The following is a 72089-nucleotide window of genomic DNA, read 5'->3' as shown; positions in this document are numbered from 1 at the left end:
CCCTTGATATCTACTAACCATGCTCAAAGCGAAGGCTACATCAGGGCGAGTACAAGTCATAGCGTACATGATTGAGCCAACTGCGGAAGCGTACGGTACTCGACTCATTTCTGCTATCTCAGCTTCGGTACTCGGACTTTGAGTCTTACTCAACTTGGCATTACTTTGTATCGGTAATTCTCCCTTCTTTGAGTTTTCCATACTAAAACGTTTCAGTACCTTCTCTAAGTAAGTATTCTGACTAAGTCCAATTAGTCTCTTACTTCTTTCTCTTACTATCCTTATTCCCAAAATGTAAGAAGCCTCTCCGAGGTCCTTCATAGCGAAGCACTTCCCGAGCCAGGACTTAACCTCCTGCAGAGTCGGGATGTCGTTTCCTATGAGTAATATGTCATCGACATATAGAACGAGGAAGCTTACTATACTCCCACTGGCTTTGACGTATACACATGATTCGTCTTCGCTTCGTACAAATCCAAACTCTTTGACTTTCTCATCGAAGCAAAGATTCCATCTGCGAGACGCTTGCTTAAGTCCATAAATGGACTTCTCAAGCTTACACACTCTATTTGGATGCTTCGGATCCACAAACCCCTCTGGTTGAGCCATGTAAACATCCTCAGCCAACTTCCCGTTAAGGAAAGCGGTCTTGACATCCATTTGCCAAATCTCATAATCATGAAATGCGGCAATTGCTAGCATCACTCTAATAGATTTTATCTTCACAGCTGGTGAGAAGGTCTCATCATAGTAAACTCCGGGAGTTTGAGTAAAGCCCTTCGCAACCAATCGCGCTTTATATGTGTGTACTTTTCCATCCACATCGGTCTTCTTCTTGAAGATTCATTTGCACCCAACGGTCTTACGTCCGGGCACATAATCAACCAAATTCCAAACTTGGTAGTCATACATGGATTGGATCATCGGTGAAAGTCACGTAGAAGCGGTTCCCATCCTTCGTGGTTGATCTAAACGGTCCACATACATTGGTATGTATTAGGTCCAATAGACCCTCACCCCTTTCACATGTACTCGTGAAGGGTGACTTATTCATCTTTCCAAGTAAACAAGACTCGCATGTGTCATCTTCCCTAAGGTCGAATGACTCCAACACTCCATCCTTTTGGAGTTGGGCTATGCGTTTCTTGTTGACATGTCCAAGACGACAATGCCACAAGGATGCTTTATCCATACTAGTGGAAGAATCTATGTTCAAAACATCATTTCCTAAGTTATCAACAATCATAACAATTTCATAAATTCCATTACATGGTATAGCTTCAAAGTAAAAGACACCATTCAGATAAGCTAAAATAGAACCATTCTCATTATTAAAAGAAAATCTAAAACCTTGTCTATATAAACCATGAAATGAAATGATGTTTCTAGCCATTTCTGGCGAATAGAAACAATTGTTCAAATCTAAACACAAATTATTCCTAAGCACTAAAGAATACACTCCAGTCTTGGTCACAGGCGACGATCTTCTGTTCCCCATGATTAGATTGATCCTTCCTTGCTCCACATCCCTACTTCTTCTTAGTCCCTGGACATTAGAACAAATGTGGTAACCACAACCGGTATCAAGAACCCAAGAAATAACATGATTAGAATCGTTAGATTTAATTGTGTATATACCTGCGAAAGATGGCTTGATCTTTCCTTCCTTGATGGCTTGCAGGTACTCTGGGCAGCTTCTCTTCCAATGTCCTATCTTATGGCAGTGGTGGCACTCTGCCTCCTTTGGGTTAGGGTAGGGCTTAGCGGGATCAACTTTGGTCCCACTAGAAGGGGCACCATCTCGGCCTTTAACCTTGCGATAGTTCTTCGATGAAGCTTTCATCTTCTTTCCCTTTCCTTGACCAATAGCCAAGACAGGAGCAGCAAGCGGATTGGGAGTTGGTGCAACAAACTTGTCTTTGAAGTTGCTCTCAGCAACCCTCAAGAGACCTTGGAGTTTGCTTAGGGTGACCTCTTCTTTGTTCATGTGGTAGGTCATCCTAAATTGGTTGTACATCGGAGGCAAAGAGTGAAGCACCATATCGATCGCCAAGTCTTCCCCAAACTCAACATTTAACTTGCGAAGGCGGTCGACATACCTTTTCATCTTTTGCAGGTGCACGGTAAGAGATTCTCCATGACCCATCTTAGCGGAAATCATGTTGGTGAAAATCTCATAACGCTCTTGTCTCGCGTTTTGGTGGTATCTCTCCAATAAGTCTTGATGCATTTCGTACGGGTACATGTCCTCGTAGGACTTTTGGAATTCGGAGTTCATGGTGGCAATCATGATGCAATGTACCTTCGTTGCATCTCGCTCATGAGTTTCAAAAGCGGTGATTTCAGCCGGAGTAGCGATTTCGGGGTTGATGGCTCAAAATAGGTCATGCACGTGAAGTTTGCAACTTTATGTGAAAATCATGCCCTAGAAGCTTGGATCTGTAATTTGGAGCCGCTACATGGCTCAAAATAGGTCTGTAGGGAAAAAGGACTGAATGGAATCAGTGAGTCGCAAGGGTGACTCGGCGAGTCACATGAAGATGGCTGTGAACTCGACGAGTTGGAGGAACAGCTCGGCGAGTTCGATGATGATTGCCATAGACTCGACGAGTTGAAGAACAACTCGGCGAGTCGGATGGGTTTTCTCCAGGATATGTATGCGGGTGTATCCATCGAGTTGCAAGGAGGAAACTCGACGGGTGGCCTTAAAGTTTGATCGAGAATCAAAGGAACTCGACAAGTCACCCCGATGACTCGGCGAGTTGGAATGTGCTTCAAGGAACTCGGCGAGTAGTCGAGGGTACTCGGCGAGTCGAGGTCAACATGGACTGTTGACCTTGACTGAGGACTTTGAATTTGATCAGGGGTTGACTATTGGGTTATGGAGTACCTCATAAGGTTAAGGACTTATGAGTATATTGTACTATGATAATAGGTGGTGGAGCCTATGTCAAGTGATCCGAGAGTTGGAGTTTACCTTCCGAGTCGACATCTGCGAGGTGAGTTATCCTCACTATATCGATAGGGTCTACAGTACCAAGGCCGGCCCTTTAGTTGTTATTGTTATGGTATGCTACATGTGGTTATGATCTGTTAGATCGGAATCAGGGTAGACAGTATGTTATGCTCTTATGATCCGTAGGGATTTGTATGTTAGTGACCTGCTAGTTGGTGCTCTAGTTACTAGAGAATTCTATGACTGATGATCAGTGAGATAGACATGTTTGGCATTTGTATATGCCAGTATATGATAGTTATGCGCACATGGTTATTTGCTTGATTGGTTGGGTTGAGGCGGTCCTGCTTTGTGCTGAAGGCCAACATACCCTATGAGCGGTCCGGGGAGACTGTAGGCCCACGTGGCGAACCAGTCATGTCGAAGGCTCGGGATAGATCCAGATAGACTGTAGGCCCTTTAGGGCGGTCCAGTCAGGCCGATGGCCCAGTATGCATTTTGATTAACTGATTATTACTAATATGGTATTGTTAGTGTGGTATTGGTATTGTGGGGGTAGCTCACTAAGCCCTCGGGCTTATAGTTTTCAATTTATTGTTTCAGGTACTTCAGGAGATCATGGCAAGGCGAAGGCGTGATCGTACCGCTCCTCATCCTTATGTTATAATTTTGGGACACTCTAATGGATAATGATTTGAAAACATTTTTGTAAACAATGCTATTTGATTTTTATTTATGATTGAAAAAGTTTAAATTTGGCGTAGAATTTATGGATGTTACACCTGGCTTGGGAAGTGCTTCGCTATGAAGGACCTCGGAGAGGCTGCCTATATTCTGGGAATACGGATAGTGAGAAACAGGAGTAAAAGACTAATAAGACTTATTCAGAATACTTACTTGGAAAAGGTACTATAACGTTTTAGTATGGAGAATTCCAAGAAAGGGGAGTTACCGATACAAAGCAACGCCAGGTTGAGTAAGACTCAAAGCCCGAGTACCAAAGTTGAGATAGCAGAGACGAGCTGAGTACATTACGCTTCCGTAGTTGGCCTTCTCTTTGATCATGGCCAGCAGATATCAAGGGAACCCTAGCAGAGCACATTGGACCGCAGTCAAGAATATTCTTAAGTACCTTCAGAGGACAAAGGAATGGTTTCTTGTCCTCGGTGGGAGTGATGACTTAAGGGTGCGAGGGTATAGTGACGTCAGTTTTCATACCGAACGGGACAACTACCACTCTCAGTCGGTCTAGGTCTTTACCCTGAATGGGGGAGTAGTGACTTGGAAAAGTTCCAAGCAAGAGACCGTAGATGATTCAACGTGCGAATCAGAGTACATAGCGGCAAGGGAAGCGTCGAAGGAGGCGATATGGTTGAAGAACTTCAGTGGAGACATTGGAGTTGTGCCAGCCATAAAGGAGCCTATGGAGATTTTCTGTGATAATGAAGGAGCGGTTGCTTGGACCAAGGAACCAAGAGATCTTGGCAGATCTCGACATATCGACATGAAATATCACTTTATTAGACATCGGGTAGAAGAGGGACTCCTCCTAGTGAAGAGGGTATCGTCAGAGGATAACCCAGCAGATCCCCTTACGAAGGGATTGAGTAGGGTTAAGCACTTGCAACATGCTAGGAGCATTGGGCTGAAGGAAGATATAAGTTTTAGTGATTAGATAGTTTTGAAACATGTAATAGATAAATTGTAATTAATATTTGATGATTAAATAAAGGAGTATTAGTTATAAGTAAAGTTACTGTCTTATGTTAATTATTTACCTATTGTTTCACTTTGCAAGTTTTGGCTTCTTGAATGATAAGATTATTCGAACTTTCCTCAATCGCTCATACTTTGGAAGTAGGTATGAAAGAAGACTATCATGAATTTGCTTGTCGATTGTCTAAAGTGTATCAGACATAGAAAAAGTTTTTTGCAACGTTCATGAGTGCTTATGAAATAAGATTTGAGTATTGGAATAAACTCGTGCTCACTTGAATCACTTCATGGAATTAATCACGAGTGATTGTGAGACGATAATATCATATAGTCTTTAAACCTAGATATATGATTTATTGTTTGCAAGTTGGTTATGCATTGATAATGCGTTAACGCATCAGTAACTTGATGTTGTAAAACGCATTGGTGTCTATGATTTGATAAGTGAATAGTAAATGCATATAAGTCGAAGTTTATCTGTTCCTTTTATCCTAAGAGGGTAAAAGTGATATCTGGGCCCCTCGATAATTCGGTTTGACTTATGTGCCGGGCCCGGTCAGGACTAACTTGATGTGTTCAATTAAGTTCTATGTCAGACAAATCAGAGATCAAGAAACAAACTGTTGGACAATAAGTATCACTACATTCCATGTATTTGTCTACACGATATCTTGAGAACTGGGGACTATATAATCCCTTATCTAAAGGATGAGTCAGAGTTTGACAACGGCTTTTGAGAGCTACGATTGCTAATTAGATCCTAAAGTCATACTTGCATTTATAGTTATTACACTTATCCAAGTGGGAGACTGTTGGATTAGTGTCTAAGTCCATAACTATATTTGGTATGTACTTGACTCGGTTGTAGCATGGTCCTTTTGGGTTGCCTTCACCAAAGAAACTTGACTGGATGATTTATGGAGAAATAGGTTATTATGGTTTTTTAATATATTATAAGAATAATATATTAAATGAGAAATCATATTACTTAATTAATATTAGTCAAGAATTAATTAAGAAATTAATTTTGTGATCAAAAGATATTAATTGAACTTAGGGGACTGGAATTGCAATTATAAGATATTTGAATTTGGGTTGTGGATCTTATGGATTATAGGGGTGGACGAAATTAGGGTGGAATCCCACCTTGAAAGCGTCCAAGGGCCTTATTCTAGAAGGTTCTTGGGGCTGCTTAGGGCCTAAGCTATCCAATTAGGGTTTTGATTGAAACCCTACCAGGTCAGCTATTGAAGGACCCCTAGGGCATCCAAAATCGGCTACCAGAAGAACCCTAGAGTCCTTAGAGCCGATTTTGAGCCACCATCCTCTCTCTTCAAGATCATTATTTTTGCCTTGGTTTTTATGATCGATTAGAGTTATTACATTTGTGATACTAGGCTCTGAAAGCTTGAAGATTCTTGCAATAATCTAAAGGTAATCATCTAAATTTATTTAGTTATTGATTTCGATTTTGATATGCTAGAATTAAGGTTTATAAGCTTTGGATAATTTTGCATGTACAATAGAGAAACCTAGATCCAAAGCTTTAGGGTTTTGCATGTGCACCATAGGATTGTTGTGTTGCTCAAAACCCATCACTTGTAGGTTGACTTATCAGATCCTATTCCTTTTTCTTCTCTGTTTGTTAATTACAATGATCCCATCTTCTGGTGGGGAAGCTTCCATTCCTACCTTGGTCAGTCTTGCTACTTCACTTCCTTAGTTTCAACGTCCTTTCACTACCACTGTCGTTCCTATAAGTCCTAAGTTGGCGAGTGCTTCTGATGAAGATACCCTTGATAAAGTCCGTTCTCATCTAATGAAGGATATGTATCTCCTTTATGAGGTATCTGCTCGTACCAAGGTCCGAACAGAGCTTCTTGCCCAACGTCATGTTAAGTTTGATTAGTTTCTTCGAAAGTTAAAAGATCTTGGCTAGATTCATGAACGAATCGAACATGAAGCAAAAGAACTCTGAGAAAGGGTGAGGGGGCTTTCTTAAAGGAATGTTCTTCTTGTAAGCGACCTGAATGAAAGTATTCGCTGCTAAAATGAGTTGAAGAACTTGAATGGGGATCTTCAGATCAAAGCAGATGATGTCATTGGTCGTCGTTCGGTGCTCGCCAAGGAGTTGGAGGAGAAGACTCACCAGTTCGAGTCCCTAAAGCTTTGATTTACTAAGAAACTATCTTAGTTGGAGATCTCCTGCTCTGACAAATATGTGCATATTTAGACGCTATAGGAAGAACTTGTTATCCAAAAGGGGCTTCTTGCCTATAGGGATGCTCAGATTCTTCAATTGAATCAGAACCAAACCTCCTTTCTTCAAAATGAATCTCGTTTGACCTCAACAACCAAAATCAGAGCCTCCGAGCTTCGATGGTTGGTGCAGGAGGGAATTCCCTCCTTCGTTTGTGAGTTATATAACTCTGCGGATTTTAGGGATGTCAACGATGCAATGCAGACAACTGCTATTCATCTCGATCTTTATCTGGCATGTGTGGAGATAAGGAAAAATATATTGATTCTTTGGAAGGGAAGAATGTCATTTATTCATATCATGATGCGCAACAACAGGTGGCAGACCGGTTTGCAAGCATGGTAACCCATAAGTGTTCCTTGATCGAGCTTTTAAAAGGAGATGCGGTGGACATTCGTCTTTTGAAGGAGAATTTGGGCACTTTGGATCTCACTTCGAATCCTGATGGTGCTTCTAGTAGTGTCTAACATGTTTATGTTCATGCATTTTTTCTTCTTATTTTCACTCTTATTTTTGTAATGTTATGTGGATATTTGTATGCTTGTGTTGGCTAAGCTATGTGACTACTCAAAGATTATACTTAAAGCACATGTCTTCTCTTTCCTTGATTTTCCTTAATCTGCTTCAATTTCCGCATATCATTTAGTCATTAGATTTGAAGTAATTTTTTTATTATGAGGACTTAGACTCTATCCTTGTGGTATCACCTCCTAAGTGATAAGTTATGAACTTATAATTTAGGTTGAACATATGTTGATTAGACATATGTTCATGGTAAGTCTGATACCAGTTAGGGAGTTATGTTTTACCTTCATAATTGACACGCAATCATGATATTGACTCCCTTATTCCAAAGTTTGTAGCGAACTCTAAGTTACAAACTTATAGTTCAAAGTAAATATGTACATCATCGAGGTATGATGTGGCAGATCATACTGATGTTAAAGTTTGTATTGGACTATAAGTTACAAACTTATAGCTCAAAGTAAATATGTACATCATCGAGGTATGATGTGGCTGATCATACCTGTGTTAAAGTTTGTACTAAACTATAAGTTACAAACTTATAGTTCAAAGTAAATATGTAATGTCCCCAAAATAAGATCCTAAAATTTTCATTTTTAAGTTTATAAAATAGTAAACCATATCGTTGTCATAAAATCAAGGTAATCGAGTTTTATCAATACATCATAATAATCAAAGTGAATCACAAATGCGGAGTCGAGTGTGTGCTATACAATCATCCGATGCTCTTCCCTTTAGAAACAGAAGTACCTGAAACATAAACTGAAAACCGTAAGCGTAAAGCTTAGTGAGTTCCCAAAATACCACATACCACAGATACATAAATAAACACATAATGGGCCCCACCCGACATCAAGACCCGCTCAATATAAAGATATGTCAGTCATTTGGCCCCGTCCTGTATCGAGCCCCGCTTGGTATACATATTTGTTAGTCATCGGGCCCCTCCCAATAAACATATAAGACATATAAACATATACGTACATACCACACGCAATAATGACAAAGATACATAACATACAGACTGGTCATCGGGCCCCGCCCGGTACGCATAATAGTACATAACACATGCAAGAGTCACGTACACATCTAGCATCATAACAAAATCATGGGCTAGCATTAGTGCCTTTGACCCGCTAAACCCAGTGAGGAAACTCACCTCCCACTCTCGAATATCACAGAAAAAATCTCTGGCTGCTGGCCCAATAAAATCCCCATGCTATCAATCATAAAATAATCATCCAATCAATAATTTGATCCCAACTCACACAAAGAGTCTAAACTAGGGTAAAAGACCTTTTTACCCTTCCCTATGCTTGGCCTAAGGCCCACTCCTAAACCAAATTTTCCAAAAGCCCAAAATTCCAAAATAATCATTCCAAGCCCAATTATGGCCCAATTGTCCAAATTGGGCCCAAATCTCTTTCATGGGCCTTTTCCAAGCAAACCCAAAAAAAGCATTAGCCCAAAAACATAATGACCCAACAAGACCCTAACCATCTAAGTCCAAAAATGGCCCAAACCGAAGACCAAGCATCCGAATCCCAACCTACTGAGTACGCGGAGCATACTCAGCATATACGCGTAGCGTACTCGCTTTAGGGTTAGCACGTTAAGCGTACCTACTTGTATGCCCATCGTACTCCCCTATATGGGCCAACTTCCATTTTTCAGCTCTTAATCAATTAAGACCTCCATCTAAACTCATATATGACTTCCTTAAGATGGTTTATCACATAAACTTGCCAACTTTACATGCATGCATGGCTTAATGAGGCTCTTAAAGATCAAAAGAGCTTAATAAATGACTTAATGCATGCATGAGACCATAAACACCATAAAGTTTGCACCTTTAAGCATAAGGAACCCTCCAAATGCCCAGATTTACAAATTTTAGCTTCTAAAACATCCTTAACCTATCAAGACCAACCAAAAAGGGACAAAGAATCATAAAACCATAACATGAAGAGATCTAAGCAAAGAGTAGACAAGGTATGAACTTTATACCTCAAAAGACTTGAAAAAGGAGTGATGATTATGGATCTCTAAGCTTCACACTAAGCAATGCACCTTCAACCTTCTTATATCCCTTAAAAATGAGCAAATAAGCACCAACTTCTTCTCAAGAGCTCAAAGACACAAAAATGATGGCTAAGGGTCGAAACTTAGGGTTTAGAAGATATGGAGACTGGTAAAGAGGTTAGCCCTAGCGACTTAAGGAACTTATATAGGGTAGGACACCCTAAAACTAGGGTTTCACTAAACCCCTCATACGCCTTGCGTACAAATGCGTAGATCCCGCATACGAGGTCCAAATGTACGATCCACTCCTGCACTAGTACGCTAAGCGTAGACACATGTGTACGCCCCGCGTACTCGACTAAAACCCTAAAATCACCAAACTTTAGAAGGCCATAACTTCTTCGTTATAAGTCCGATTTCGACGATCCTTATATCCACGAACAGATAACGAGAAGCTCTACACTTTTATAAACTCATAATTACCATAAAACTTCCCGAAAAAAATAAAATTTCCATAAAAGCCCGAACTGACACGTTACCGAAATACCCCTTTGGCTTTAAAACATCAACCGAACTCCCAGATCATCTAGATCACATTACCCACACAAGTGGGTCTAAATCTATCTTCCTCTAAGGCCCTAGGCCTGATGATACCTGTTTATTCGGTCATCACCCTGCATTAGGAAATGATTCGGAATAGGACATTACAACTCTCCCCAACTTAAGTTAGATTTTGTCCTCGAAATCCTTCCTTACCATTCCAGGCATGCCAAATTTCCTGAGCAACACTTCCACAACCCCGAGCATACAATAGCCTTCCCAAACGCAACCGAAGCCAACTTTAGCAGGGCTCTCCAAACCCGATGAAGAACGAATCCATTCTCCGCCTAAAACAATCCCTTACAGAATGACCACTTTTACTTAACTCGAAATCTGAAATATCAAAATGGTCTCACTCCCCGACAGACAGTCCATACCGAACCACTGCTAATTCCATTCCACTTGTCTCCTAAACTGACTACTCAACTTCTGATTACCTGAGGATCCCACTAGAAAACAAATTCAAGACCAAATGTTGATGCTTGAAACTTTTCACTTGACCAAAGAGATTAGATATTTCTTCAAGAAAAGGCTCATCCCGATGTTAACAATTCCATGAATATAATGAACAACGAGAGACAATCTGGGAGATAAACCTTCTAGCACTGAACAAGACATTGCTTCCTTAACTATTGAACCGATGCGCTTTTGCTATAACTCTGAAGTCTCAAAACTTTCTTGACCCCCACCCAGTTGGAACCAAACCATATCACAATCACAAGAGCTTGATCTACCATCAAAATTGAAAACATCCTTTAACCCTTAACCCTTCAACTAATGTCCTTGGCATACAGATTCCTTAATTCATAACTTGTTGAAATTAAACTTCACACATATACACTAACGATTCCCAATGCAAGTCTCAACCAAAAGTTGACTCTGTACATAACTCATAACCCGAGATCCAAGGATCTATACTTGCATTTCACCTGAAATCTTCTGATTCACGACAACCCTTCACTAAACCGCGATATAAAGATTCCCCAACCATCGTAGAGACTACCAGTCTCGCACCTAGTCCAGCCACCAGGTTCCTAAGAGTCCAAATGACAAGGCTACCCTAGCCTAAGCATCACTTTGCGCCACTCACTGACCACATAATAAATTCTACGAACCAAGAGCTAATATCTCGATATAATGGTCTCTACCAGGTCCCACCTGCGTTTCCATAATCACACAGGCCTCGCCTATATGGGTCCCACCCATCTAGAGCTACACAAGCCCGACCCCGCCTCGAACCCTAATGGTTCTCCTTCTAAAACAAAGAAATGCTCTCTGACAATCTTGTCCGTCTTGCCCAAAGAACGAAATGGTCCTCCTTTATACTCATGACCACATCAATGATAATATACCTCAAACTGGTGAATGTTATGATCCCATCGTAGGCTTACAACACTTCTAGCCAACCATGGTTACCATCCATGGTCTTACCTCACCTAAACCATCTCAACCCCAATCATCCTGCATCGAACCCACACATGACTGAATTCCAATCAGGTGTTCGGGTCATGCTTCGAACCCCAAAGCCTTCATCTTACAAGAACAGGAAGCGAGGTTCTAACATAACCCTCATCCTGGATCCATCCACATGTGTGCTATCCAACACAAAGAAGACGCCAACCAACTATTAGAAGTTTCTTGAATTCCCTACTTACGCAACTTTAATCATACGACCACTTGGGTCGTCTTCTCTCCCAACTAGGATGCGCAACTCACCTTAGTTACACACCTGATGTAGTTCCCAGAAATCTGAACGATTCTCCCCCACTTAAATTCGTCAAAGCTCTCCCGTCCCACAAAATTTGATGGATTCCCAACCCATCTTACCTTCATATAAAATGAACCGATGATAACCTGCGCTTACAATTACTAGCGTTCCATTAGTAGCCAACATCGATGATCGCCTAACTCTTGAAATCCAGAAGAATACTCCCAAAAATCTGAGCAAGTCCGATAACCCCAATCACTTCCCATGATACCGCACCAAATCCTTTAGTCCTTTCTTCCAGTGACAAAGACCATAACCCTTTCTCTGAATTGGCGAATCTTTACCCCAACTCTCCATCGTCCGTAAAATCTCTTAATTCTAACCATCTTCAACCCTTATGATTATAAAATTTCCCCTGGCACTTACAGTGACCAAATGGACTCATGTGGCTTCCATATACATCTACTTGCTACCGTTGCTTCCCTAGAAACGATAGTCATTGGTTCCAAAGGTCCTACCGAAGACGACTGCCAATCCTGCCTAAACAATGCTATCGTGCCCGCACTCCAACTTACCTGAGAACTTATCCTGCTTACTCGACTAAAGATCTCTCAATCAAAACCTTTGAATTGAAACCAACAAAGAACCGGAACAATCTCCCAAATAACTGAATCCCGCTCAGCAAAATACGACCCACTAATGACTTTTGGCATGAAAAAATGGTATATAACAATTCTTGACGACATAACCCAGGCAAAAACAAAGAACTAAACCATAGATGATGCTTACCCATACCCAACAAGATTCCAAAGCAAAATAATTACTGATAATAAGCATGAAGGAAGCAAAAGATAACATATCCGCAACAAAATTTGGTGAAACTCTAAATTGATGAAATGCAAAATGTACGCAATGGTGCTAACTGATGGGTTTTGAACATTCTAACACTTCCTAAGTGTACATGCAACCCTAATAAACCTTGGATCTATGTTTGACTAAGATACATGCAAATAATTATTTTTCCAAGGTTCTTATCCTATCTAGCATGGCATGGGGAACTTAAATCAAATAAAGCTAGAAGAATTACTTACCTTGTAGTTGTAGTTGATTGCTTGGAGATTTAGAGCCTAACACCAATAGTGTGAATGCCTCAAATGGAATCACAAATCACCACAAACTTTGGAACTTTGAGAGAATAGTCACAACTATCTTGAAATCGGCCCTCTTGCTTTACTCACATCAACTAGTGTGATTTCAAGAACCAAAGCCTCCTTTATATAGTGTGGTGGATTAGGGTTACATCCATGTAAACCCTAATACCCATGTCTCTTCATTTCCATGAGATCCATGGGTTAAAGCTCCATGGAGTATCCATGGACTTTCCATGCAAGCCTAGCCCATTCCAAATAAGCATTAGCCCACACTATATAAATATAGGAGTCCATATTTAATTAGTAATACTTTTGATCTCTAAATTAATCATAGATTAATTATAGACCAATACTAATTAAATAATATGATCTTATATTAATATATTAGAACTTATAATATATTAATAAATCATAACTTATACTATTCTCCAAAGATTATCCATAAATTGTTCGGGTGAAGTGCAACCCAAATGGACCATGCCGGGTCGGGTCAAGTACATACCAAATATAGGTATGGACTTAGACACTATATCCAACACTAACAACCTATCATTTAAAAGGTTTATGATCTGACGATACAAAACAGGCCAAGAACATTTCATAATAATATCATTACAGAACTGGGGCTCAAAATACATACTAGAGATTTCTTGCGGCTCGATCTTGACCTCCTGAGGAACGATGAGTGTTGGTACCTGAGCTCCCTCTGCCATCAAAACAGGACAGCTGGACTTGAAATGACCTGATCGATGACAATGAAAGAATATCTAGTCCTTCTTACAATATCAATGCACATGCCCTCTTTCCCCACACTTGAAACACCTAAAATTATGACAAGCAAACCCGTGAGTCCCCCCATACTTGCTACACACCTCCTGGATCTCCTGACTGCCAACAACCAAATCAGTTGTGTCAAACTCTCCACCTTCTTCCAATCGTCCCGAGATATATATATACCTTCTTTTTCCTAACCGTCCCTCCATACCCAGATTTCCTTCACTAGCAGCCTCACCAGCTTCTCTTGCAGCACACAAGATTGCAGCCCGCTCCTCGAGTTTGACAATCAATCTGTCAGTGATCCGACCAATGATACCGAGCAACTCCTCCCGTAAGATTTGTGAAACCTTAGCGGAAATCCAGTCACGAAGTCCTTCGTTGTTTGCACCTAACTTGGAGGACTTCGCTTCCCTTCCAGACATCAACATCCTGAACATCAAGACAAAATTGTCATCACAAAATCACAAGCTTCTCGGGTTCATCGCAGCTTTCCTTGACTTGAGTACGGATCCTCTACTTCCAGTAGTATGGGCCCATACTACCTTCCACATCTATCCGTACTTTCCTCAAGTATCGCTCTGATTCTTCCAAGTCACTCTTTACCTACACAATATTTCCTCAAGACAAGGCTCCCAACACTAAATCTCTCCCTAGGTTTTCCTAAGGCAAAATCTACACTAATCTCCGTCATCAACTGTAGAAGGAACTCCCACTAACTTCCTCTAACTAGCTCACGAATACAATTACATATCACAAAAACCAGATAATTCTTCGAATGAAAGGTATCACACTACAATGATTGGACTCAGACAAGAGTTGTGCAATAGAGTTAAAACCTAATCTTCTAAAATTATTTAGTTCCCATAATATGTAACTTAGCATATTCGCTTACTAGTTAGATGAAGCTAAAGAAAACTCCTAGAAAGAAAAAAGCAAGCCGCATTCGAGCATCAAATACTCAGAACCAAGCATCACCTAATCAGGCCATCCTAGCACTGATTGATCAGTACTAGCATGTAAGTCTACAATCTCATACAATAGGCATACAATACATCTCTCCTAGCATTCTATCATACCAACATTGAGCAAATCCTTAGCCCTAACTGGCATGTGATTCACAGATTCATACATCAAATCATATTAGATAACATGTATGGGTATTTCGCGAAAAAATTACTTGAGCTCGGTCGATTGCATGCACCACATCCCTTTTTGTATTAGAAAATTGTTTTATGTTAAAGAAAACATTTCTATTGAAAAAACTTTACCAAACCCTCAGTTTAAGTTCAGACACACCCGAGAGTATGCCTGAATCCCTCAAACCAAGGCTCTGATACCAACTTGTAACGTCCCAAAAATAAGACCTTAAAATTTTCCTTTTTAAGTTTATAAAACAGTAAATCGTATCGTTGTCATAAAACCAAGGTAATCTAGTTTTATCAATACATCATAATAATCAAACTGAATAAAAAATGTGGAGTCGAGTGGTGTGTGTGCTCTGCAATCATCCCGGGTTCTTCCCTTTGGAAACAAAAGTACCTTCGACCCACAAGTAGAATGAGGAAAACTCACCTAAATCGAAGAGCTTTGAAACACTGCGATACGATCCCTTTTTCCGCACTGATTACACCCGCGAATCCACTAACACCAGAACTGGATAAAATCTTAATCAATAGTCCAAAATCCTCAAGTTTGACCCAAAGTCTAACTTGTTCAAAAAGTCAACGGTCAACGAAAGTCAACGAAAGTCAAAGCCCAAGACTGGCTGCGTATACCCAATGTATGTGATTCGAGTCCAGTACGCCAAGCATACTCCCAGGTACGCCCAATGTACTCCATGTACGCCCAATGTTCTAGGGATGCCCAGTACCCCCAACATACTAGACTAAGCCCAAAACCTTCCTAACTTCAAAGGTCATAACTTCTTCGTTCCAACACCGTTTTTGACGATCTTTATGTCCACGGAAAGGTATTGAGGAGCCCCATAATATTTCTAGACATCTTAGACTAAAAACCTCCTAAACAAAAATCCATATTTCATGCAAGAAGTCTGAAACATCACTTTTCTTGTTTTACCCTTTGACTCTAACACAAACCAAGGGCTTAGATTGCGTAACCAATATTATTAACATCCAATAGGGTCTAAACTTTATTCCCTTGAAGCCCAATGACTTTACTTGATCCTTTATTGTCCATAATTCTGAAATAAAAAATTTCTCGAAATATGATGTTACATTTTATGTATTTTGACAATTTTCATTAACACAAGAATCTAAACCAATGTTGTCTTCCCAAAGGACATCATATAATCAGAATCAATAACTTCTATTGAGTGGGCTTATAAATGGTGTTTGGAAGTGATTATGATATTGGATAATTTTATCCATAACAAGTTACTATATGATATTGAATGATAATAACACTATGGTGATAGTACTCACTTTAACTCATACTTTCTGATTGTTGAAGGCTTTATTACTTTCTTAATATTTTAAGTTGATATCTTACACAAACCTAATAAATTGCTATTTCAAAATATGAAATTCTTGACTTCTGCCTCACCTTTCTAGTTTTCTAATCTAAAATCATAAGAATGTTGGTTTTTAAAAAATGTTTGATTCTATGACATTGAAATGAATTGCATTTAGAGGTTTATTCTAACTTTCTAAAAGTTCATTAGTTGATTTATTAATTCATGTATACTTTATAATTGCTTTTAATTCACTCTCTTTAATCGAGGGACTTGTTTTCAAAATGTTAATAAATCAATCTATGGTGTTTTGATTTTTTATAATTATTCCACAAACATTTCATTAAAATAGTTCAAAATGTTAAACTTGTCATTTTTATCATTTTTCACAATTATTCAACATTCAAAGATGAAGTATTCAGACATCTGAATAATTCATATATGAATTATTCAGAGTTTGCCAAACAAACTCTTAACCTACGAATTAAATCAATCAAAAATTACACAATAATATTAAAATGCATAATAAAATATAAATTTAATATAAAAACATAAATATATAAAACAAGTATCATAATTCATAAGGCTCCCTTCAACCACAAGATACCTTTATATCCCAAATCTTCAAGATCATAAGGCTCCCTTCAACCACAAGATACTTTTATATCCCAAATCTTCAAGATCATAAGGCTCCCTTCAACCACAAGATACCTTCAAAGTACGTTGAAGTTCGGCGTGTTTGTGAATGACGAAGAATACAATGCCAAGTCGCCATTTCTTTGTCATCCATAAAACATCATGATGTATATGTTATATTTTAGTAATTAGTAATCATATGTATGTATATATTATACATATAAAATCCTTTATAATAAATGAAAATGATTTTATCAATTATCATTTTCTAATGCATTATAACACATGTTTTTTTTCATTTTTTCCACATGTTATTTTATGGTTTTTCCTTTTTTTTTAAAATTTTTTTTTACATAATATTTAAATGTAATAATAAATGCATAGTAATTTCATTAATGGATTTTTTTCTAATTTTAAAATTACTAGATTAAAGCCTCGTTAATTTCTTTTATTTGTTTATCTAAATTGTTTGTTTAAATTTAAAAGAGAAAAAAAAAACACTTTAATTTTAATAATTCAATATTCTTCTCATTTTTTTTTATAAATTTAAACTTCAAATGTTTAGAATTTCATATTTAATATTTCTTTTAAATAAACTCATGTAATACATGAGTCATTCATCTAATCGTTAATAAAAATTACATGTAATTTAGTACTCACGTTTAATTTCAATATCAATCGAAAATCTAAAATCGACTTCTTAGAACTTTTTATTAGAAATCAATATATTCAGCTTATATTGAGATAACCAAAAAATATAACATCATAATCTAACAATTTTAGTTAATCTACCTATTGATAAATTGTTTTGGAATATTTAATTTACCTAAGTCAAATAAAACATTTTAACTGGAAATATAGGTCAAAGAAAAAAATGACTCAAAATATACTTTTACTATATTCAAACTCTAGAACTACCAAAAAAAAAACACCGATGCTAAAAAAATATTATGTTATTATTGTACTATTTAATTTATTATATTATTCGATTTTGGCAAATTAAAGTTTTACAAGCAGATTACCTAAGAAAATCGGTTGCATAACTTATGTAGAACTTTAATAAGGTTATAGTTTCTGAAAATTAATTCAAATTATATAGCTTATAGTTTCTGAAAATTGATGGTGTTATAGTTTGTAGCAAAATGATAACAATTTTCTACGATATCAGTTATAAACTTTATTGAAATCAAATAATTATAATAAATTATGTAATCACTTTCATGTAGGCTATGCATCATGTTTTCTTGGATTATTGGTAGCAAAATATTTATTTAACCAAAATAAAAGAAATTGTTTAACGTATATAAAATAACATAATAATATTATAAACATTAAGGATAATACGTTGGACTTACTCAATTGTTTATATATAAAAAAATAAACATTATGATTGTAATAAAATATATTTACTGTATATTGTCATCATATTTTACGATTACTTTTGTAAATAAAAAAATGTTTGAAGGTCAAACGACTGTAATATAAAAACAAATCGTTCATTAGTAGAAATCTTTTTGGAAACCTTGTTGTAATTGTATTAAAGACGAGTATCATGATATATATTAGGGGTGAGCAAAAACCGCACCGCAACTAAAATTAACCGTAAAAATCGCATAAACCGCAACCGAAAAACCGCAACCGCAATAAAAACCGATGGTGAGGTTTTCTGTTTTTCAAAAACCGCAAATTTGCGGTGCGGTGCGGTTATTAGTTTCCAAAAACCGCAAAAAAACCGCACCGCACCGCATATATTATGTACAATTTTTTATCAATTATTAGTTTATTAAATATTAAAAATAAGACAAGTTTCATGAATGAAAGACGGATAAAATACTAAAAGACAAAAGTGTTGGTTTTTTCTTATGTTTAAATTTGAAAAAATGATAAAATTAGACAATTTTAAGATATTTATTGTTAATTACTATTGATTTGATGTTTTTAAGATATTAGTTGTTTGAGGTTTAAGTTAAATAGTTAATTGTCTTATACGTTATGGTTTTTATTATTATTACAAGTAATATGTTTAAACTCTTAAAACTATTTGAACTCTAAACTGTGGTTAAAAACCACACAAAATAAGCGCACCAAATCCATGCGGTTAATAACCGCAATACAAAAAAAAATAAAACCGCACCGCAAAAATAACCGCCTAACCGTACCGCAAAAATAACCGCACCATGCGGTTTTGAAAATGGATTAACCGCATTTGCGGTTAGTGGTGAGGTTTTGACTAATAACCGCACCGAACCGCACCGCGCTCACCCCTAATATATATATATATATATATATATATATATATATATATATATATATATATATATATATATATATATATATATATATATATATATATATATATATATATATATATATATATATATATATATATATATATATATATATATATATATATATATAACCACAAAGTTTGTGTGATGACATAATTGAAACTTTGTCATTCATAAACACCTGTCCCCTTTCAACCCTCTGCAAATCTGCTTTGAACTTGTTAAAATTCAAGAAAAAAAACCAACGATTTTGGGACATTACATTGATCCAGTTTGGATCTAGAAAGGTAATTTTACAGTTTTTACCCCCTTTCTTATTTTATCAATGGTGGATCGTATTCGTATGTATATCCAGAAGATTTTAGGGCTATTATTTTTGTATGAACAGGGGAATGGTGATGATTAGTGAACAAATCGTATCTTGCAGAGCTACGACAACAAGTTCTCAAAGCAGTGATTGGTTCATCCCATTACACTTAGATGATAGTGGTGACACAAATCACCAACAATTACAACGAATCCAACAATGGAGGAATTATGGGGCGAGGTTGAGGTTGAGGGAGACGATCTTTCAGTTATTAACTTTGCTTCCTGTACCCTGTTCGTAGTATACCTTTTAGATCGATGTACCATGTTCAATTATTGATTTTTAGTATGTTTTCTTTGCTTCGATTTAAAATTCAAAGATTTGGGTTTGTGATTTTTGTAATCTGTGTTCAAATTAATTTTTAATGTATTCATAGCAAATAACCCTCCAATCCATATTCATCACTTTCTTTCATGTAGAGTGCTTGTTCGTATGCTAATGTGATTTTTTGTGCATTTTTCATCTATGGATTTTTGGAATTACTTGCAACCAATTTACATATTGATATAAGATATATTCATATATTTCAAGTTATTACTTTTGATTTGTGTTTGCTCATAGTTCATAAAAGTGTTGTGAACTTAAGGTGATTCTTTATGCCCTTTTGTTTTAGAATTAGATTAGTTAGCTTCAAAATTAGTCGTTTTAAAAGGTTATGAGATGGGATCTGTCAACTTTTTAAATGTTACCTTTGATTTTGAGAGAAACAAAAAGACCATTTGTATAATTTACTCAAACATTTATATAACATCCATACATGATGAGGACACGTGTTTCTGTTTTTTAATATAAAAAATGTTGATATTATTTTATAAAAAATGAATGACATTTTACAAAAGTAAATACATTTCGAGATGAAGTTAGGTAGTTTCACAAAAATAAGGCATTTTTGTACTGCAACAAAAGGTCATTTTACAAAATAATGGGCATTTCATTATATTTGGATAACATATTATTGTGATGGTCCTCAACATTTCAGTGAACTCAACCATTAAAAAGACATTCTATATAAACAGACCCGTCCTAGAGGGTGGGCGATAAGGGCGACCGTCCAGGGCCCATATTTTAAAGGGTCCAAATTTTTTATGGAAATTCTTATATTTAGAAGATAGTACAAATAATTTTCTTTTAATTATTGATTTATTATAACTTGATGATATTTCTGTATTTTAAGGGCCCATTTTTTTCTCTCGCCCTGGGCCCAAAATATGTTTGGAACAGCCCTGTATATAAATATTATAGTTACTACGAATATTTTATAAAAGTCATACCATTATTACTATAAATTTTGTTAGTATATTGTTGACTAGTTGTGAGACTCGTATATTATATGAGTTAATTTTAAAAAAAAAAATGTTAAATATAAAGGTTAAATATGAACTTTAAATTTATAAGTAAATAAGAAAAATAATGATTTATTATAATGAAAATGTTTTTTTATCTTGTAAATTAAAAAAAAAATTAAATATAGAAAAGAAACTAATGAGTTTTAATTTTGGTAATTTTGAAATTAAAAAGTAAGTTTATTGGTGAAATTAATATCCATTTATTACTATATTTATTGCAATTATCACATTAAAATATTATGTGAAATTTAATAAAATAGAAAAACTCATAAAATGTCATTGGAAAAAAAAAATTCAAATTAACCACAAAATGACATTTGACAAATTGAATGAGAGTGTGACAAGTGGCAAAAAAAATTCATTTATTAGAGAGGATGTTTGGTTACCACACAATTGCCACCCGTCCAATACCTTCAAATAGAGCTACACAAAAGGACTCGACATATGGCACGATTGGACCCGTACCTGACCTGAATGGATCGTGCTAAGATATTCTCGGACTTTTTTTCCAAGCCCAGTTCAGATAAAATTGCAGTTTTTTCGAGCCTTTTTTAAGTTTCAGACCAAGCTTAAGAAAGGGTTTTAGGGTCTGGGTTGGGTGTTACCCATGATTTGCAAAGGGGGTTCAAATTTAGATATTTTATGTTTTATCTTATTCTATATATTTGATTAATCTAAATTTTCATGTTGCTAGTTGCTATAATCAATGAGGTTGAATGATGGATTTTATTTTATGTTTTATCTTTGTAAGCAACAATTAGCATATAGTTATCATGAAATCTTTATATCTAAAACTAATGATTTGCACACTAGTAATTAACATATTATATATATATATATATATATATATATATATATATATATATATATATATATATATATATATATATGTGTGTGTGTGTGTGTGTGTAAATTTCAAATGAGAATCACTAAATGTTAAGAACAATTTTATTAAGGTTATTTTTGTCAACATACATTCATAACATTACACCCATTAAACACTAGATCTAATACACTCAAACTTCAAAAAAACTTTCAAACTCTCTCAAACTTTTTCAAAATTCTCTCATGAATCTTCAAGAACTCATAAACTCCAACACCACCTCTACCACCGACTGCTATCATCTACCTCCGCCACATATCACCGCAACCAAATAGAACCGTCACCTCCCTCAAATGTTGCCGCTCTACCACCACCTCAGATCGCCGACCAAACTCACCACCACCACCTCTAAGCTCTCAGATCTGAAGCTAGACGTCATCCGCTACCTACCACCGTCGTCGTCTTCTCTTTCTGATGACTTCTTCGACTGAACAGTAGCACCGCTACAAACAACCTCCGATCATCGCCTCCAGAACATTACACAATCGGCGCTGCTCATCGTCAACCACCAGATCCGACATTCCACCGTTTAGATCTGACATTCCGTCCTCTAAATCTGTAATCTTCGGTTAAGATCTATGATTTCTGCCACCGCTGACGTTCAGATCCAAGAGCTCTGGTACAGATCTATGATCTCCGTTGCATTAGATATTCCAGATCTGCGATTTTCCGACCATCGTTGCTTCAGATATTCTAGATCTATGATTTTCACGACCTCATTTTACTCCTCTCGCATCTGCTCCGCCACAAACACCACCAGCAACACCTCCACGTATCAGATTGTTCCACCAGCCGTCAACTCCTCATCCTTCCTCTTATGCTTCACCACAGCCGTCATTTTCTCCTCCAAACACCGCCTTCACATTGCTTCAGATCTGCTCTAATGATCATTTATACTATTACAAGCTCAGATCCAGCAACTGACTACACCGAAGCAAATCTGAAGACAAAAAAGTGTTTTTATGGTCATATCTGTCAAGAAATGACAAGAACTCGCCTTCTCTGGTGGCTGATGGAGGTTCTACCGTCTTATGATGTTTTATGGTAAGATCTGATTATATTTCTTTTAATAAGAACTCATCTTCTGTTGTCGCCTCCCTTCTTTGCTCTCGTTCTTTTTGATTTCTGAAAACTAATTTCTAAAATTAACATGCACACAAAGTGTTTGATGAAATGTCTCAATGAAAAGATCTATGTTTTAAGTTGTGAATACTATGAATAAGTATTTGAACTAGTATGTTAAGTTGTGAATGCATATCTGAAATAATCTTTTAAGTTATGATTTAGTGTGAACTAATTTTTTAAATTGTGAATTATAAACAAAATAGTATATATGATTTTTTTTATTTAATCTATCTATGATTATTATAGCATGGTAAGAGCTTCATATTTGATGAAATATGTATTAAATTGTGAATATAGTGAATTAGATGTGAATATACTACATTAAGTTGTAATTTTTGTAAATTAAAATGTAAATAGTCTGAATTAAACTATGAATTTTATATATTAAATTGTGAATTTTATATAATTTTTATGTTAAATTGTGTACGAAAATGAATTAAATATCCAAATAATGTTGTAGGTTTTTACTTCTATCCTCTATGATGTTGTTGGTCGTAAAAAAAATGTAAATAGACTAAATTAAATTGTGAATAAACATAATTAAACTATGAATTTACTATATTAAATTGTGTATAATACATAATTTAAATTGTGAATTTATTATATTAAACAATGAATTTCATATATTAAATTGTAAATTCACTGTATTGAATTGTGAACTGACTGTATTAAATTGTGAATTCACTGTATTAAGTTGGAAACTAACCGTATTAAGTTGTAAACTAACTGTGTGAAACTGTGAATTATATTAAGCTGTGAATTTTTTTATAAATTTTGTGTTAAAATATGTATTATTTATGTTTGGATTTTGTATTAATTTTCTTGTAAATATATTAATTTTGTGTTGTATAAATATGTAAGAATGTAGTAGTTTTATAAATGTTTTACATTAACTCTAAATAAATGAATTAATAGTATTTAATCGGTGAATACATGACTTTATATACATAGATATGATTTTGAAGGAAGAATGGTTGGAATGGTGACACACGTGATTGGTGATAGTGTATTGTAGTGGGTGGTGATGATAAAGTTTATGTTTAATTTATTTAAAATTTTGAATTATTGTAAAATAGATTGTATTAAATTGTGAATTTTGTGTATTAAAATGTAAATAGACTTTATTAAATTATATAATGTGTATTATATATATAGTAATAAATTATGAATGAAATACTAAATTGTAAAAATTATGAATTTTCCATTTTCTTAAGAAAAGGCACTAAAAATTAGGATTTTTATATGTTTATTAAGCATTCACATGTTTAATAACTATAAATGGGGTTCTTATAGTTCTTAATCTTTTGGGTTATCATTTGAATCACTCATTATATATATATATATATATATATATATATATATATATATATATATATATATATATATATGATTAATTTGGATTTACATGTTGCTAGTTGCTACAATCAATGAGGTTGAACGATGGATTTTATTTTATATTTTATCTTTGTAAGTAACAATTAGCATATAGTTATCATAAAATCTTTATATCTGAAACTAATGATTTGCACATTAGTAATAAACATATTATATATATATATATATATATATATATATATATATATATATATATATATATATATATATATATATGATTGATATGGATTTACATGTTGCTAGTTGCTACAATCAATGATATTGAAAGATAGATTTTTATTTTATGTTGTATATTTGTAAGTAACAATTAGCATATAGTTATCCTGAAATCTTTATATCTGAAACTAATGATTTGCACACTAGTAATTATCATATTTTTTATAAATGTTATAGACACTATGTACGTAATTTAGCAACTAAAATAAACTCAAAAGCATTAGTCGTTTTTGGTCAAGGGCTCAAGGTGGATCATATGATGCCCACATATTTTTCCAAGCAGGCCTTGTTAGGCGGGGCCGGATTGTTGTGGATAGCAATACTCAATTCATTATTTTATTTAAATCAAACAAAACGACAAAATTCATTTACATTACCTCCTGAAGGAGACAAAAAGCAAACAAATCACCGCACTCAACATATGCAAATAACCGATGCTTATATCCCTACATATCACGATCCTTTTCCATTCAAACATGTTAGGTTGGAGGGTGTCGCGTAATAGGAACTGCATTTCCTTCTCTATAACATAGATGTCATGTCAGTTATACTATACAAAGTGTGGTTCTTTACACACTAGGTGTGGAAACCTTGGTAGAGAGAGAGAGAGAGAGAACTAAAGAAAGAAAATAAAAGGATAGAGAAAATAAAAGGAGAGAGAAAAAGAGTGTGCAAAAAATTTTTCGTGAGCAGAAGGAAACAACACTCCCTTACTGCAGGGTGAAGGTGGTGTTCACCACAGTCACCGTGACAATCACACTCCCTTACCACACCCATTCCCTGTAGTCTAATGCCTCTAACCAAAATATCTAGTAATTATCAATCAAAGAGACAAAAATCTAATGTTAATCCCTACCTTTTGCTTAATTTTGTAAGAACTCAAAATTTAGAAAGATCTGACTTTGAGTCAAATATTGACCAAAAGGGTAATTTGTTCATTAGAAGAATTTTATAAGTTTGTGAAGCTGTAAATTCATGACATTGGCCAAGATCACTAGTGCAAAAATGACCTACGGTGACACTTTCCGAAAAACAGCCTGTCACACTTTTTATTAAAAAGGTCACTAAAAAAATTTAGAGACTCATTTTAGATAAATTTATATTAGTCTGTGTGTCAATTGTATAGATAATCAAAACTTTAACCACATTTAATTATACCAAATGTGACAATTATTAGTGGCACTCGAAGACTGTGGCCATATTTCACTGTCACCCACATTTATAGATTTACGTTATATCACTTTTTATATAAGAGACAATACATAGATATCTGGTGACATGAGGCAATTGTATATGTCTTTGTATCATGGTGCTATTTTGACATCTAAAGCGCTTGACCAAGCTAGGATTGAATTGATGTGTTCAATTGGTAGTTTGAATTAGTCGTCATAAATCAGAAATCAGGAAACAAATCTTGGATTGAGAGATTGATTATAATAAATGTCTCATGTCCATACGATATCTTGTAGAATGGAGGAATATTTTCTCACTTATCTTAGGACACATAACTGACTGGGTTAGAGTTCGACGGCAGCTTTGAGAGCTACAAATTGCTAATCAGTTTTGGAAGTTATACCGGAAATTATAGTTATCAGACTTATCCAAGTGGGAGACTGTTGGATTATGTGTCTAAGCCCATAACTATAATTGGTATATACTTGAATTGATAGTAGTAGAGTCCTTTTGGGTTGCCATCAAAACTAGCAAACTGGACAGATGATTTTTAGAGAGAGAGAGAGAGGTTAATTTATTATTTGATTAATAAATTGAAATAAATGATTTGTTAATATATTACGATAATAATATATTAATTTGAAACAGTAATATTTAATTAATATTTAAATAGTTGAGCAAGAGGCAATATAGAACCATCCATAAGGGTGGGACAGTTTCTTGGAGCCTAAGGGTTTCTAGAATAATCCCTGATGAATAAACATGAAAGTGGCTAATTACCCGATTTAAGATAATCTTGGATTTAGGCTTATCAAGGGTTTCCTGACTGCACTATAAATAAGGTTGTAACCCTATGGATTTTGGCAAACTGTTTGTTTGGAAGACCTGGCCGAAATTTCTAGTCTTTCTCCTCTTTCTCAATCTTCTTCCATTGCTAGTGTTCGGCGTGAACCGTTAGAGGCGTGACATCAACTGATACTTGCTCTCAAGGCTTCAACACACACAAGGATTTTGATTGCTATTACTATATAGTGATCAAGGTATGATTATTCTAACCCTAAGTTGTGAATTTCGAAATCAAAGTAGCATGGTAGGGTTTTATGTTTTGTTGTTTAAGTTGTATGTTCAATTAGAGAAAACATAGATCAAATAATTTAGGGTTGCATGCACACATAGAATTGTCTGTTATGCTTAAAACCCATCATTGAGTGGATTCGATATGGGTCATTGTCGACTGATTGACCAGGAACACGCATTTTTTCCCGATTCAAGAGAGTGCCTTTGCTAAAAAGTTGGCAATTATATACATTCGGGAGGTTGTGGCGCGACATGGGGTGTTAGTTTCTGTGGTCTTTGATAGGGATGTTCAGTTCACTTCCAGGTTATGGAAAAGATTATCCTAGGAGTTGGATACTCGTCTGCATTTCAACACACTTTCAACCCGCATATGGATGGTCAGAGTGAGCGGACTATCCAGACACTGGAGGAAATATTGCGGGCATTTGTTCTGGATTTTGGCAGGAGTTGGGATACGTATCTTCCTTTGGTGGAATTTTCATATAACAACAATTATCACACCAACATAGATCAACCTCCTTTTGAGATGCTCAACGGGAGTTCGTGTAGGACCCCAATATGTTGGGGTGAGGTCGGTCAAGGGGTTATAGAGAGTACCGAGGTGGTACTCAAGATGAAAAAATTGATTTATCAGGTTCGCACCAGATTTCATACAGCTCAGAGCAGACATAAGAGTTACTCAGATAGACGTCAGTCGGACTTGGAGTTCCAGGTTGGGGACATGGTGCTCCTGAAGGTGTCACGTTGGAAAGGTGTCATCTGATTTAGGAATCTGGGTAAGCTAGGTATCCAATATATTGGTCCATTTAGTGTAACATCCTGGAATATCAAGAGTAAAGTTGAAGGGTTAAAAGAGTAAATTGGAAAGGGCAACTCGACGAGTCCACGAGTGGACTCGGCGAGTAGGGTCGCGATTTTGGTCGCGTGTTAAGTGGCCGACTCGGCGAGTCGGCAGCTGGACTCTGCGAGTAGGTGCTGAGTGGAGAAAACCCTAATTTCAGAGGATGAGCCCTATATAAAGGACATTATACCCTCTCCCCAGCCTCCTTACCTCCCCATAAGTCCAGAAAACCCTGGAAACGCGATTGTGAAGGATTGGAGTGCAATTGAACCTTGGAAAAGAGATTTGGAGGAAGATCTTGGAGAGTTAGGAGGCTTGGAGCAAGGGGCTTTGCTTAGATTCGGTTTTCATTGCTGTTGGGGCTTCCTTTTGAGGTATAATCTCGTTCTTGGGCTATTATTCTTCTAGTTTCATGATTCTTGGAATGTATGGGAGGCTTAGCTTGTGGTATCTTGTGTTGAAGAGTAAATCTGAGGTTGCTACCTCAGATCTGTAGTAGAGGAGGTCTTAAGTGCATTAAAGTCCCTGTTCTTGAGTGATTAGTGAAGCCATCATGTCCCAAACCCTAGCCCTAAAGTGTAAAATGCCTAGATCTCTTTGGATTCACGTAAAGTTTGCCACTTTACGTGATGGATGGGTTGTAGGAGGCTAGATCTACGTTTTGGATCAATTGCATGGCCTGGAAGGTTCTATTTGGGATGAGATCTAGAGGCACTCGGCGAGTCACAAAGGTGTACTCAGCGAGTTGCTTGAAGATGGTTTGGAACTCGGCGAGTTGGAAGAACAAATCGGCGAGTAGGTTGAAGATAGCCTTAGACTCGGCGAGTCTGTTCTTGGACTCGGCGAGTCTGGTCGTGAGGTCTAAGTTTCTTCTGGTTGACCTGTGACTCGGTGAGTCAAGGGATGACTCGGTGAGTCGAGTGAGGAAGGACTCAGAGTTGCTGGACTCGGCGAGTCTTGGGGTGACTCGGCGAGTTAAGTCGCGGATGGGGGAGATTCTGTGTATGTGGACTCGGCGAGTAGAGTCAGTTAGGGGTTGGCTTTGGCCAAGGGTTGACCAGTTATTTTCCAGGGGCATTTTGGTAATTGTTGGATATTGTTTTGAGTTCAGTGTCTTGGTGTTGGCCAGTGTTGGAGAACGTATCAGTGGTTGGAGTAGCTTGGGTTTCTCTGTTCAGTCGGCAATTTCGAGGTGAGTTATCCTCACTCTATCAAAAGGGTCTAAGGCACTAAGGTTGGCCCTTTATCGGATTGAGATCCGGGTATTTGTTGTTATGTTATTGCTTTGATATGTTGCATCCTGGTAGCTAGGATGGTATATGTTAAACAACTGGTTGAGGTCGGTATCCTGAGATGTAGGGTGATGCTATGCTAGTGACCGGTTAGGTCGGTATCCTGGTTAGGGTGATGATATGTTATGTGATCTGTTTGATCGGTTTGTTGACTGTGAATTGTTATATGATTGTATGTTTATGTGCACATGGTTGTTTGGACTGGAGTTGGGTTGAGGCGGGTCCTGATTTGTGCTGTAGGCCAAGATACCCAGGGCGGACCGGTTGTCCCGAAGGCCCAGCGAGTGGTCCGGATAGGCTGTAGGCCCCAAGAGGGCGGACCAGACATGCCGAGGCTCGGAGAGTGGACCAGGACTGAAGTCCCGGTGCGGGCGGACCAGTCATACTGTAGACTCAGAGAGTGGACCAGGTGGATTGAAGGCCCGGTGCGGGCGGACCAATCACACTGCAGACTCGATGTATATGGATAGACTCGGAGGGTGGACTAGGTGGACTGTTGGCCGGTGCGGCGGACCAGTCACATAGTAGACCCGAAGTGCATGGCTGTTCTGTGATCGGATATGATATGACATGTTATGCTTGTATGGTATATGTGGTTGGTATTTCGGGGATATCTCACTAAGCTTTCGGGATTACAGTTGTGGTTTTATGTTTTTCAGGTTCTTCAGGAGATCGTGGCAACGCGAAGGCGTGATCGTACCGCTCCTCATGTTTATGTTGTGATGAGATTCTGGGAATACTTTAGTTTAATTGTATTGAAAACCTTTTTGTAATAATTTAATGAAATCGGGTTGTTTTTGAAAAGTTTAAATTGGTTGGAATTTTTCGGTCGTTACATTTAGGGTGATAGCTCGAGTGGGCAGATTTGTGTACTGCTTGGATCTACCAGAGGAGCTCGACCATATCCATAGCACTTTCTACGTCTCTTGGTTGCGGAAATGTTTCGTTGATGATTACGTTGTGCACTACTAGAAAAATAGCCTTTTACGACATGCGAACCATGACACGCAGTGATTTATGATACGCAAAGGTGAGTGTCTAAAAAATAATGTCATCTCTTCCAAAATTTAAAGGATTTCAGACGCGCATTTTTGCGTGCCCTAAAATTAGTGTCTAAACAAAAAAAAATAAAAACACGGAGGGCACCTGCGTGTCGTCTACGACCGTCGCTTTATAAATTTTAATAGAACGCGCGCGTTCCATCCGGGGAAAATGAAATCACAAAAACTTAAAATCCCCGCCTTCCTTTTTTTTCTCCCTCCACTTTAATTTCCCTAGTAGCTAGGGCTTTTTTTTCAAGAACTTGCCCCGATTATGCCCTCCTGTACTGCTCATTCTCTCTTCAACATCCCTTTCTCTCCTTCTTACTTCGACAAACCCTTTCTCTTCTTCTCGGTTCTCGACGTCGACAGCTTCTCCTACCTCCGACGTTTCTCTTGGTGCTGGTGTCTCCCACCTCTGACCTCCGTCTAGCCCCGCCCCACCGTCCAACGCTTTCCAGCGTCACCCAGCCGATGAAACCCCTCATCTCCAGCAATCTCACCTCCCTCTCTCGTAAACCCACCAATTTCTCGCTGAAAGCGCGCAGCCTTTGAACCAAGCATCTATTTTGAAATTTCTATTCGAGGAAGAAAGAGCGAGACAAAGATCTGACCTTTGATTTGAAGAGAAGGAGAAAGATGGGCCTAAAACGCCTTCTTACCCAGGTCTATTTTCCTTCATCTTTTATTTCAACAATTGCTCTGTTTCATCTTTCTTGATCAGATCATGTCAATTATGCATATGGGTGGGTTATTACACTTTAACGCTCCTTTGAAATCAGTTAGGGTTACATACGAAAAGAAAGAAAACCCTAATCTGAAAGAGCTTTTAGGGTTCTTACAGACCTTCTTCAAGTAGCTTCAACATGGTTACGTAGCTGTAGATTAATGCAATTTGTTGGACATTTTGTTGATTGATATATGTATATGTATATTCTTATATATTGAAATTTGTAGTGTAGATTACGAAAGTTACAGAGTCGTTTCTTGAAGATGACATTACAGAGAGCAAGTTCTGTGTTAATGGTGAGGAAGATGAACATGAACAGGTTAACTCATGTAAATCTTCAAGCAATAAGCCAACTTTTATGAACACAGAGAAGAAAAAGTCAAAGTCAACCATCTCCATTTCTATGGTCAAAACCCATGAAAATGAATTCAATGAAATGGAAAGAATTATAAGTTGTGTGGATCACTATGAAACACTAGGATTTTAAGTTCTCATTTTGATTTTGGTCCCTAAAACCCTGAAAAGGACCAAATTTGAAAAAGACTTCAATTCTGGACTAAACACGGTAAAAATTCGAAAATACAGGGACCATATTTGTAATTTACTCTATTTTCATATGGGTCAACGTAGTTCTCATCAATTTTTTTGAATATTTGTATAATTATTATATTAATTAATATATTACATAAAATTACAGATATAGCAGCATGCTGATCAGAATAGAACTGGCTCCCTTGGCGTCAAGAATTCTATAATGCCCTTAAACTTGTAACTGTTGCACAAAGCAAAAGAGAATTAACACTAGATATAGTAAAAGCAGCCTTATATGGGCCTGCATCAACTAAAATCCCCCTCCTCAGATAAACCTTTCAGCTCTCCCTCCATCTCAACCCAATCCAATGGCTCCACCTCAACGCTCGCCTACACATCAGCCCGGAAACGTCATTTCCATTCCTCCATCTCAGCTGAATTCAATGGCTACTCCAAGCCCTCCTATACAGCAGCCCGGAATCATCAATTCCATCCCTCCAATGACTCCACCTCAACATCCTCCTCCTACACAGTAGCCCGAAGATGTCAATTCCATTCCTCCATCTCAACTGAATTCAATGGCTCCAAGCCCTCCTGTACAGTAGCCTGGAATTAGCAATTCCATTCTTCCCTAAGCTGATGGAAGGGCATGTGGATGGAAGAGCATGTTGCTTCTGGAATGCTGACTTCAAAATCTCATTGGCGTGAATATTGCAATAAAGTAAGTCAATAAATTTTTTATATTTTTTTTATAAAAAAAGACATTAGGATTAATTTTGTGTTACGTTTGTTATTTTGTTTTGGGTTATAGGTAAAAGAATTACCTGCATATTTAGCAGTGGCATCAAACAGTTCAGGTGCCTCCCCAAAAGATCTTTTTGAAGATGTATTAGATGAGCCAGAGAAATAGGTAGTTTTTTAAACCCTATTGACTTTTGAGTATATAATATTTTATATTTTTGAATTGTTTGCTGATATTTATTATATAAAATAGTACATTGAGGATAGGGATCAAATAAAAGCAGCAGTGAAAATGAGAAAGGTGTACATGTCCTCTTCACGGACTCTTGAAGAATTCAAGAATGCAATTGTTGAAGACATTACTTCACCTACAGTTTTTTCAGTTTTCACCAACTACTTTATACCTAATTCTAATAAAAGATAAAAAAAGTGTTACTTTTTTTTTGTTTTAAAGATTGTATTTGATGAGTAACTTTCACCATTTTTAACAATTTATATTTTTTCACCAGGTATGGGTAATCAAACAAGAAGGAATCCATTGTATTCAGGTTCATGATTTTAAAGAGATTGTCTATGGGTTGGTAGCTGATGCAGATTTTGCATATTTTTTCACTCAAGGTGCTGAAGTCAAGGTTAAATCTCTAAAAATAAACAGTTTGTTGACGAGCTGAATTCATTGAGAGTTGTGTGGATCTTTATTTCTCCTGTGTCAGGTCATATACTTTTTTCTCTTGCCTGTTTGTCTAGGAAAGATTATAAATATTGTTTTCTTCTTAGTCTGCTAATTTTATTATTATTATTATTATTATTATTATTATTATTATTATTATTATTATTATTATTATTATTTGGTTTTTTAGGGATGCTCATGGTGTGATGATGGCGAAGGAGATGTCGATAAAGGCAGAAGAGAAAAACATAAATGATGGTGAAGAGGCGGAAGGCTTTGTTAAGACTTCCATCAGCATGAGAAGCTTCCCTCCAGTGAGTGCAAGCTCTGAAGATGTTCGTGCTGTCGCATACAATATGGATGGAATTGGAAATAAAACAGAGCAACCATGGAGGTCTCTCTTTCTTGCCTTCTTGAATTTTGTTGATTAAATTTCATGGGTGCCTTAAATTTGTATTTGGTCCTTTTCATACTAACGCTAGTGTTGCATGTTACTGGATAATTTGGGTATTGGAAAAATGCTTATAAGTTTGTTCCTTTCTCTGGCATATATATAGGTACTAAAACTCAAACATGATTCTGCAATAGTCTATTTATCATTTTTCTTATTATTTTTTATCCTTAAATGAATGTCTGTCTTCTAAATAGGGTTAAACATAAATCTTCTATTTTTGATTAACAAGTCTTCACTATTTGTTTAATAAAATGAGTAAGCACACTATTTTCTCATTCCATTTTGGGTGTGTTAGTTTGTATGTGGTGGATGGGTCCAAAACCTGGCTCCCTGGAAACCTATATCCAATATATTCTAAACTGAAGGAAAGAGGCCAGTACATTCTGAGAGAAATCTGAAGGGAGTAGGTTAATTCTTATGTTCATATTTTGAGAGAGAGATAGAATGATTCTTTTATGAATAACTTTTTGTTTTGTTTCATGTTTATAAGCTGGAGGTTGAGGGTTTTGTTCTAGATTTATGATTTACTTTTTAAACGATCAACTTACTAAAAAAATCTTTCATGTTTATCTGCTGTCTATTATAGGCTCGTGTTGAAGGGCGATACAATAGAAATGAGTGCAAATGCTATTGGTTTAACTATGGAGAGCAATGGGATCAGAATTTTAGAGCCTTTTGATACTTCTATCAAGTTCTCAAATGCTTCTGGGAAAACAAATATCCATGTTGCAGTTTCAGATATATTCATGAATTTTTCTTTCAACACATTACGACTATTTTTAGCAGTTGATGAGGATATATTAAAGTTCCTGAGGATGACATCCAGGAAAATGACGGTTTCCTGCTCCGAGTTTGACAAGCTTGGCACATTTCAAAGTAAAGATCTTCTCTACTTTTTTGTGGATTCTGAGAAGAATTCTTATGTTCATATTTTGTAGGTATGAGCCTCTAGGGTATATGCTTGGGTCAGAATATTTCTTCATATGTTGCAAGCTTATGGTCCAATTTATTCTCTCTCTGCAGATGTTGCGAGCTTGGTTGCTCTTAGAAACAACAGGCAATTTATTCACATTTTCACTTACCATATTCATATTTGTAGTATAAGATATCTTTGTGTTACTGTTTTATTAAATATTCTATCTATCAGTTTCCGGATGTTCAGCAATGAGGATGTTACTATCGGTGCATGGATGCTTGCAATGAATGTCAACCATGAGGAAAATCATCAACTTTGTCAAACCGAATGTACACCAACATCTATAGCTGTGTGGGATCTCCCCAAGTGTTTAGGTTAGTATTTTTTTCTCCTAAACAATCTTCTTTAACTTTTTGAGAAATCCAACTTAGATTTGATGTGTGTGATGAATATTTGATGTTGTAGGGCTTTGTAACTTTTTCTTTTACACCTACCTTATATATTGACCTGTAGCTGATTACACATTAATTTAATTATGCAGGTTTTGAAATTTTTCATGGAAAAGAATAATGTTAATGCTCTTCATAGAAAAGTATGTTGGTATTTTAGGAAATTTGGCTAATAATTTAGTTAATTATATAAAAAATGTTGAAATGTTACATTTGTCTACTATTGGAATGATTATTTGATGCTATTGGAATGATTATTTGTATGACATTAACTTTTGTGCAATGTGTTGTATTTTTTGTATATGGAATTTTATTTTCTATTATGAGACATGAAATTCAAATTTAATTTGAAAACCAGTAAATCTATAGATATTTTTAAAAAAAAAAAAAATTAAAATTACGATACGCAAAAATGTGTGTCGTCTTCATTTATGACATGGCCTTTCTTGACAGGGGCTTCCTTGATACGCATTGCGTGTCATAAACACGCGCGTCGTAAGGTTACGACACGCAAATGCGTGTCGTCTTCCTTTATGATAGGGCCTTCCTTGATACGCATTGCGTGTCATAACCATGCGTCGTAAATGCGCGTCATAAATGCGCGTCGTAAATGCGCGTCGTCTATAGACGACGCGCAAAAGCGCGTCGTCTCTCTTTATGACAGGGCCTTCCTTGACGCGCATTTGCGCGTCGTCTGAGCGTTTTACGACGCGCAATGAGCGTCGTAAAAGGCTGTTTTTCTAGTAGTGGTGGTACCATTGGAGGAGATTTAGCTGGACGATCATTTGAGTTATATAGAAGGGCTAGTGGCCATCCTCGTCAGGAAGACAAAGAATCTTTGAAACAAGGTTATGGAATTGGTAAAGGTGCAGTGGCAACATCGGAAGGAGTCAAAATGGATATGGGAGCCTGAGGAGGAGATAAGAAAGCATTACCCAACATTGTTTACATAGGCAGATTTCGAGGACAAAGTGTGATTCAAGTAGGGGAGAACTATAACGCCGATTTTTCTGGTAAACTCTTAGCTAAAACTAACTTATTTACTTCTTTGACTTGGACCCGAGTACGCCGGGCATACATATGGTATGTCGAGCATACTCCAATGCATTCATGATCCGGGGTGTTCCCCTGATACGTTGGGAGTACCCTTGCGTATGCAGGGCGTATGTGAGTCAGGGGAAAACCCCAATTTTTAGTTTACACCCTATTTAAACACATTAAGCCCCCCAAACCCTCACATTATCAGCCTTCATTGCCTTTTTAAGCTAAACCTCTAAACCCTAATCTATCCCAAGAGTTTGACCATTGAGTGTGTGTAGTGCATATAGAAGAGGAAGACGACTTTTGAGAGAAGCCTTGGACTAGAGGGAACCTGTAAATCCAGAAATTTCTCACCCATTTCAACTTATTCAAGGTATAAAGTCTGAAACTTGTTCAACCTATGTCTAGATCCATGTTTGGGAAGAATTTAGCATATTTTGGTCCCATGGATGAACTCTTATGAGTAAATGCTACTCTTGATGTTATGAGGTGTCTGTTTGATGTTTTGAGATCCTCGATCCATAAAGCTTGTATCTTGATAGTTGTAGATCAACCATACATGAGTTAGTGACCACTTAATGGAAGTAGAGTGCCAAATTTATGACTTGAGTCCTATTAAGGCATGAAAGGGAATAAAGTTGCCAATGTTATTATTTAGGACATCTTTAGGAGGTTAGATATGAAGTTGGACGTTAGGTATTAACTTATTAAGACCTTAAAAAGGAAAACTTGGCCAACTAGGGCGTACATCGGGCGTACGCAGATGTACGCTGAGCGTATGCGCCTGGGATCCTGATCTTGTGAAGCATTCGAGTACGTCGGGCGTACTATTAGCATACTCACCATAGGGTTTTGAGCTTTTAGTTTCGGGTCATCTTGGGCTTTAGGGTTTTGGGTCCTTGTTAGACCACAAGTCTTTCTGAGCCGGGCCTTTATGGATTTGGGCCCATATTGGACCTGAAATGCCTTTTTGGACTTTGGGCTAGTTTGGATTTGGGCCTTGATGTGTTAGTGTGACAACCCGAAATTTCTATCTTGTAAAGCCATTCAATTCAATCATAAGTCAGACTTGTTTCTGCTATCTTTTAGCATTGTTAAGGGTCTGTTTGAGTGTTCTAAGCCTAGTACATTCAAGGATTGGGTGTTAGGAAGTATCTGCTAGAGTCCATTGTGCAACATTCAATCCGGAAAACTCCATCATGTGGAGTTTACGGCCGTAAACTAGAGCTTACGGCCATAAGCTCTTGTTTGGCCGTGAACTAGTCCTATATGTATGATTTTCTTTCAATTTTATTCACTTCTCACACTTCCAAATCAAGAACACTCAATTCTCTCTCAAGTATCATCAAAAACACCAAGAACACACACTAGTTTATTGGGGTCGTAAACACCCTTTCTAGCTTCCAAATCGTAAGTATCCTTTCCATATACTTGTTATTCATTAGAAATATATGTTTAGCATCCAAGAAACACCCATTTAATCATGATCATCAAGATTTTACGACCGTAAACCCTACATATGGCTATAAACCTTTCATGTCATGGCCCTAAACACCATCTTGGCCGTTAACACACTTTGGTGTAGTCGTAAACACATTTTGTGCAATCATTTGTGATTGTAACACTTTCATTCCAAGTGTTTACTAGTCCCTAAGGTTGTTCCCTATCATGATTAGTTGTTATATACACTAATTATATACATATATGTGTCATTATATGCTTAATAGGATCCGTTTGTGCTCGAGACATCACTTTGCACACTTAGCATCCAATATCGATCTTACATTCGAATCACTCACTACAGGTGAGTTCATACCCCTAACTTATCTTTTAAATGATTTTAAATGCTTTTAGGGGGGGGGGGGGGAATATAAGTAGAAAACATTGTTGTTATTGTATCAATCACATGTGATTAATAACTATCAAACAAGTGGATTTCTTATACTTCAAAATTGTGTTATCAAACAAGCTATTTCAAAACATTTTATAAACTGACATCAAGTTATCTATAACCATTCAAATGGTTAAAACATCTTTTATATGCTAAAACTCTTTTATATACGCTAAACTCTTTATCAAACTCTTTTAAACTTATATATTGTCAAAACTGTGTCTATATAGATATAGTTATATAAATAAGGTTGAAAGGGCTTAGGACGAATAACTCGCTTTATTTCCTGCTCCTTATTTGGTTGTGGACTTAGGGTATCGGTTGTTTGTCCGAGTGCTGTTTGAATCTTAGTTATATATTATGTATATGTGTATATATATAAAAGTTCTTACATCAGTTTAACACCTTTGGATAGCAAAGGTGTACAAACATGCTCAGTTATTCAAACAACATTACTAGTAAACTATAATAGGTATAGTTTAGAGGATTACTACTCACTATTTCTAGAACAATGAAACATACAAGAGCCAGTTCAGACATGAGTCAGTTCAATCATACTATAACGAGAAACAAAAAGAATATACTATAATGAGAAACAGGGAGGAACATACTATACACTAAAACAGAGAGAGCATACTATACACTAGAACAGGGAGAGCATACAATACAAATACAAGAATACTATAACATTAATGTGAGCCACTACTTCATGGCATAACAATATACTTTTGTGTCACGTTTTATAACCAGAGTCTCCTGGAGGGAGAGCGTGAGTTTGTGTATAGATTTATATGGGATTAACCATTCTACACCTTGTTGTTAGCTACAGTGGGAGTTGTAGGTCTACGGGTGACGAATGTCATATCATTTCGACATCTTTTATCGTCGTGTTTTACTAGTCAATCAAGTATGGTTATAATCTCATCACATTTTATCTTCATTAAACAATTGGTTTAAGGTAGTTAGTACAATGTTAGTTACTATATACAATACTACAGTACATCTTTATTTTCCCATTACATTCACATTGTGATCTTCTCACATAAATGGTAGTGTAAACTATGTTTTGGTAATGATACTCATAGTTGGGAAAAGCACTCACTTTCAAAAAGGAACAAACATACAGAACAGTCGGGTATTGGTAGAAGACTACATTTTATAATAAAGTAGAAAATATAGGATTTTCTAGGAGATACAAACATTTACACCAAACTCTTACAAACATTTTTCATCGAACATTTACATACACTCTCATCAAACTTATACAAACATTGACATTAAAATACTTATGAACTCACCAGCTTAAATGTTGATCTACTCTTTCAAAATAACTTGTATTCTCAGGTCACAAGTAGACAGGTACCGATGACCAGGTTTTGAGAAGATGGAGCACATTCGAGACTCGTCTTTTATTTTGATTCATATTTTGGTGTCTTTCAAACTACACCCATAAAAACTTGTATTAAATTATATTATTAATGCAATGGATGATGTTGTTGCTTGTTTACTATTGTGCGTTGTTATGATAATGTACATGACGTCTTCCTCCCCCGAACATGTCCGTCGTTCTGGTTTGCGGGTGTGACAGTAAGGCCCGTTAAGGGAAGAGTAAAACATGCTTTTAGCCTTAAAGTCGGGATTTAGGATTTGGACTCTCGGGTTGGGTTAATGACCTATTTGCTAATTTGGGTTTTATTATTTATGATTTAGTGAGAGGATTTCACAATTCAGCAGTTCGGGCGTGACTTGTTTACTTTCAGACTGAGGTGAGTTTCCTTCACTATATTCGTTGATCGAAGGCACAAATGTTGGCCTACTAGATTATGTTGGTAGGATAATAATTGTCTTCGTGACAATTTCTGTCACAACCTGAAAATTTTATTCTCATTAAGTCAACTTTGGTCAAACTTTTTCCTTCCATTATCTTGAATTAGATGGATTATTGGTTTACAAGTGTTGAAGCCTACTAACTAAGTGTGTTATAGTAGGAAGGGAAAAGCCTTAGGAACCGATAACCTTCGCATTAACCACCAAAGCTTCGCAACCGTGTAAGGAGCCAAGAACCTCGGACTGTGAACCCTCGGTTCACGGCCGTGAACTCCTCGGCCACAATCTCTTCGCTATATATGTGTGTTTGATGCATTTTATCTTCATTTCTTCTTCTCTTGACCGCAAACAACCCATTCTCTCTCAAGTATCATCCTCAAGAACACCATCTTTCACTCTTAAACACCTTTCTTTCCTGGATAATCCTTACAAGCTTACTATGATCTTCAAACACTTGCCAAAACACCAAGATCTTCACCTGCTCTTCATTTGGGCCATGAACCATTCAAGTTTGGGCCGTGAACCATTCATCAAATTGGGTCGTGAATACCTCAAGCCCAGCCGTGAACACCCTTTCAGCCTCCTAACTTGCTTCTAAAACTCCCGTTGCGCGGGAACAATGTGATTATAGGCATGAACACCTGAAAATGGGCCGTGAACACCTCAAGCCCATCCTTGAACACCTCATAGGTTTTCATGGATTGTGTTTTGAGGTTGTTCGAAGAGCGTTATTTGGTAGACTTGGTTCCCATCCCGTTGCGGGGGAACAATGTGATTATAGGCATGGATTGGCTGAACCCCAATGGGGCAGTGACAGACTACGCAACAATTAGTGAGAGTCAGGACCCCAGGTGGGGGAGAGCTGGTGATCCAAGGCGAGAGGCCACAGTGTGGACCGACATTATGTTCAACAGCGCGAGCTAGGCGCTACCTTCAGCAGGGTTGCGCATGGTATGTCGCCTATGTTTTGGATACCCGAGAGGGGGTTCAGGCGACGGTGAGTGATGTGCCAGTGGTACGAGAGTACGCGGATGTATTCCCAGAGGAGCTGCCTGGGATACCTCCGGAGAGTACACCGAAGGGTAGGTCGGGCACCCATATATGCCTGACAGGGTAGGCCGGACACCCAGATATGCCTGGTAGTATGTGATTTGTATAGTATGCGGTATGATGGGGGAACTCACTAAGCTTCGTGCTTACAATTTTCAATTTTGTTTCAGGTACCACTTCAGCGAAGGGGAAAGAGCCGGCGAGGTAGCTGCACATCACACGCACATCAAATTTCTGCACTATGTGATTCATGGGACTGTACTATGATTTTATTACTGTTCGATGTTTTGATTTTGAGACATGTTCATGATGGTTTATGGATTGATATGATATCGACAATGTTTTCTGTAAACGATTTTATAAACTACTTAATTAAAAACGAAATTTTTAGACTCAAAATTTGGGATGTTACATGTGGATTTAGGGCAGAGTCACTCAGTCGACCGTCTTATTTATCTTAATTATACATAACTTGTATATGCCAAGCGATCATAGAGGTACCAAGGAGGATCATAATATAAAGTATCAACACTAGGTATCAAAACACTTTCATTGTTGGTACTTGCTTATCGCGGTACGATTCGTGGCAGTGGTAATATCAAATAGAAAACTAAAAGCACTAGAAAGTCTTCACATAATACATTTTCGAGCACACTAGGGATACACCATCGTATAACAAACGTTTCTTTCAAATCGGCCTAACATTTGTTTCTATAAAAAGTCTGTCGCAATCATTCGTCATGGATTGGCGTGGTCCTCACCATACGAAGTTCATGTGTTTCAAAGTTCCATCACCTTAACCGACCGATTAACGAAACCCTCGTCATTCGTAACGACAACCCAACTCAAATCTCATAATCGTCTCCCTCATGTTCTTAACCCCGAAGTACTCATGCGGGGAGTACCTTGCCCTCCAAAACCCTTCAGAAATATACTCAACAAACCTTCCTGAACTACCACTCGTCCAACAGATCAAGTTCAAGCACAGAGGCTAAGGAAGAATACAACCCACTTATCACTATTAAGTGTATAAGCGAGGGTGGTATATAATTATTATTATGTGGATTTAGTATGTATGTTTCCGCCCTATCTCCTGTTCCTTGTTTGGTTGCGGACCTGGGGCAGAGTCGCACATCCGACCGTCTTACTAATCTTAATTATATACGACTTGTATACACGAGGTGATGATAGATGGACCAGGTACGAATCCTATCATGAACTGCAGGGCAGAGTCGCCCAAGTCTACGGGAGGGTATCCTGCCATTCAGTGGAGCACGACCCCAAGAGTACTGCTGAGAAAGCTAATTTCGAGACGAAATTCCATCTAACGGGGGGATGATGTCACAACCCGAAAATTTTATTCTCATTAAGTCAACTTTGGTCAAACTTTTTCCTTCCACTATCTTGAATTTGATGGATTATTGGTTTACAAGTGTTGAAGCCTAGTAATTAATTGTGTTATAGTAGGAAGGGAAAAGCCTTAGGAACCGAGAACCTTCGCATTAACCACCAAAACTTCGCAGCCGTGTAAGGAGCCAAGAACCTCGGACCGTGAACCCTCGTTTCACGCCCGTGAACTCCTCGGCCGCAATCTCTTCGCTGTATATATATATATATATATATATATATATATATGTGTGTGTGTGTGTGTGTGTGTGTTTGATGCATTTTATCTTCATTTCTTCTTCTCTTGACCGTAAACAACCCATTCTCTCTCAAGTATCATCCTCAAGAACACCATCTTTCACTCTTAAACACCTTTCTTTCCTTGCTAATCCATAGAAGCTTACTAGGATCTTCAAACACTTGCCAAAACACCAAGATCTTCAAGTGTTCTTCATTTGGGCCGTGAATCATTCATCAAATTGGGTCGTGAATACCTTAAGCCTAGGGGTGGTAATTGTTGAAACGACATGACAAAAATACACGACACAAAACAAAATTGGGACAAAACTGAAATTCGAATTCGTGTTCGTGTCGTGTTCGTGTCGTGTTCGTGTTAAGTGTAAAAAACACGATGTCGTGTTCGTGTTTAAAATTGGACACGAAATTGACACGATTCAGCATTTATTTGACGTGTTTTTCGTGTTTGTCGTGTTTTCGTGTTATGTATAATTAAAATTAATTAAATAAACTAATTTTTTATTATGTTATCTTTTTCGTGTCTTTTCGTGTTTGTCATTTTTTAATCAATTCGTTTTCGTGTTAGTTAAAAAAAACACGACATCGTGTCGTTTTGTGTTCGTGTTACATAAAACATTGTCGTGTCGTGTCGTGTCAGACAAAAACACGACACGATGGCCTGATTTGCCACCCTTTCAGCCTCCTAACTTGCTTCTAGCACTCCTTTGGTGAGTTATTCTTGCATCCTAGGTTATTTCCCAATCGCCTTTGTAGTTAGATTCACTAATTTCATGCCTATATGTATCATTATATGTCATTTAGGACTCGTTTGTGCCTCAGGACTTCATCGTGGAACTTATCATCCTTACTCGAATCTTCAATTGAATCACCCACATAAGGTGAGTTCATACCCCCATGTCTTTTTCCAATTTTTTAAATGTTTTAGGGGGAGAATACAAGTATAACACAAGAAATGTTGTGTTATAAATTATAAATTGCTTATTATGTCTTTGTACCAATAAACTTTATTTAGAACACGAAACTTTGATTAGAACATAATAACGAGCTTATAAACTTTAATAAGTTTAGCTTAAGGAACAAAATGATCTTTTTATAAACTTATCTGTTAATTATAAAAAAGGTTTTCCGCATTATTACTTGTAAAGTCGTTAACCTAGCTTGTGAGACACGTCTTTGAGTACTTACATAAGTACCAGTGGAAGTCTACCCTTACGACCAGAGTCTCCTGGAGGGAGAGCGTGAGTTTGTGTATTGATCTATACGGGATTGAAAATCCCGCACCTCGCTGTTAGCTACAGCCGGACTGGCAGGTCTGCGGGTGACAAACGTCATATTCTTTTCGACGTCTACAATACGCCGTGGTTAACCGGTCTAATTAGTATGGTCGTAAAACTCACAATAGATAACAATGACATATTTACGTAATAATATACTTTTCATGAAAAAATCTCAAAGGATATTAACTATGTGATTAACCAATGTATACTTTAGGGTTAGATAAAACTGAAGTCCGATAGATAGTGGAATGTGTGCTTTCCGCCTTACTTCCTGTTCCTTGTTTGGTTGTGGGCTTTGGGCAGATTCACCCATTCAACTGTTTGTTCGATCTTGGTTATATACAACTCGTATGTATTAGGTAATCATTGGAGGGTAGTATTGTTGTATTAGGTATCCAGAACAACCAAGTCTTTATTCAGTTTAACATAACAACAAAACTAGACATCATTGTAGTAAGTATATGGAGTATACTTGTGATTTTCAAACTTAGAACAATACAAACATCCAGTCGGTTTTATAGAAAATATATAATTTTCTATGGTAAACATCATTCTTTCAAGTAAACAGTTTTCGATGGATCTTTCTGAAAACAATAGTATTTAATACTGAAATCAATGTTTCACAATAGAGTTAGTGAAACTAGAAACTTGTCTATAAAAGGTTTAATTCGTTTTATTAAACTTGTTTAACATAAAGGACCTTAAATGGTTAATTCTATAATTCCTTGGTTTATACATCAGGGTTATATATAATTAATATCCGATAGACAGTGGAATGTGTGATTTCCGCCTTACTTCATGTTCCTTGTTTGGTTGTGGGCTTAGGGCAGATTCACACATTTAACTGTCCGTTCGATATTATATTATATATAGCTTGTATAAACTTAGTGATTATAAAAGGAACTACTGTGGTTACCATTTTTACTAAAGGAAATATATGATTTCCTTAAGGAATGTTTTCTTCAAATATAAAAGAACCATTACAGTTAACTCCGTAAGCACCTAATGAATACGCCAGGGTTATATACAATGAAGATCTAACAAAAAATGGGATGTGTGACTTCCGCCTCATTTCCTGTTCCTTGTTTGGTTGTGGGCTTAGGGCAGATTCACACAATCGATTGTCTATTTACTCTGGATTGTATATAACTTGTATCCATTGAGTACTCATATAATGAATTGCAGAGTCATTTTTTTACTTATCTTTCATCACATCAGAAAATATAGGCTTTTCTGGAGGAACAGACGAACTGTTCTAAAAGAACTTATAGTGTACTTTTCATAACTAAAATACTTATGAACTCACCAGCTTAAATCCTGATCTACTCTTTCAAAATAACTTGTATTCTCAGGAAACTAGTAGACAGGTACGCGCACTGGGATTCAGAAGATGGAGTATAATAGCTTCATCTCTTGTTTTGTTATTTACTTTTGGAGTGAATCTTTTGTGAATCACATACTTTGTAAACACTTTAATATTAATGCAATGGTTGTCTGTTACTTTGATTACTATGATGCATGTGTTGTGATACTAAGCATGACGTCCTCCGCCCCTAAACGTTTCCGCCATTCCGGTTTGGGGGTGTGACAATTTCCTGTATTGCTTGTATATGTTTGTTGTCTCTGTGACTCTTACTGTTATGATTATATGTTAGCTGTAGGGGTGAAATAGACTCGATACCAGTTGAAAGAGACCAAAGGGGTTGAAATACACCCAATACTGGTTGAAAGAGACCGAAGGGGTTGAAATATACCCAGTAGCGGTTGAAAGTGACCGAAGGGGTTGAAATATACCCAGTACCGACTGAAAGAGACCAAATGGGGTGAAATAGATCCAGATATATTTTGACTGTATGTGTGTATGGTATGAGGTATTTTGGTGGAGCTCACTAAGCTTTAATCTTACGGTTTTCAGTTACTTCCAACTCGAAATGTTTTGATCCAGATATAACTCGATCGCACTGCATCCACCCATGTTTTACGTCTTATGTGATTTTGAGATTTGTACAATGATATTATTTTATTATGATACACTTTTGGCTGTTTTTTACATGATTAATTATGAAATGTTTTGAAATGAATTAAAAATAAAACTTTTGTCTGAAATTTTTGGATGTTACAAATTTTTAGGTCTTTCAAGTTCTAGAGCCTAATTTTTGTTAAATTGCACAGAGCCTTTGAAATCTCGGGGTCGACCCCAATGGCTTTTAGTATGTTCTTCATTTGACTTCAATCCAAATGGTTAAAGATGTGCATTTATGATGTTTGTGGGGATTGAACCGTCTTGAATGTGAAAAAAATATCATTTTTTGAGAAATTTAAGACTTTATAGTTATTACTAGTTTTCTATGTGCAACATAAGTCATTGTCTTTTTTTGTAAATCAAACGAAATATGTATATCCATATAAATGCACATTAAGCATGTATAACCCTCAAAATGGTTTTGCTATAGGTGGTCAATATGATTGAATTCCTACTTTGAGGGCCAAAGTGTAGAATATACTGTTTCATGCATAAATTGTACCTTTTTTCATTAATAAAGAAGACTGTATTCCCGTTGGACTTAAAACATAACACACTACAAATGATAGGTCTAAATTTTGAACTTTCTTTTAATAAAATGAATTTCGGCATGACCTAAAACCATAATTTTTTAGAGCTTTGAGTATATAGAGGGCTCAAATATGATATACAACAAAGTTAAAGTGTAAGCAATGGGAAATAATAACAATTATGACTTTCAGGAGCAAGACATAACTTGTTGATATTTAAAGGCCCTTTTGTGACTTTTAGATAACATATAAGTAACCATTTTTATGTTCTAGAAGTAATTTTGTCTTTTTGATAAGAATGCAATGCAACTATGCAAAGTTACATGGGGTCCAATTCCAAATCTGAATAGATCCACTTGGCTTTCTAGGCTTCTAGCAATAGCAAGCCGAGCCAAACACCATCAACATGACAACATGGGTCTTGTTTGGCCGACAGCCAATCCCACCAAAGACCACATTGATTATAGGTTGTTAGATTGTATTTTATCAATAGCGGTGTCATCAAAAACTACGTTGCAATAAGTTTAAAAAACACGTCAAACACAATCTTTATTTGAGTTCTTTAGTTATTACTATCTCAATTGATGTCAAACCATCAAAATCATTTTTAGCCACTAAAATGCGTGACTAATCAATTGGGTTGCCTTTAAAGTTTATCACATGTAATGCTAGTGTTGTTAATTATAGGTTAATTCGGATGTGATGTTAGTGTTGTTAATTAATGTTGGTTCGTTCATATTTTAGGTTTGTACTGTTAAGGGTTGTAAGGGTTAAGTGCAAAAAATTATACTTTTTGTTTTATTATCTTTTAATTATCGTATTCCACGAATCTAGTTAGTTATAATTGGATAGTCTGTTTGAAAGGATAATTTTCTGATAAAAAATATCATATTATAGTAAGTAAAATAAAGTATGACATTTTAATAAATAAAACTTAAATTTAAAAAAATTATAATAAAAGTAATCATAAACCAGATGTTCTATACATAAATAAACCAAAGTACATACCTGTTAATTATCAATGTGAGTGGATTCAATAGCTAATAATTTGTTTATGTAAATTTACATGTTTTTAAATGAGTTTCAATTAGTTTATGACTTTATGCAGTGAGTTATATGTATTTTAATTGAGTTTCAACTCGCATACTTTACGTAGCCAATATAACAAAATAATACCTAATCTAGTGACAATCTTGATTAAAGAAATCAACTTGTTTATACATAAATGTTTAGTCCTTACTCAAATGTGATGTTTGAAAATTGTGAGTAAAGAATGTCAACCAAGCATATATCATCCATGGCGTTTGGCCTTTGACTTGGTCTTCTTCCCCACCACCTACTGAAAATTCAGCCTCTATGTCCTACATAAATAAATTCTGTATTTTTTCACGGATTCCACCCACACCCACCACAAAATTCCAAAACTAAAGTAGGCGTATTTTACATAATCCTGCATTGAAGTCCATGGTCAAGGAAATCTTAAAATAGAAAAAGGTGAAAGGCAAACAGCTTTCATATGTTCCTATATTGAAAATTGAAATCCTCACCAATACTCCATTTCCTGGGTTTCACCTCTCTCCTTCGTAAATTCTGATTTCTCCCCCACAGGAAATCGAGGAAATATCAGGGGGTTTAATCATGGGGATTTGCTGTTCTTCACATAATAAAGCTCTTACCACTATTCTCGATCCCAGTTCAGGTACAAAGAGAAATCTTCACCTTTTCCTCACAGATTTATAGCGAAATCATCGTGGGTTTCGTGTCGAACGTTGACTTACTGTTAAACTTGCATCATTTCATCTTAATCTCTTCGTTATCATGAAAAAGATCCATCGTTTTCCCCTTTTCTTATTGAACTTAGTACACACGTTTGTGGGTTCTTCTGTATATTCTGTTGACTTACTGTAAAACTCGTACTGATTTCATCTCAATTTTGGTAATTTCTCAGCATATATTCTCAGCTCAAGTACATCTAAAGTACTACTTCACTTTATGAATTTCCCCCAATTCGCATGAATCCGTTTCACTTTTTTTTTTCTTCAAAAACCAATTAATTGCTGTTATCTAATGATTTTATCCAATCGAATCGACCATTAGTATTTTCAGAACTACTTGTTCTTTTTTCCATTAATGGTTTTAGTTTAATCGAGACTATGGTGATACAATCGCAGGGATTTCACAGTCTGTCACTACTAACAATACTACAAGCTCATCATTCTCGTCATCACTGGGCGGTAGCAATGTCTCCCGGAACAGCCAGTTTTGGTCGGCAAGCAGCGGCGATGATCTCGGACCAGATGGCCAGATCTTGCCTCATCCTAACCTTAAAATATACACCTTTGCTGAACTCAAATCTGCTACAAAGAACTTCAGAAACGATACAGTTTTAGGCGAAGGTGGTTTTGGAAAGGTTCATAAAGGCTGGATCGAAGAGAAATCGATTTCAAAACATGGAACTGGTTCTGTAATCGCTGTGAAGAAATTAAATTCCGAAAGTATGCAAGGAATCGAAGAGTGGCAGGTAATTACACTGTTCACCTGGGGAATCTACATCATGTGCATCATATCATGCATGTGACATGTGAATGTTTTAGGGAATAAACATGGTTATTGAAAAGCACCCACTTAATAATATAAGTTGTTGGATACAAAATTAGTGCAAACAGAATGTGATTTGGTTATTCTTGTACTTGAAAATTGTTTACTTTTGTCTCCACATGGAATCTTTTCTGTTCGGAGCATTTGGCATTATGTAGAAAGACAAAACTACCCTTGCTAATGATGGTTAATTTTCAAACAGGCTGAGGTAAACTTTCTCGGAAGGCTTTCACATCCAAATCTTGTGAAGCTTTTGGGATATTGTTACGAAGGCAAAGAGCTTCTTCTTGTATACGAGTTCATGCAAAAAGGAAGCTTGGAGAATCATCTTTTCGGAAGTAAGAAATAACAATGTACTTTCATTTCTTTCTATTTCAACGTTGCACTTTGAAAAATCTTTCCAATTATAGAATTGTACTTTGGGTTTCATTTCTTTCTATTTATAGCATTTTACTTTTACAGGAGGCTCAATGGTGCAACCGCTTCCATGGGATTTACGGCTCAAGATTTTGATAGGAGCGGCTCGGGGCCTGGCTTTTTTGCATAGTGCAGATATAAAAATTATCTATAGAGATTTCAAAGCATCAAACATATTACTTGATGCGGTAAATTCATTACAACAAAATTATCTATTTTTCAAGTGTGATATGGTAAATTGGTAATCACTAATCACTAAGAGGGTTTATTATTATTATTTTTTTTTCCATTTTAACAGTCTTATAATGCAAAGCTTTCGGATTTTGGGCTTGCGAAAATGGCATCATCTAGTCAATCGCATGTCACAACACGGGTCATGGGTACATATGGTTATGCTGCTCCTGAATACGTTACCACAGGTAATCTTAGTATAGATAAATGGTGTGTTTAAAATATTTTTGAGGTTATATATAATTATATATATATATATATATATATATAGATCTCTTATGATTTTTCAGGGCATTTGTATGTGAAGAGTGATGTGTACGGATTCGGTGTTGTATTAGTGGAGATGATAACGGGCATGCGGGCACTTGACCAGAGCCGCCCGGCTGCCCAACAAAACCTAGTGCAATGGGTGAAGCCCCATTTAGCCAACCGAAGGAAGTTAAAGAATATAATGGACTCACGGTTGGAAGGAAGATACCCATCAAAAGCTGCTGCCAATGTGGCCCAATTAGCCCTCACGTGCCTTGCACAAGAACAAAAAGGGAGGCCATCAATGCAAGAAGTGGTGGCAATACTTGAAAAGGCTGATAGTATTAGTGAAAAGCCAAAAGTGCCTCGAATACATAATTCTTATAGAAATGATCGACAACAGCCTTTGCATCATCGATCACCTCTTCATGTCAAGCAAGATGTAAGTCGGGGGAGCCAGGCCTCACCAAGAGGGTTGTGATATATATATTAGTATTAGTTATTATTATTATTGCTGTTGTTATAACTGATTTTGGATTTGACGTACATATATAAGTTGGTATATGAGGTATTTTTGTGAAAGTGTCGATTAATGTTCTCTATAAAACATATAATTGAGGAAATATTTTGTATTCTCTTAAAAGTTACGAGTATGTTGTACTATTTGTATCTGCGATCGGTTACATGTATATAGTGTTTCCTAAAAAGAACTAGCTTCTTGTAGATAAAGCAAGATAAAACAACAAAAGATTTAGTTCATCGATTGGTTGCATAGTAAGTTTCGTTTTCATTACCATATACGGATGAATTATAAAGCATTAATATCTTTCTTTCTAACAACAAACAAATGAGGTTTTTTCATAACTACTTACAATAAGTGATTATATTAGACATAACTATGTTAAGGTAGCGTTTGGTATGTGAGACTGGACGGGACATAACATAACAAAACTGTTGAGGGCAGTGTTTGACACGGATGAACCAAGTAAGCGGTTTTTTCATAACCGCTTGCAATAAGTGATTATATTAGACATGGCTATGTTAAGGTAGCGTTTGGTACGTGAGACTGGACGGGACATAACATAAGAAGACTGTTGAGGGTAGTGTTTGACACGGATGAACCAAGTAAGTGGTTTTTTCATAACCGCTTACAATAAGTGATTATATTAGACATGACTATGGTAAGGTAGTGTTTGGTATGTGAGATTGGACGGGACATAACATAACAAGACTGTTGAGGGCAATGTTTGACACGGATGAACCAAGTACAAAGTGGGACAAAGACCAAGTCAAATGAGATTAAATCTTTAAATCTTAGTCCTATACAAAACCATGGAACAAGATGAAACAAACAATTTATTGCTAAAATACCCTTAAATACTGTGTAATCAAACTCGCCACTCTTTCCCATTGCTTTCTACTATCTCTCTTTTGGTCTTTCACTGACATTGCTTTACAAAATCAAATCTTCAATTCACATAAAGAATCTCTAAAGTATGTAAAAAAAAGGATTAGTTACTAAATGTGTACAACAAAACCTACAATAACCGAAAATAATGATTTGAACAAATAAGACATGCAAAAAAAAAAAAAAAAACCTTGATGACTAAAAAATAAAGCTCTTTCCCATATGCATAAGTTTTGTTTGTTAGGGAGGAAGGAGTTATTGCTCTCCTCTCGTTGAAACCTCCATGGACATAGTCGAACCCGCCTAACTCAGATGCAACCGAACCTATCTTCCCAAATTGCTTCTTTGATTTCAACCTCCAGCGGGTTCTCTAAACTGCAAGACTCCCTCTCATCCTCTCTTGCTCTCATCCCACCCATCCCTCTCCTCCTCCAACTTGTTATGACTCCTTCCGCCCCTTAATACAAAATAATAATAATAATAATAATAATAATAATAATAATAATAATAATAATAATAAAATGTATTTTTAATTTCTTTGCAATATTTCAAAAAGAGATGTTTTAAAAATGTATTTTTTTTTTATTTCTTTTCAACTTGCCATCACTTTGTCTTTTCTTTTTATTAGTTTTTATAAATTAGTTTATAAATATTTTTTTGTTAAATTAATTTATTTAGATTTTTCTTATTTAATTTTAACTTTGTATTTAAAGTTTTATTTTTTATTTTTATTGTTTATATTATTTTTAATTTTTTCCGGTTTTTATAAATAGTTTAACAAATATTTCTTTGGTTGAACCAAAATTTCTTTTTATTATTTAGATTATGTTTCCGAATAAATCAATTATTTTCTTATTTTTTTCTTTCTGATTTTATAAAGACTTATAACGTTATTTTTTGGTTGGAATAAATTTATTTTTTTTGGAAAAAAGTCATATGTCACATAAAATTCAGATAAAAAACCTTATTATCAGAATTCGTCACTGGTTATACTGTAAAACCATATATTATATAAAAATCCGATACATACATGTTCGGATTTTACCAGAATATGATAGCGTAAAACTTATTTTTTTTATTAATGTTTATAAACTTTCAATAAAGAAAACTATCATATTTCCTATTAAATAGGCCAATCTAATATGAGTTTTGTTCGAATGCGTTATTTGATGTTGCTTTTTTGATATATTTTTTTTTGTTTTCGAGTTACACATAAGCTAACTAGATTTCGTAAATCGTTATGCCGTAAAAACCACTTCAGATTTAATCGAATCTGATAGCTTAAAACCCGATTTTTATATTTATATAAATAAACTTATGATAAAGAAAGCTAAAAACGATTCTTAAATAAACATTTTTATTAATCTAAAGAAAAAAAATGAAAATCATTATATATTCCTATTAATTAGAGTTAGAATTATTATTATTATATCTATTTTACTATTATAACGTAAAATTAACAAATTTATTTTCTAAAGGTCTATACGAAAATATTTTGACCCTATCTAATAGGGAAAATGACTTGTCAAGTTAATCAACTTTTGGTCTTGTTCACATTTAGACAATTTTTTTGTATACATTTGATCATTTAACAAGTTAAATGGTTAAATGTGTATCAAAAAAGAAAGTTTCTTAAATGTGAATAGTTTTTTTTTAGAAATTTCTTAAAACTTTTTATAATTTTTTACAACATTTTTATGATATTTTTTCCTATAGATTTTTTAATACAATGTTTTAAAATTTACTTATAATATTTTTAAACTTTTTTAATATTTTCATGTAATTTTTAATACAAGTGCTTTTAAACCAAATATTTTATAAATGTTTTAAAATTTTTCTTACAAGTTTTTAATTTAATACGTTCATGTAATTCTAATACAAGTGCTTTTAAACCAAATATTTTATAAATGTTTTAAAATTTTCTTACAAGTTTTTAATTTTTTTTATTTACATTTTCATACAATTAGTTTTATAATTTTCATACAACTATTTTTAAACCTTCTTTTACAACATTTTAAAAATGTTTCACATATTTTGTATGATAATTTAATATTTTTTATAACATTTTAAAATACTTACGTTAAATACTACTTTAAAAAGTTGTATTAAAAAATTAAAAGTTTGTAAAATTATAATTAAAATTGTAATAATTTTAAAACGTTTACATTATATATATATATATATATATATATATATATATATATATATATATATATATATATATATATATATATATATTCTTATTTGCTACATATTTTTTTTAAAAAACCTTCCATACTTATTGTAATATATTTAATTTTATTATTAGATATTATTTATTTATATATATATATATATATATATATATATATATATATATATATATATATATATATATATATATATGAGGTTATATAAAATATTTCACAAAACAAGAACATATTTATTAATTAAAAAGTAAAGTTTAGAATCAATCAATATATAATTAATATTTAGAAAATTATGAATACTTTAAAAATAACATTTAAAAAAATAATACAAACAGATATGAAAAATAAAATCGTCATTAGAAGTGGAGAAAAGAACTTATGAGAATATTTTATTTTTTATTTTTTTCATATTTGTTTAATAAGGTTAATAAATGATCAAATATATAAAAAAAAAATTACATTAACTAATTATCATTATTCCCGTTATGATGTTACGAGAAATGTGAATTTTTTTGGGTCATGGTAGGTAAATGTTTTTGTCTGTCTAAAATAATTACCAAAATCCATCGTTCATGTAATCTGAATAGGCTACACGGGTACACACTACACACCTTAACGCGTTTCTGAGTATCCTTTTCGGGCAACACATGATTACAGAATAGGAGATACTGATCGCTCCCTGATGCGGACGCAACATTCGATCTGATCGAAAACGGAAATCATTTTGACCTCTACCGGCAAACGGCCATGAAAGCTCTATGTAGAAGATTAACAAATTCTTCATCTCGTGTTATTCTATTCATTTTCCTGGTAATTATTTTTCAGTTTGAATTAACTTATTCTTGTATACGTATAGTTAAATCATCACATTCTGTCAATTAGGGTTTTTTTATTGAATGGGATCTCTAACACTTACGAATCTCAAGTAACAATTCCAATTGGTTCGGGATCCTTAACTGCGTTAGCCTTACTTTACTTTAAGTAACTTTCACCCTGATTTTTGTTGTCAAACTATTACTAGTTAGATGCAAAAGTACTACTTTAATGTGACAAACCGAGCACCGACATATTCTGTCTACAGGATTTGTGTGAATGGTAATGGTGGTCATTAATTTGCTTTATTATAGGTTTGTAATCCATCATCAAATTTCAACTTCTCATTTGTAAATTGTAGCCCAAGCTCAAAGCCTAGACTGATTAAGGATTTGAGTTATTGTTTGTCCTAAAGCCTTGCTGGAAACTGTAAAACTTCAATTTCATTTTGATAGACTGAGTATAAATTAATGAATGATTAAATGAAAAAGGCGATGGAGATTTGACTTTATGCATCATGCCTTAGTACTTAGACTATGATATTTCTGTGAACAGAGGAATGATAATAAATTGAACTAGTTTGGGTCATAGATGAAGGCCTTTTCAAGCTATATGTCAGTTCCCCTTAAAAAGTTTGATTTTTGCCATAGTTGAGCATGTTCACCTTTCTTCTGCTTTCTATAAATGCTATCTTATTTCACTTTACCATTTGTGATAGGGAGCAAATATTAACGTCCAATTTGCTTATGATCTTTTGTCTTGTTTAATCATGTATAACATTCCCTTTCTTGATATATTGTAATCTTAAGTTTTAATTAAACATTCCTTTTATATTTATGTCTACAAACAGGTCCCACTTCACATTACTTTAGTAGGAGCAGATGCATTTGACACTTTAACTATGTAAGATGCCAATCTTTTTGCTTTGTTGTTTACATTATAATTTCCAACTGTTATACATATAAATGCCGCTAAACTTGTTTAAAATTCTTCTACTGAATATTTACACCTTCATCATGTTGTATTTTCTGTTCTTTCAGTCAAAAAGAGATTAATGGTCATCAACCCTTGTTTGACTGTCCTCAGTGTATAGATAAGAAGGTACCATTCTCATCTTACCTTGAGGAACAGTAAACAGATGAATTTTATCTCATGCAAGTTATGAGTTTCTTCTTGGATATGCAGGAACAAGCTAACACAAGCTCTGTGACAGCTGGAAACCATCAAGTGGAGAAGGTAATCAACCACTTTTAGTTATCTTAATGGTGCTCATCAATGATGATGTCACTTCACTGTCTTTGTAATCCAATGCAGGATATTGACATAATAGTGACATACACAGACACTTCTGGTGCCATACGTATTAAAACCATCAAGTCCAAAGATTTATCTCCTTCATGGGTCTGGAAAAATCCCATTGATGACAATCAGGTCAAAGAGGAGTCAAAGTTACATACACTAAAAGATCAGCCTGACACAAGAATTGAAGCCAACAACGAGTTTTTTGCAGATGTAAACAAACAGCCACATAAACCATTGTTTCCAGTGCATCCAACAAAGCTCAGGCGTCAGGTAATCACCAATTCCTTTTCCGATAGGAATCACCAATTCCCTTTCCGATGGTAATCACCAATTCCGTTGTAGGCCTTACGCCAGGAAAGAAGGGATCGTCGAACTGCAGAGTTGATCCAAATAGGCGAAAAGAGGGACATTCAAATACAGGAAGCTGCCATTGAACGTGCTAAAAACTTTGACATACATGTCAAAGCTAAATACAGTATTTGGAGACGAGAATATGAAAGCCCTAATTCCGATTCCACTGTTAAACTCATGCGTGACCAAATTATAATGGCAAAAGCATATGCAAGTATTGCAAAAGCCAAAAATGCAACTGGAATCTATGATTCCCTAATTAAACATTCCAAAAGAAGCCAACAAGCAATCGGAGAAGCCACTTACGATAGCGAACTTAACCCAAGGTATTTCTCAATTTACTATTTTACCCTTATTAAAACTTTCAAACGTATTTCTCCTTTTTTCTTATTTGGGTTTTGTTGCGTTGACCAGTGCAGTTGACCGGGCTAAAGAAATGGGACATATTCTATCCTTGGCAAAAGACCAATTTTATGATTGTATTTTAATGGCAAGAAAATTAAGGGTTATGCTTCAGTCAACCGAGTCAAACGTTGAAGAAGTGAAGAAAAAGAGTGCATCTTTAACACAATTAGCTGCAAAAACTGTACCTAAACCCTTACATTGCCTTCCTTTAGTTCTCACAACAGATTATTTCTTGCTAAGTGAAAAAGAAAAGAACTTTCCAGAAAGCAAGAATCTTGAAGATCCAAATCTATACCACTACGCGATATTTTCCGATAATGTCCTTGCAACATCTGTAGTTGTGAATTCGACTGTTTTACACGCAAAAGAGCCTGAAAAACATGTTTTTCATATTGTGACAGATAAGTTAAACTTTGCAGCCATGAAGATGTGGTTTTTGGTCAACCCTCCAGGAAAGTCAACGATCCAGGTTCAAAATGTGGATGAGTTTACTTGGTTGAATGCTTCTTATTGCCCTGTTCTTCGTCAGCTTGAATCCTCTAGGATGAAGGAGTATTATTTTAAGGCGCACCAGACATCGACTTTGACAGCTGGATCGGATAATTTGAAATATAGGAACCCGAAGTATTTGTCGATGTTGAATCATTTGAGATTTTATCTTCCTCAAGTGTACCCAAAGATGGAGAAGATATTGTTTTTGGATGATGATATTGTGGTTCAGAAGGATTTGACACCTTTATGGAGTGTTGATTTGGGAGGGATGGTGAATGGTGCTGTGGAGACGTGTAAGGAGAGTTTTCATCGGTTTGATAAGTATTTGAATTTTTCTAACCCTAAAATTTCGGATAATTTTGATCCGTATGCTTGTGGTTGGGCTTTCGGGATGAATATGTTTGATTTGAATGAGTGGAAGAAACGCGATATAACTGGAATTTATCATGGCTGGCAAAATATGGTAAGATAATAAACTCTTTTATGTATGTGCTTTAAGTCTGTGTTTTGTTATACAGGACATGACTTTACTAGTCAAGCTTTCTAGGGCTATTTTCGATAATCAGGATGAGAAGGGCATTCATGTCTTTTTATATAGACAAGAGACCGAGAGCGAATCTTTGTTCCACCTTTTTGGGTGGGACAAAACATTACAATTTTCGTCTCATTGACATTAGTCTTGGTCCTAGTCCAATGCAATACATTTGTTCAGTCATGTCTTGTATAACAAATGGGCCCGTAGGACTGAGACTAATGTCAATGAGACGAAAATTGTAACTTTTTGTCCCACCTAAAAAGGTGGAAAAAAGATTCGCTCTTAGTCTCTTGTCTATGTAAAAAGACGTAAATGCCCTTCTCATCCTGATCATCGAAAACAGCCCTAGAAAGCTTCCTATGTAATAAAACATTGCCTAATGGTGGATTTCTGATGTTGATAATTAAGAAATATTTGTTTTTAATGTTTTGGTAGAATGAGGAAAGGACTCTGTGGAAGCTTGGGACGTTGCCACCTGGACTGATAACATTTTATAACCTGACGCATCCATTGGAAAGGAGCTGGCATGTGTTGGGGCTTGGATATGATCCGGCTCTTAACCAAAGTGAAATTAAGAATGCGGCTGTGGTACATTACAATGGGAACTATAAACCATGGTTAGATCTTGCGATTGCTAAGTACAGGTCTTATTGGTCTAGGTATGTGAAGTTTGATAATCCGTATCTTCAACTTTGTAACATTAACAGCTTCATGTTATCATGATATTCTTGTCTCACATTTTTGCTTCTTAGTATATGAGTTAAATGTAACAAAATTTGTGCACATATAACATGATTTACATATTTGGGATGGAGTTGCATGTTGTATACTTCTGATGTTTGACTTTTGTTTTGATAATCTTATGTTTTTTTTAACAATCATATAACGAGTAAATTTTAAGGTAAAATTGGAAAAAAAAATGTTGGTTAATGAGTATTGAAATGCTAACATCTCATTCATTTGCTTTTGTTGTCATTTTGATAAATAAAATTTATTTTCATTAATCTACATACCAATAACCAAAAATATATTTTAAAATTAAGAGGATTATAAAAGTTTGTCATTGATTTTTACGTGTAGAATACTTTACTCATTAGTCAAGTGTGCGTGATGTTGAAGGCATCTCAAAAGCCTAAATGTAATAAAGTAAGGCAGGGGCATTTTCGTCATTCTATTAGATTGGGTCTGTTTGTGCGAGTATTAATAGGAGGTCGATATCAGGAAATTGGTATCTTGAAACGTATTTTGTGAAAAATCATTTTGGCACTTGGGAGAGATCTTGACCTTTGGTGTCAAGAATAGTTTGTATTCTTTTGATTCTATCTGCGATCATTCAATAAACTTTTCAATTTAAGAAAGTAAACCCTAATGTGTACCATAAAACATAAGCTAGAACTGAGTTGTGATTGGTTGGGTCTATTAGGTTACATCGAACTTATTTATTTATTTATTTATTTTTGGATATAATAACCATATCTAACCAATACTAAATCTTTAGGAACTCAACTTTAGTTAAAAGTTCTTGGACCTAAGCCGTGGTTCTTTTGTAAATATATCTAGTTAAATAAAGTTATAATATAAGTTAATAGTCCCCAGGCTCTAGCTCAGTTGGTTTAAAGTCTAAACCAAGCTTCTCTCTAACGCAAGTCACTTTCAACTTCATATTGTTAGGTCTATCTGGAAAGAAAAAGATAAAATGAAAGACAAGAAAATCACTCATTGAGAGGTTGATAAGATCTTTGTTGTTGTATAATAATCATTAAGCAGCTAAATATTGACTTTAGGCTCTTAGTTTAAATGCATTTTATGCATATTATAAAAGCACTAAAGCGTTCATCGAATATATAACAAGTGCGGTTCCCAATTTCATGAAAAAAATCTACAAACAAATATCAAAGCGTTGATTCCAAGTGTGCAAATTTAGATAGACTAAGGTAATTAGGAAATCATTTCCTTGTGGAACTTCTAAGTATTTAATTGACAAATGTGGTAAGTTGTTTCCATGATTAACAAAAAGTAAAATGCAACTTACTCATAACTTTTTATTTATAAATTAATAGATTTGTATGCAATATAGAAATATATATGATAATATATTGAACTTAATGAAATCTAATGCATTGTAGATGCCCTAATACAATTTACTTATGACTTTCTATTTATAAGTCCATATGAAAAGGAAAAAGTTAAAATAGGAGACTATAAAAACATTGAGAAGTTGGTAAAACCCGTGTTGCAATATAACCGTCTTTCGGTAGCTCAATATCAACTTCACGAGTTTTCTTGGTAAGAATTATGTTTCCAATTTCATTTTCGAAGAAGATTTTGAAAAGTATGCCAAGAGCATTGAGAAAGAATCTCGCTCATTATTCGACAATCTTGGGAGACATCCATGCATGATTTTGCACAAAACAACCATTTCAAATGTTTAGAATTTGCGTATTTGCTCAAAGAGAAGCCGACCATAATAAACAAATTTATTTTTGTTGCATGGAAGAGAGAAATTAACTACCATAGGGAGAAAATGTTAATGGAAAACAACTTGATTAAAGAAATCTTCAATAACATCTGTTCAGCCGGTGTTAGTTCATCAAAAGCTTTAATTTCAAATCCGAGTTCAAAATTTGAAGAGAGTGATGAGTTAAAGATGGAGAATCAAGTGAAAGTTTTGCTTTGATGTCTGAGCGTTATCTATAACGAGAACTCCAAACTTAATTGTAGTTCTTAATGCTGAAAGTGATGTTAAGACTGAGTTGATAGTTAGTACATATAACTAAAGTATTGAGTTCTTAGTAGAGAAAGCAACATATACTACAAAACACATGACAATCCTTAAATACAACATGGAATCAATTAATGACATGCTACATTTATTGGATCCTAAAGCTGATGATGAATTAAAGGGGGGAGAAAGGAGGAACACATGCAAAAGAATAAAAAGCTCAATAACAAAAAAAGTTGAAGCTAAAGGAGCTAAAACAAAAAACCTAGTTTCAGCCAACTCAACAACATGGTAATACAAATGATGGATAATGTGAATATGAGGACGAGACTTTAAATTACATGCTCCTATAATAATACACTTCACTGTATGATTATAATAAATATGTAACTTTAGGGAAAATTATCACACCCTGGTTCCTAACAATCTAATTTCTCGTCCATCCAAACTGTCACCAATTTGAAGAAGTTGAAACAGTTTTTTTTCTTTAGAAATCCTTAATGTTTAATCCTTTCATATTTAAAATTTTATTTTATTTTACTCGTGCAATACACAAGTATTAAACCTAGTTAAGAATACGATAGCACACCATAGATATTTTATTTTGACGTGACATTTTCAAGATGATTTGAAATTATCTTCTCGATCAAGTCTTTATGATTCACTTCCCAAGGTGGAACATGTTTCCAAATATACATGACCCACTTCATACGACTTGCGTGCGAATCACTCGACATGTTTCCCTAGATATTAATGGCACACCACCCAATGTAATCATAAGTACTTGCAACATGAAAGCCAATTACATAAGTATCTCATATTCTAATGAACTCATATTTGCAATTTTTAGAATTATTCTAGACCAGACTTCATGATACAATGATCCATCGACGAATATCGACCACCATCTAAATATAATATCCGATAAATATTTGAAGCTATTCAACACAAATCTTCATGACACAAGGATCTAGTGAAGTTCAATGATATTGTACATCTCAAGGTGATGTCTAATTTAATATTTAATAGATTTATTGGTTTTACTATTTTATATGAAATAACATTTTCTCAGTAAATAAATATAGTTAGTTTAATATAAAACTCAAATTTTGTTTTTTTTTTCTTTTCAATTATAGAAATAAAATGGTTAGTATTAATGACCTAATATACACAATATTTTATTCAAACATCAATCGATACATATCTAAAATAAACTTTTTACATGATAACAACAATAAAATTGCATAAAAAATACGGAAAACAAATAATATTAGTCCACTAAGACTCAAGACGTTGCTTGAGAAAGTGAGTTCGGTATATTAAGACAGTAAGATGAGACGCGAAGAACCAAATGAAGCTAGGTGTCGTACTGATAATCGTTAAGTAAATATTATAAATTAAGAAAATGAGAAATCACACACTCAGAATTTATTAAATACATATGATGTTAAAAACATTAATCACATATAATCATTTTACAAACAAATGCTTTATTTGATTTAAACATAAGCAACAATAAGCTCGAATCATTACTCAAATCCATCAAATTATTATTATTATTATTATGTTATGTTTGGAAAAGTAGCAAATTAATTTTCTTGGGTTGTCCCAATTTTTGAATGTGGGCTCACCGATTTTGACCCTTTTTCCCTTTTAATTTAATAATAAATCAACCGATTTGGCAACTCATCTATATCTTCTCCATCTCAATTCACAAATCTTTTATAGTACTTCGTTTCAATCGCGGTTTGTTTATGTGGAATTGCGGATTCCGTTTCTAGTATTAGGGTTTTTGTTTAATGGGTGTCGAGGGAGAGTCAACTCAAACGGGTGTCTCCACCGTTGACGGTGGCGATGCAGAAATCGCCCTCAACATCCGATGCTCTAACGGCAATAAGTTCTCGGTGCGAGCGAGCCTCGGATCAACCGTCGTCGATTTCAAAGATCTGTTGGCTCAAAACTGCGATGTCCCTGCCAATCAACAGAGGTTGATTTATAAAGGAAGAATCCTCAAGGATGATCAAACCCTAGATAGTTACGGTAAACACTTTTCTTAATCAATTCCGTTATTCGATTTGCGAAGATGTTATCGAATTTATCTGGTATAATTTGTTGACGATTATGCGATTAAGTGTCGATGTTGCAAAAAAAGAGGCTATCTGCCTGAAACTGTTCTATAGTTCTTCATATACTCATACATTGCAAATCTAACAAAAGCGGTAACCTTGATCTAACATGTTTACTATTCTGTATGTTATACTCTGTTCGTCCCTTACGACCAAACAAAAGCTGTAATTTCACTTGAAGACAAAGTGAATACTTTTCAGTTTTCTTCCCCTAAGATAAGGATTTAATGTTCCTAAAACAAACCCTAGAAGATTAATACTACAAACTGTTGATGATATTAGTTTACTACCAAAGTTTTCATCCATATTTCTATCTCGTGTTGTAGGGTTGCAGGCAGATCATACAATTCACATGGTGCGTGGTTCTGCTCCTGCTCCAGCTGATGCTCCTCCTGCCATTGGAAACCCTAATACTCCATCACTTGGTTCTCAAGGTGGTGTTCCCAATGAAGGGCTGGGCTTAGGAGGACCTGGCTCAGGTGCACCCCTATTTCCTGGCCTTGGTTTTGGTGGACTTGGTGGCTCTGGTGCACCCTTTGGGTCTGGACTACCTGAATTCGAACAAGTTCAGCAACAACTAACCCAAAACCCAAACATGATGAGAGACATGATGAACATGCCAGCTGTTCAAAATATCTTAAACAACCCTGAAATCATGCGTGGAATGATCATGAGCAATCCTCAGATGCGTGAAATCATTGACAGAAACCCTGAGCTTGCTCATATCTTGAATGACCCTGCAATTTTAAGACAGACACTTGAAGCTGCAAGGAACCCTGAACTTATGCGTGAGATGATGCGTAACACTGATAGGGCCATGAGTAACATTGAATCATCTCCTGAAGGCTTCAACATGCTTAGACGTATGTATGAAAATGTTCAAGAACCTTTCTTGAATGCCACAACAACTGGTGGAACCACAAATGATCCTGGTTCTAACCCGTTTGCAGCCTTACTTGGGAACCAGGGTCCTGCTGTTAATGTTAACAACAACAACAACAACAACCCTGAAACAACTCCAGGCTCTGCAGCTCCTAATTCTAACCCACTTCCTAACCCTTGGGGTGCCCCTGCTGGTATAAAAGACATTATGAACTTCACATTCAAGACTTTTTCTTTTCTAAAACTATTATCTTATATCTTGTAATGAATTTATGGAAAATGATTAGGTGGTGTTCAGCCAACAAGGGCACCGAATGTATCTGGGTTAGGTGGTCTTGGTTTACCAGGGGCAGACAGGACAGGTGGCATGCCGGACATGAGCCAGCTGTTGCAGAATCCAGCTGTTTCTCAGATGATGCAAAGCTTGCTTTCAAATCCCCAGTATATGGAGCAGGTATGTTAAACATGATATACACTATAGTTGAGGTGTTGGAGTTTTTTATAAATTTTTTTTAATGGTATTTGGTGATATGAATTTGTAGATTGTGAGTCAAAACCCTCAACTTCGCAGTATGTTCGATTCTAACCCTCAGTTGAGGGAGATGATGCAGAATCCAGAGGTGCTTCGTCAGTTAACTTCACCTCAAATGATGCAGGTATACAAATTGTGGAGTAATTTTGGTTTGTTTTTTGTTGACTTTGAGTCTTTGACTGATGGAATTTCGAGTTTGATGATAACATGATTTATTTTATACAGCAAATGATGTCTTTACAGCAGCTTCTACCTCAGCTTAATCAACCACAATCAACTTTGTAAGTGGAAATCAATTTTTTTTTTTTTACTGATTTGATTTAAGTGCCAAAATGATCCAGTTAAGTTGGTATTTGTGTATCAAGTAAAAAAGAATCACTTGAATGTAACTATTATTAAGTCATGAATCGGTAAAGTAGCTGAAGGGTTACTGATGTTGTCAGTCTGGATAAACTGTTGATTACATGAGGCCTGTTTCTTTTTCTAAATGACCATTTTAACCTTCCATTTCAAAAAACAAATTTCACAATATTCTTCAATTTTAAGTGCTGAATCCATTAATTTTTCTGTTTCAGGAATCCTACTCAGACTGGTGCTTCTCCTGGTACTAACTAGAAACCTCCATTGTTAATAATTTTTATAAATCATATGCCATTTTAGTATTATTTCAAGTTTATATTCTGCAGGATCACAAAACAATATGGGATTAGACATGTTGATGAGTATGTTTGGTGGACTTGGAGCTGGTGGCATGGGAGTCCCAAATGTCCCTGATGGTAAGTCAAGTTCTTTTTGTAAATTTACGTTTTTGCCCCTCAACTTTTTTATATATGATGATGATGATGATGATGATTGTTTTTGATTTGCAGTGGCACCAGAGCAACTTTATGCAACTCAACTGTCTCAACTTCAGGAGATGGGGTTCTTTGATGTGCAAGAGAATATTAGGGCTTTACGTGCTACTTCGGGCAATGTTCATGCTGCTGTTGAGAGACTTTTGGGGAACTTTGGTCCATGATGGTGATGATGTGGCATTCTTTTTGTTTTATTTAAGGATGACCTGTTGGCATGTAATGTTAGTTGGTTTTTTCTTTAAAGTATTCTTTGTGGACAAAGAAAGAGGGAGGGAAGGATGTTGGATTTTGTGGTTTGAGGGGTTGGGGTTGGGGTGGTGGGAGTGTGAATAATGAACAGACTAGAAAGAATTATTATGGTTGGTGGAGTTTAAATTATTGGTCTCCCTTGAACAAATCTTTTGATGTTTATGTACAAACATATTTCATAGTTTATTGCTGTTTTTATCATCTTCCTTTCCTTTATGGATTTACTCATCTTTGAAATGATTTGAAAAAGGCTCATTTCCCTGTTGTGGGAGTTTTTTACTCGAATCCTTTTCGACCCAACTTGTAAATTTACAAGTTGTTGGTTCAACTTTTTTTAATTATTAATTTATTATGGTTGGTCTTATAGTTTTACAGCCAATTGTTGGTAGCCAACCCATATAAAAAAAAGTATTATAAATTAAAATTCGTGGTTCCATAATCCAAAGACAAACGAGTTATAATGTGCAATTAAAAGTAAACGAAACCCACATTTTTAGTTAATCGGTAAACATTGATGTTCTTCAATTAAAATATCCAATATTTGTGCATTCACCTACAAATATACCATTTGGGATGACAAAAATACATTTGTTGGACGTTATGAGATCGAGTATGAGATTTCTTCTAAAAAATTTTTATGGGTTTAGTATTTGTTATGATATTAGAGTAATATTCGTCTGATTACCCGATCTCATTTATCCGTCCCCAAGCCATTTATATTGTATAATATTTATATTTATATTATTAATATATATGATTTTATAATTATTTTACAATATTGTATGTGAAATTAGAAATAGAAAGTTTGTTATGTAACTACTGCTTACTTTTTAAAATGAAAATGAAAATAAGTGATATTGTTTTTAATTACTGCATTACGACCTTGATTAGTTTATTATGAAATTCGGATGCCATAATTTCTGTATGGTGATGATTATATTTATGTAATATTTGTTAGACCATCTTCAATAGACTTTTATTTTTGTGTTATAGAGATCAAAAATGCTCCAATCAACCACTAAAGAGACTTTATTTTTGTGGGGAGAAATATGGCTCTATATATAGAGACAACTATTTATAACACAAAACCATTTTTTCCTTTAAAATGGTTATTTTAATTGTTTTTTAGCTTTTATAATTATTGTTTTATATTTTATAGTATTAAAATATGTTTTAGTGTAATTTTTCTAGTGTGTGGTTGGAATTAAAATGAATTTTTGTTTTACACAAAAATAGTGAAATATTTAGTGGTAAGGTTGAAGTTAGTCTTAGAAATTAAACTTGTTGATATTATTGGAATTGAAATGATTAAAAAATAGATTTTTTTTATTCGGATAATGATCAAGTTTTAAGAAATAAAAAATTTTATGGTCAAATTTTAACCTATTAAAATCATAAATGAAATACACGATACCCATTATGTTTGGTGGTTTGAATTTGTACTCGGCACTAGAGATTACCTCATATGCTTTTGTTGCATTAAGGACCCAATATTGGGTGTTGCAAGATCACATCTTACTAGATAGAGACATATGTGGTATGTATTCTGATTATGTTTGTGCCTTGACTTCTCTTCGTAACAAGCTCCCGAACATTGACCTTAACAATTTTTACTAAGGACACCCCCTAAATCTTAGAATACATTGGCGAATGCCATTTTTAGTTAAATTGTTCAAGACATGAAAGTGCATTTTGACATGATGGCTCGGCAGAAAGCAGTTTTTCAGTGTTTACGTGCACCACATACTCAAAATTTTCTTCTAGCTATCCCTATAGATGGACTTAGCCAACATATGTATCATGTGGAGTAATGTACTATCCTTAAATATTGACTTATGATCCTAATATTTCTAGATGACGAGATATGTCTGGTGTGCCATAAGGCATGTTATCTGTTTTGGAGAACATGGAGTTCATTGTAACGAACTCTTGGGGTTCAAATACATGCACGATATGGTTGTAGTCTTCAAAAGAATTGACTTTATCACAAGATATGTCTAGTAAAACTTCTTAATAGAGTACAATGAATCATACATAATAATGTTACTAGATCTACGAATGTAATCTTCAAAAGAATTGACTTTACCATACAAAAAGTATTACTAACGCAGCTTGTTCCCTGTTTGTCTTATACCCAAAAGACCCACAAACCTAATGATTATTTATTTAACTTGGGTACCAAAAGGGATAAAGACCGAATTTGGATACGATTATATACTGAGATTAACAATACCTCTCAAGTAGCCCCACATATATAACATAAATGTTCATACCGGTGAGAGCGGGTAATGAGATTTCCTGTTAATACGATGTGGCACTCAAAAAAACCGGTATAACGTAGGTATAACGTCGGCTAGGGGTGTTCAAAAATATCTGTATCCGAAATTCCGAATTTGAATTATCCGAAAAATCGGATATCCGAAATTTCGGATATCCAATTTTTCAGAATCGGAATTGGATAGTGCTTTTCAAATTTTTCGGATAATTCGGATATCCGATATCCGAAAATTTTGATTTTATTTTATACATTATTTGTTATTTTTTAGTCACATATGTCTTATGATATGAATTTTAGTAACTAAAACATGTTGATAATACCCTTAATTAAATACCTATATTACTTCATATTCCTTTCTAATTTAAAAATATGTATTTTTAACTTAAAAACTTCATATGTTTTTCAGATTTTAACAAAATTTCAAATTTTCAGATATCCGATTTGGTATCCAAATTTTCGGATATCCAGTTATGAACACCCTAACGTCGGCTACACCGCCCTCGGCAGGCGTTATCCGGCGTTACGTTACTTCGCGTTTGTATGGTAATGATTGGAAACGGGTTAATTTCGATCGAATGTCGCAATGGTAATATATTGAACCGTTTAAAAACGGTCAAAATGTAAAAAAAAAAAAACAAAATTTATTTTTTCAACTTTAACTCTAATTTTTACACCTATATATACATATCTAACTTTATTTTTTACGTGCAATCCAAATTATTTCTCTCATCTTATTTTAAATCATCAAACAATTTCTCATTCCATCACTATGAATCAAAACCCCAACACTCCTCCTCCAAACACAAATACATCTATGCCTCTCGGTTTTGCACAATACGAGTTGTACACGAACATCCTTAACACTAAAGGTAACTTTTTCAATCCCGCCTCACCCCTACCACAATTCCTTACAACCCTTCTACAAAACCTTTTTAACACATTTGCTATAATGCAACAAAATACCACACAACCAACACCTACGCAAGAAACGGTACCCAAGACACAAGCCGGGGGGGGGGGGGATCCGAAAAAACGGCCAACAAAGGGAGAACATGAAAGAAAGGGAAAGCGGTTACGGTGGAGCAATTGGAAGATGAACCTCCAACATGGTAAACTGCAGAGGAAGAATACGCGTTAGCGGTGTCATGGTGTGGGACATATAAAAAATCCCACTTAAGGAAACGATATGAGAACGTTGCTTTTTGGGTAGCTGTGATCGAGAAATTTCGGACCATTTTGAAGAAGGATGCAAATTATCGCAATCACGATATGTTGAGGAGCAAATGGAATCAAATAAGCACGAAGTGCATCGAATTCAATTTCATCTACAACAAACTTTCATCGCACAAGCAAAATGATGCGACCAATTTTGATGTTTATAGAGCAGCGATGGACCAATATCATGTCGAGATGGGTCACGTTTTCGAGCACAAAAAGATTTGATAGATTGTCAAGAAAGACCCAAGATGGAATAAAACAGACACATTTACGAAACAACAATCGAAGAGATCTCGCGGATCGGGTTCGGTCGACGTTTCGGATGCACGCACAAACATCGACCTCAATGTGTACACGTATGAGATACCGGACGACTTCAACGACATCGAAGAGATCTCCCTGACCTTGACGACCGATAGGTTGCGACAAAGCGAGACAGGCTCAATGACATGCGGAGGAAGGAGAAAGTAGACGTCGAGAGCAAGCATAAATGAAACAAAAATTTAAGGATCACAACGAAATCGTGCATAAAAGATATGAGTTGCAATGAGAGCATTTTGAGTTCCTTCGTTGTGAAGCCAAGGAAGATCACATTGCGAAAGATTTGACAATTCTTCAAACTAAATATGCCACCGAGACGGGCGGAGGTGCTCCGAAAAATGAAGGCGAAGATCGAGCGGATGTATTTAGGAGAATAATATTGTATTGATTTTATATTTTTAAAATTATTAGGACTATCATATGTTTTCGGCAAGGTTGTAAAAATCGCTCGACGTTAGCTAGTCGGTGGACTAGGGTTAAAGGATTAATCGGTTAGACGGAGATTAATCGGGGACCATTAATTGCTAATTTATTAGATTTTAAAAAATTAAATTGGACTAATATCATATAAAAGTTCATAGATACCACTAATATCATAACAAAATAGGTTAATATGATAAATACAACACTAATCATACCTCAAATAGTTTCTATTGATATATATCTTCTTCTAAGTGTTACAATTTCATCAGGTTCTACTGTTTGAGTCATTTTGTATGCATGGATTAATCGTTAGGCGCTCTCTAATCGGTCGAGTAGCGCCTAGGGATTAATCGGAGATTAATCGGGACCTAATCGAGATTTTTACAACATTGGTTTTCGGTCAATGTTTTTTTTTCCCTTCGTAATATCTTTTTTATTTTTAAAATGATATGTTTAATTAAGTATTTAATTTAATTTATATGTATTTTAAAAAATATTATGACATAAATTAAAAAATAAAACTAATTAGAACGATAGGAATTAAAAACACCAAAAAAAAATAAAAATAAATAAATAAATAAATAATAGTGGGTGTTATCATATTTGGTATTTGACCATTTACACAATGGGTGTTAACAAAGTTACGTATAATGATTTAAATGGTCCCTCGTGACTAATTTTTACATTTTAAGTGCATAAACTTGTTATTTATTATTTTAAAAGGGCATTATTGGAAAAATGAATGGGCCACCCGGTGAACCCATCCTACCTAGCAATTTTTTATTTCCACCACATATCCAAATAGATTAATTTAGTCCATGTCATTGCCACGTGTGCATAGGAGTTAATGAGAGACACTGTGCGTTTAAACCCCTCAACTATCCCTTTCTAAAAATTTCTTCTTTAACTTCCCTGCATCGAAATTTTTTGTTGATATGTTCTTCGGTCCTATCCTTTTCTTCAAGTGTTAGTCATTCAAATCGGGGAACTTTGTTGTTGCTATGGCCGTTTTCATGAAGATTTATCTACATTTTGCTGGAATTTTACCAGGTACCCCTCTATTAATTACGCAAATGGAGCAGAGCAAAGGTTTGATGATGTTGATTTTGCTGGAATGGACAAGAAGGAATTTGTCAAGTTCCTTGAAAGATTCGCATGTGAGATATGTGTCAATGTGTACTTTTGCATCCCGATATTGTTTTTCTTGATGGATTAAGGTTAATCGCGAATGACATGGATTACATGGAACTGATCGAAGTAGGGTATGCTTCTGATTGTGTAATCAATGTATATATGGACCATCTTGGTGTTAATGTATATCAATAGATTCTTGAAGAGCAAGCAGAAGTTGGCAGTTCTTTAGACCAATTATCTGGTGCAAATGAAGATCATGAAGAAGTTCACAGTCGTATAGATATGGATGATGGAATCGACATGCAAGATCTACATGGTGGTATGGATGATATCCTAGGTCCAAACGAGTATTTGCAAGGTGAGCAAGATGATGGCATTCACATGGAAGTGGACAGTAAACCTGGTGAGCACATTCCTATGAACAAGACAAAGGATGATGAGTTTCTGAGTAAGTTGTGCCCAAAGGAGCAAGTCACCCCCCACATTCCACCTCGTGAAGATACATATGATCCACCACAAGAAGATGATGTAATTTCTACTGACCAGGCTATTTACAATGAGAAAGTTCATTGGAAAAAGCAAAAACATGTATTAGGTATGAGATTTGTGAGTCCTAAACAACTGAAACATATGATGTGTAACTATGCTGTAGCAAATGGTTAACATTTATGTTACAAAAAAATGATAGTAGGAGACTATTAGTGAAATGTTGTTCTGGGCAGCGCAAGTTTAGGATGTGGGCTTCTTGGACGAGTGAGGAAAAGTCTTTCCAGATAAAGAGTCTCATAAATGAGCATAATTGTGCAAGAAACTTCAAGTTAGGTTCAGTTGTGAATTATTCATGGATAGGTACCCATCACACAACACAATTCTTACAGAAACAAAAGGTTAGTGTGAGGCTACTTAGGGATGAGGTTAAAGAGAAATTTGGTATAGATGTGAGTATGGGACAGTGTAGAAGAGCAAAGAAGTATGCAATTGAATTGATTGAAGGAACACTAATGGAGCACTATGCAAAGTTGTGGTCATATGGTGAGGAGATTAGAAGATCAAATCCAGGATCAACAGTCAAAATTGATGTCAATTCTATGCCAGATGGTAAGAATTATTTTAGCAAACTTTACTTGTGTTTTGATGGGCTTAAGCAAGGGTGGAGAGAGAGTTGCAGAAAGGTTATAAATTTAGATGGATGTTTCTTAAAGGGATTATGTAATGGAGAGATAATATGTGTTGTAGGAAGAGATGCCAATAATCACATATTTCCAATTGCATGGGCAGTTGTCTGTGTAGAGAAAAAAGCAAATTGGAAATGGTTTTTGGAAAACCTTAGAGATGACCTTCAACTGGATAATGGTTTTGGTATAACATTCATTTCAGATCAGCATAAGGGAAGTTGTTTTACTTCTTAATTTAATAAATTCTAGTCTCATTTTATATAACATGTTATCATTGTTGCATAGGGGCTGTTAGAGGCTGTGAAGGAAATACTGCCTACTGCTGAACATAGGCAGTGTGCAAGGCATATTGTTGCCAACTTTAGGAAAAGATTCAGTGGCGTGCATTATGAAACCATGTTTTGGAAGGCAAGCAAGGCATCCAATAGGAATTTATTCAACGCTGTCATGAAGGAGATTGAAGTGCTTAACCCTACAGCCTTTGCTTATCTTATGGAAACAAACCCCAAATCTTGGAATAGAGCATTTTTTCAAGAGGGAAAGATATGTGATGTAGTGGAGAATGGCTTATCTGAGAGCTTCAACAGTGTGATAAGGGATGCTAGGAAAAAGCCAATCATCACCATGTTAGAGGAGATTAGATTGTATGTTATGGAGAGAATATACAATTTAAAGATTAAAGGTAGTTCATGACCTAATTACAAGCCTTGCCCATCAATTACACTCTTATTGAATCAATTAAAAAAAAGCTCAAAGGTACTTTCTAATCTTTAAAGTCATAATTGTATGTAATTACTTATGTTATGTCTACATTAGTGAGAGAACAAGATCTTTGCGTAGGGACAAGGTTTGAGAACTCAAACCTTGAGTGAATGCTTGAGATCAATGTCTGCTTGCAAATGGATGTTCAAGTCAAGGCTGGAAAGACCAGTCAAGTCTTAGATAATTAGTTCAACAAATGATCAAGACATTAAGTATGAATAAGTAGATAATGATCAAGGAAAAATCAATAAATGAACAAGTAGAATGTTTTTGATGTGATAAAGATAAATGCCAAAAGTGAGAGAAAATATCCGTCATTGACTTGTATTGAATGCTCCTATATATAGGAGAGAGTATTACAGCGAATTAACCAAGTAACTTACATAGGACTGGACAAAAGAACTATTTCTGACATTCTAATTGTCTGAGTACAAAAAGCTAAGTCCGATGAGACATTACATCAATACAAATATAATAAATGAAAAAAATACAAAATAGCATCCTTTGAATTTGCAAGCATTCCGGACGTGAGAGATACTCCAGAATGGGTTTCTTCTCTCCTTTCTCCATTACTTCTTATCTTCAGCTCCGGGCAGCTTCCGGAGCACCTATCTCTTCAGAACCAAATACACTTCAGAATTATTATCAAGGATTGCTAGAGGTTCACTTTCAGGTTCCAACAATCTCCCCCTAAGTGAACTTAGCAATCCATCAAGTTTAGTTCATTTCTTCCTTGATGAAGGTGTAGGCTCGAAACAGCCATTCTCGGACTTCAACGTACCATG

The 72089-nt window shown here is 35.4% G+C and overlaps 3 protein-coding genes and 1 long non-coding RNA gene across 4 annotated transcripts; all 4 read left to right on the top strand.

Annotated features, from left to right (window-relative positions):
* Nucleotides 1-19264: 19264 nt before the first annotated feature.
* LOC122197004 (uncharacterized) lies at nt 19265-19890 on the top strand. The gene is made up of 2 exons (XR_006189778.2): nt 19265-19396; nt 19498-19890. It is a non-coding gene; the product is annotated as an uncharacterized LOC122197004 (long non-coding RNA).
* A 27208-nt stretch (nt 19891-47098) lies between these two features.
* LOC111888395 (probable serine/threonine-protein kinase PIX13) lies at nt 47099-49776 on the top strand. The gene is made up of 6 exons (XM_023884582.3): nt 47099-47337; nt 47810-48159; nt 48439-48574; nt 48699-48841; nt 48952-49072; nt 49175-49776. The coding sequence occupies exons 1-6, from the start codon at nt 47277-47279 to the stop codon at nt 49612-49614; spliced, it is 1251 nt and encodes a 416-aa protein (XP_023740350.1). The 5' UTR covers nt 47099-47276; the 3' UTR covers nt 49615-49776.
* A 3527-nt stretch (nt 49777-53303) lies between these two features.
* On the top strand, nt 53304-57457 carry LOC111888394 (probable galacturonosyltransferase 3). The gene is made up of 8 exons (XM_023884581.3): nt 53304-53540; nt 54394-54446; nt 54584-54644; nt 54729-54779; nt 54858-55115; nt 55188-55522; nt 55611-56556; nt 57064-57457. The coding sequence occupies exons 1-8, from the start codon at nt 53478-53480 to the stop codon at nt 57349-57351; spliced, it is 2055 nt and encodes a 684-aa protein (XP_023740349.1). The 5' UTR covers nt 53304-53477; the 3' UTR covers nt 57352-57457.
* A 3576-nt stretch (nt 57458-61033) lies between these two features.
* LOC111888320 (ubiquitin domain-containing protein DSK2a) lies at nt 61034-64194 on the top strand. Its single transcript, XM_023884477.3, has 8 exons — nt 61034-61390; nt 61803-62552; nt 62646-62812; nt 62901-63014; nt 63116-63171; nt 63466-63494; nt 63577-63666; nt 63760-64194. Exons 1-8 carry the CDS (start codon nt 61150-61152, stop codon nt 63906-63908), a joined length of 1596 nt encoding a protein of 531 aa, XP_023740245.1. The 5' UTR covers nt 61034-61149; the 3' UTR covers nt 63909-64194.
* Nucleotides 64195-72089: the final 7895 nt, after the last annotated feature.

The sequence above is a fragment of the Lactuca sativa genome, chromosome 3, assembly GCF_002870075.4.
Source record: "Lactuca sativa cultivar Salinas chromosome 3, Lsat_Salinas_v11, whole genome shotgun sequence".
Classification (NCBI taxonomy): Eukaryota; Viridiplantae; Streptophyta; class Magnoliopsida; order Asterales; family Asteraceae; genus Lactuca; species Lactuca sativa.
This window is presented reverse-complemented; position numbering and strand designations above follow the sequence as displayed.

What these genes read in the sequence shown, in the direction of transcription:
- LOC111888395 (XM_023884582.3), top strand. Translation starts at nt 47,277, where the DNA reads ATGGGGATTTGCTGTTCTTCACATAATAAAGCTCTTACCACTATTCTC. An exon ending in AAGGAATCGAAGAGTGGCAG is followed by an intron (nt 48,160 to 48,438) that starts GTAATTACACTG and finishes ATTTTCAAACAG; the next exon opens with GCTGAGGTAAACTTTCTCGG. An exon ending in TCCTGAATACGTTACCACAG is followed by an intron (nt 49,073 to 49,174) that starts GTAATCTTAGTA and finishes ATGATTTTTCAG; the next exon opens with GGCATTTGTATGTGAAGAGT.
- LOC111888394 (XM_023884581.3), top strand. Translation starts at nt 53,478, where the DNA reads ATGAAAGCTCTATGTAGAAGATTAACAAATTCTTCATCTCGTGTTATT. An exon ending in GAAACCATCAAGTGGAGAAG is followed by an intron (nt 54,780 to 54,857) that starts GTAATCAACCAC and finishes AATCCAATGCAG; the next exon opens with GATATTGACATAATAGTGAC. An exon ending in GATAGCGAACTTAACCCAAG is followed by an intron (nt 55,523 to 55,610) that starts GTATTTCTCAAT and finishes TGCGTTGACCAG; the next exon opens with TGCAGTTGACCGGGCTAAAG.
- LOC111888320 (XM_023884477.3), top strand. Translation starts at nt 61,150, where the DNA reads ATGGGTGTCGAGGGAGAGTCAACTCAAACGGGTGTCTCCACCGTTGAC. An exon ending in TCAAACCCTAGATAGTTACG is followed by an intron (nt 61,391 to 61,802) that starts GTAAACACTTTT and finishes CTCGTGTTGTAG; the next exon opens with GGTTGCAGGCAGATCATACA. An exon ending in CTTCACCTCAAATGATGCAG is followed by an intron (nt 63,015 to 63,115) that starts GTATACAAATTG and finishes TATTTTATACAG; the next exon opens with CAAATGATGTCTTTACAGCA.